This window comes from Cibotium barometz, chromosome 49, assembly GCF_041138505.1.
Source record: "Cibotium barometz isolate CiBa-2024 chromosome 49, ASM4113850v1, whole genome shotgun sequence".
NCBI classification, from domain to species: Eukaryota; Viridiplantae; Streptophyta; class Polypodiopsida; order Cyatheales; family Cibotiaceae; genus Cibotium; species Cibotium barometz.
The window spans coordinates 35,629,604-35,701,692 of record NC_141094.1 but is presented as its reverse complement, the minus strand read 5'-3'; the positions used below and the strand labels follow the sequence as shown (position 1 = coordinate 35,701,692).

Here is a 72,089-nt window from a genome sequence, read left to right as displayed (position 1 = left end):
AGAAATATCTGAGCTCCCCCAGATCCTTCATCTCAAACTTCTGTCTTAGCAAGATCTTTACATCAAAGATCTCTGCATCATGGTCCCCCGTAATGATCAAGTCATCTACATAGATGACAACAAGCACAACTCCTCTATCACCATGTCTCACATATAATGAGAAATCTGCATTGGCTACATGAAAGCCAATAGTGACAAGATATTCAGAAATCTTGTCAGACCATGCTCTTGGTGCTTGCTTTAAGCCATACAAGGCTTTCTTCAACCTGCAAACATGCTCGGGGTGACCCTCATCCTCATAACCAGGTGGCTGCAACATATACACCTCTTCTTGCAAATCCCCATGCAAGAATGCATTCTTTACATCCATCTGATGTAAAGACCATTGCTTTGACGCAGCCACTGCTATCACAACTCTCACCGTTGCCATCTTGGCAACTGGGCTGAAAGTTTCCTCATAATCAATCCCATATGTCTGCGCATATCCTTTGGCTACCAACCTAGCCTTGTACCTGTTTATGCTTCCATCACTGTTATGTTTAACTTTGTACACCCACTTGCATCCAATGGCTTTCTTGCCTTCAGGCAATTGCACTAAATCCCAAGTTTCATTTCCATATAGTGCATCCATCTCCTCATCCATGGCTTTCTCCCAATACACATTTCCAATAGCCTCATCAATGCATGTGGGCTCTACAACCTGCACAACCTTTGCCATATATGCATAGTGATGTGCCACATAACCATCATATGTAAATCTCTGCACAGGGTTCTTCACTCTCCCTGATCTTCGCAGCTTTTCATTCATGGCTTCCATAGCCTTCTTTACACCAGGTGTTCTCATAGCTGGGATCCCAAGCTCCTCATCAAGGCTCATATCTGAGCCACTAGACTCTCCATCAACATGAGAATGCCCTGCAGAAATGTCAGGCATACCAAGGGGCTCAACCACTTTCTCTTTTCCTTTACGTGATGTACTAATCACATTTGCAGGGCTGGTATTATGACGCAGCCTGCCACTCCATGGTCTATCAACAGACCCACTAGATGAGGACTCTCCTGGTCCACTCAAAGACTGTGATTGCTGACCTGCATTCTGTGCAACCACACTTCCACTCACATCAGCCCCAATAGCTTCTTTTTCAGCAGCATACCAGCTGCTCATCTCATCAAAGACAACATCCCTGCTCACCCTCAACTCACGTGTAGCAGGGTTATAACACCTGTATCCCTTTTGCTCAAGGGAATATCCAATAAACACACATTTTTCAGCTTTCGGATCCAGCTTAGTTCTCAGCTCATCTGGCACATGCACATATGCAATGCATCCAAAAACTTTCAGATGAGACAAATCTGGTTTTCTGCCAGTAAACCTCTCCTCTGGAGTTACATCATGTATGGCTGCAGTTGGAGTCCTGTTCATGATGTATACTGCTGTAGAAACAGCCTCAGCCCAATAGCAATGCGGCATATTCTTCTCTTCCATCAATGCTCGCGCAATCTCAGCAATGTGCCTGTTTTTCCGCTCAGCAACTCCATTTTGCTGCGGAGTGTATCTACATGTATACTGTCTCCGAATACCATTCTTCTTCAAATATTCAGAGAACTCATTGGAGAAGTACTCTCCCCCTCCATCTGACCTTAGGCACTTTACATATTTTCCTGTTTGCTTTTCAACCAAAAACCTGAAGTTCTGAAAGTGAGTGAACACCTCACTCTTCTCCTTCATGAAATATACCCACACTTTCCTCGTGTGGTCATCAATGAAAGTCACATAATACCTGCAGCCTCCCATAGATATGGTCTTCGTAGGACCCCATACATCTGAATGCACAACATCTAGTGCATTTCTGCTCACATATCTGTTACGTGGAAACACATGCTTTGTTTGCTTCCCAAATTGGCATGCTTCACATATTTTCTGCATACCTTCCACTTTAAATTTTGGCAGCCCTGTCACAATACCTTTTGTCTGCATAGACTTCAATCTCTGCACATTCACATGACCAATCCTTTTATGCCATATGTCTGTGTCTGCAACAACTCCTGAACCATTTGCAAACATTGCAGCACTCATTTCAGGCATGTCTACATCCAACGTAAACATTCTGCCCACTCTGTTGCCTTTTGCAACCAACCTGCACTTGTCTTTAAAATCTTCAACATAACATCCATCAGGGTTAAACCGAACCTGCAAACCCTGCTCAATCATCTGGCCAACTGAAACCAGATTCTTTGTTATGTTCGGTACATGAAGTACATCTGCAAGGTACTTCACTTTGCCATCCTGCATAGACAATGGCACATCTCCAACGTGGGCAATTGGATGAGCAGTGTCATCCCCTGTTTCCACAAAACCTGGTCTTTCCGGGTTTTTCATCTCCTTGAACCACTCCCCATGACTCGTCATGTGGTTCGAAGCGCCTGAATCCACATACCATACATTATCTTTTTGTGCTGCATCAACATTTTTAGACATGGCATTCACGACATGCTGCATAACAAACAACCTCTCATTATCCTCATTATTTCTGCTTGAGGATGCATAGTTGTTTTGCTGCACTTTCCCATTTTGCATGTCAGCTTGCTTTTTATAACATTCTGCCTGCACATGTCCAGGCTTACCACAATAATAGCATTCACGTGCATCATTGTATTGCCTTTGCCAATTTCCACGGCCTCTTTGACTCCCCCTGCCTCTGAATCTGCCTCTTCCACCTGCGTGTTGTTGTTGTTGCTGCTGCTGGCCATAATTCTGATTACCTGTTCGGCCACCTCCTTGACCACGTCCACGGCCTCCTCTACCACGTCCTCTTCCTGAACTCGTGTAGAAGGCCTGTTGCTCTGAACTGTTTTTACTTTGTGAAGACTGTTGGTCTTCACCCAAGCTCTTCTCTTCGATAATCAGCATAGACACCAAATCTGTAAAGTTGGGAATGTTTTCCCGAGTCTGAATAGACGTCTTGAACGCCTTGTATTGTGGCCCGAGACCACGTAAACAGACTTCCACCTTGTCATCATCATCTACTGACACACCAATAGATGCAAGGGATTCCACAATACCCTTTATCTTCAGCGCATAGTCATTCACAGACATGCTCTTTTTCTCCACAGTATGAAGTTCATTCTTCAACTGTATCTTACGTGCCTTGGTGTTTGTTTCATAAAGCTTTACCAAGGTGTCCCACGCCTCCTTGGGGGACTTAGCATCCTGAATGTGCCCAATCATGGTGTCCTGTATACTAATGGAAAGCCAATACATAACCTTCCTGGCTCCTTGGTTCCAGTCTTTAAACTCTTTTACATCTGCAGCAGTCGGATTTATATCCGGTATCTCCGGTGCCTCTTCATGCTCGCCTTCTATGTAGTCCCAATAGCCTTTTCCCATCAGGAAATTAGTCAACCTGAACCTCCAAGCATGGAAGTTATTCTTGTCCAGCTTCTCAGCCACAATCTGTGTTATGCCATCATTAGACATCTTGCCAAACACACAATTTTACCAGAAACTGCACTCTGGTTTTTCTGCACAATTGCTGTATTTTCTGCACAGCGGTACTGTAGTCCACTCAAATGTCACAACCAGTGACCTCAATGCTCATACATACACCCAATGGCAACTGTAGACCTCTTTGCAGCACCCACAGTGTCTGCACAGTCAATCTGTCTTCCTGCAGTTCTTAAAACAGAGTTCTGCAGAGAATCAATGACTTACCCGCAGTGCTCGAAATCGCCTGCTTTCTGAAAAACGGAGGTCCAGACGCGCCCGAAACGCGTTTTCGGCCCGAAAATTTTAGTCCAAAGGACTGTATAGTTGCCCTGTAGCTTCACTCCCGCGAAGAAAGCTCCTCAATCGGAGATCGTTTGCCGGTGCCTCCCGTAGAGCTCCCGACAAGGGTGTAGTCACCAACACAATAGGGAAGAGTAGTGGAAGCTCTTACCCTCGTACCGCTTCCTGTGGTTCTCTTGCTTGCAGCTCAGCCCTTAGCACGAACCAGGCTCTGATACCATGAAAAGATGCAGGGGGGAAGAGAGCTTGAGCTCTTGCAAGCACACACACACACTCACAAAACCCTAATAGAGAACACACAAGGTGAGAGGCTGAAAATCTTCTTCTTCTCTACTCAACAATCAACACACCATATACAAGATAAGAGTACACACAATATGAAAGGTACTCAACCAATACATACACGGGTTCTCTATAGTGTGAACCCGACTAAATGAGCTGGCGCTATAACTATGCCAGTCTCTAGAATGGCTGTCACACAGCCTGTCATCCCACTGGCCGCATATCACCCAAGATCTCACCAACCATGCCAGTGGTGTAAGTGCGGGGCCTATCCCCCAGGCGGGTCATCAGTGTCCACCGCCTCACTAGAGCTCGATATCTCAACAATAAAGAGGTCTTTAAACTTTTTTTATGTTTAAAAATTCACTTAAAACCTCCAAAAAAATAAAAACACGCGACATAACGCAAATTGCGAGTAGCCAAAATTGTTTTGAATTAATCTCTCAAAATCTGTTACATAGCTTGCTTGATATGGATACATCTAGGGAAGGGAATGCTTTTACAAAAGTAAGATGCCTCTTTCCTCTTACGTAGAGGTGTGTTATCAATCACAAATGAAAAGCCACCTTTCAGTGCAAACCTAAGGCCTAAGTACTCCCTTAGGTTTGCCATATTCCAATCAGCATTTACTACGATATCCCACACATCAGCTTGCATGCTAACATGTACATCAAGCTGTTCTGCATCGTTGATGTCCGAATCGAGTGCTTGCCATTCGCCTCCAGTCAGCTTCCAACGTCTGTAAGGAAAGATAATAGAGAGTTGTTGCTTTCCAAGCTGGTACCGAACGACCATCTTCTCCGACACCACCATGCACTTTATCTTGTCACCCTGATGTTGAATAACCTTCAAATCCCACGAAGGTGGCAGAAAGGCACTCATTACTGTGCCTCCCTTTGCAATCCACATTGTAGGAGTCCGGTGAACATCAGCCTCCTTGAACAAAAACACAAACAAATGTAAAGGCATGAAGAACGTGAGAGTCGCACGATGTGACCCATAGGTGCACTTCATTGCATTGCACACATCAATCTCAATCCGACGTCTGGTTAGTGCAACCAAAGTATTGTTAGGATTTGGCCAATCATGGTCCGTGAGACTTGGTGTAGGGAGCCTCCGTAGAGTCCGAGAACCATCTCTTGACGTGGGTACAATATACTCTGCATGAAAGAAGAAAACTGAGCGCTCTAAAAGCTTTGATGCCGAACAACCAGTATATAGTAGCTTGCCGATTTCAAAGTGGTGCACCTCAAAGGTTCCAGAAAGGGCCTATAAAGGCTCCCATTCCACAAATGTCAACGGAAAGATGTCTGCACAGAATATTACAAGAACACACTTGAAAAAATCAAGCTTCCGTAACATGAAATGATATTAGCATGTCTCAGTGCAGCCCATAAAACAAGAAGCACAAATAAAACTTACAATTTGCAGGAAAGCGTTTGTGATTGGCATTGTCAACACGGAGTTGCGATGCCTTGTAGACGTGTTGGATCATCACCTGCTTGCTTCCGTCAGCCCCCTGCTTGAGATCCACTATGCGACCCTTCCAATGGTATGACTTTAACCCTATGTATCTGCGAGAGACTTTGTGGGCTCCCCTTGTGCTTGGATGCATCGTCACCCACATTCCTTTTGCAAAGGTGCTTGTAACCCACAAGCCAGTGTCGTCTTGTTTGTTGCTGCTGCTAAAGGACTCCACCCTTGAACGAGGTCGACGACTCATTGTGCTGGGCTAACCGATTAAGATAAATGCTATGAAGTTGTAGGTGTGTGAGAAGATCTCTGCAACCTAATGCTAGCAGAGCATATAAGCTAGCAAGAGGAGTCAAGAATGTGTATAAGCTAGCAAGAGGAGAGTGAAGAATGTGTGCAAGCAAGAGAGGATGGACTTGATGGGGAAAAAAGTGGACTGTTTTCCAAGCTTTCCATAGCCAAGAAGATCTCTGCAACCTAATGCTAGTAGAGCATATAAGCTGGCAAGAGGAGTCAAGAATGTGTATAAGCTAGCAAGAGGAGAGTGAAGAATGTGTGCAAGCAAGAGAGGATGGACTTGATGGGGGAAAAAGTGGACTGTTTTTCAAGCTTTCCATAGCCAAGAAGGCACAGAAAGATAGATCTAACTTTAGGAGGGAAGGGGAAGGCAGAATGGGGAGGGAGGAGGCCAAAAAAAGACTCTTTTAGTTAGAGAGAGACTCAAAACCGAATTACTAGTTTTAGAGAGAGGAAGAGGGAGTGGGGAGAGGGAAAAGTAGCTTTAAATGAGGGATAATGATGGGGGGGCATTTTTGGCCCTAGCACACTTTTTGAGGTGGGGTCATTTATGCCAGTTTGAGCTGTCTTTATTAAAAAAAGGTTGGAAATTTGATTTTATTGAAAGATTTTGCATTTTTCAGCCCAATTTCTTTTAAAAAAATGGTATGATTCAAGTTTGACCCCTACATATTAGGAGCAGGGAAACCCAACATTTTTCTCCACATGGCCTTCTCCCATTGCACCACTCCTTAATGACTGTCATTAGGCTTGGGGCAAATTAAAGGGCCCAAGAAGACCCCAAACAAGTCCTAATGAAGATAATCCTTCACACAGCCTTGCACACAAAGATAATCCTTCACACAATCTTGCACACAAAGTTCATCAAAGTAAAGAACCTCTCTCCTTTCACAATCTTTGCAAAAATGAGACTCTCTCTCACACAATGCTTTCCACTCTCTTGTGCTACACAAGTGAAAGATGAAAAACTCTTCATAATGTTATGTTGCTCCCTTTCACATGTTGCCACATACATGAAGAAAAGGAGTTACACACTTAGCTTGAATGCATTCACAAAGATGTGTTAATACACTCTTGAATATTCTCTCTCACTCGAAGTGCCACTCTATGAGATAAGAGTTTTTAGCAAGTCATGCATTTTCATATTAATGATGTTATTTCATTCAACAAATGAACAAAAAATTCTCTTTAAACACAAAGGTTATAAGCCACACAAAGCTAGTGTTAGTGGAACAATGTTCACACACAAAGATGCCCTCTCTCAACTAATGATTGAGAATACTCTCATGAAAGAAAGCTTTGATACCAAATGTTGAATTAACTTAGTTAGCAATCTAATCACCAATAGATGTAGTGATATCTTGTAGCAACACTAAGTAATGCATCAACAAATGATTAAGCTAATGAATACTCATTAAGTAGCAATGATAGAGACTTAAAACATGTCATGTAGCTACTTAATGAATACTCATTAAGTAGCAATGATAGAGACTTAAAACATGTCATGTAGCTATTTAACACATGGAATTGATAGAGTACTCAAGATAAAGCCAAAATGGGGACAAGAGCTAAGGTTTCACAAAGTAGCACAAATCTTGGATTAAACACAAAGTGCATACAAGAATTCTAGAGCTCTCATACACAAGAGAAGGTGTATAGACCCTGCTTTTATAGACTCAGTGAAGGGAGACACCTAGCTCTCATCAACTTGTCCACTTGCCCCTCCCATGCCACCTAGAAGAAGTGGCTTGAATGCTAGTCAATAACTATGGGTTATAAGCTAACCCATGGTTTATACCTTTACCTATACCCTTAGCATAAATGTATTAAATCCAATGATACACACTAAGTGATGGATGTAGATAAACATTTTCTCAACAGTGGTGAAGATGCAAGTGAAGATGAAGATTGATGCATTACTTTAATTAGTTTTCAATGTCTTCATATTTATTCATTTTTCAACATGAACACCTTATTTAATTTGCAAATGTGTATGTAATTGAAAATATAATCCATGATATTATTGTATTGCAATTAATTTTTGTGTTTTAAGTGTTCTAAAAATAATAATTAACTAGTGTTTAAATAATGTGATTTCAAAAAACGGGGACAAAATGGAGGAGAGATGTGGGAACACATGTCCCCACATATCTCATCCATTCTATCCCCGCTTCTTTTTCAAACAGTCTGTGACTATATATGCGGTTAGGTGCATGTTGTACACATGCACCTAACCGCATATTGTTGTACACATGCACCTAACCGCATATTGTTGTACACATGATTATATGTGTGGTTAATCATACAAGTGTAGTCGCACTGATAGTCGCGTGCATAGCCACATGGATAATCAAGTGAATGTTTTTTCATATATAGTTTCTTTAAAATTTTCATGGCTCTTGACATTTTTGTGCTCTTCATTTGTTGGAGTGTTGGAAGGCCCTTGTCCCAAGGTAGAGTTCCACACATGAACTCTCTCACTAATGAGCCACAATCCCAACTCTATAGCCCACTCATAGCCCAATGACCAATGCAGGCTATAATATAAATTGTTCCTTGAGAGGCCCCTCTCTCCCAAGGTAGAGTTTCACACATGAACTCTCTCACAAATGAGCCACAATGCCAACTATATAGCCTAGTGACCAATGCAGACTACAATATAAATTGTTTCCATATGGCCTCTAATCACAAGCCTTGTTATGTTCAAGTACGAGACATAACACTATTTGAAGTGCAAAAAAGAAACTATCTACTTCTTCAAGAAACCTTTCTAACCCCTACTCATCAGTACTTGTGGTGCATTTAGAGCACCACCTTGAAACCTATTTGTTGAGGCCATAAATGAAAACCTCAAATCTACACATGCCTAACAATCTGCTCAAATTCTCAATATCCCATTCATTGAGAAATGGTGGGTGGTGTGCCACATCATGAGATCTACAATTGACTTACACTTGAACATATGTTGTCTCTCAAGGTATGATGGGGAAGTGCCTCAAAACCTTGACTAAAAGTTTCTTTGCTTGTAAGTCATCTCTGTAATGATAGGCCCCACACACAACAAACAAGTTACAACTTCCTCATGTACTAATAGAGAACACAATCATTTGGGCATGCATGGACATAATCTCTCTCTCTCTCTCTCTCATGCATGCATAGAGAGCATAGAGCTTTCTTGGAATATTCTATAGGGCATTTGTCTACAATCATCTCAAAGCTTCCCTTAGTGGTGGAGATAGGTTGAGTGAGTTCCAATTGAAGCCATGAAATCTCTCACTTGCCTCTCTCTCCTCATGCTTTAAACACTTAAGGTAGCTAGTGGGTGGGTTATGAGGTGGTGGTGGTGCATAAGTGGACTATGCATCGATAATACAACATCTCTAACTTATACCTATAGTTGAGGTGGTGATTCGGCATGGTGGTTGCCGCATCGACATGCTATAGACTAATGATATGTCTCCCATGTCACTCCGTGCCTATTGTAGTGTCCACGCGCTTCACACTTGAGAGCTTCTCCACCACCTACTCCATGCACTCTAGTGACGCTCGCCATTGGGAATGATTCAAATGCTAATGCCATGCTGGCAAGATTGAAATATACCAATGTCATGTGGGAGAATCTAATTAGTGACACATCATCAAGGTAAAGTTCTTCAAGTCAAAAATGGGAATAAACTCAAGGAATCATGTTGTAGAAGATGTTCTTGAAAAATGCGAGTACAAGTACACATACAAGCCATGTGAAGACTAGGTAGTTAAGTGCAATTCTAGAGCAATTCACATGCTAAATGAGATCAGTACTAAAACCTTTAAGATCTCAAGTGAAGGATACAAATCTAGTAAGAAGAGATAGAGTTTCTTGCATACTTTTGAAAAAAAAGAAAAGAATAAATGAACCTCAAGTGTGAAGTGTGGATAGTCTAGGTGTAGAGCAAGTGGGCTCTGTGTGTGTGTGTGTGTTTGTGTTGTTTGGATATGTATGAACTTCAAAAACAAGGCCAAGAACCACAAAAAGTTGAGAGCAAGGGGGTGATGTGGTGGTGTTGTAGGAGGAGCTTCTCTTCTCTATATCTTCATATTATCTTAAGGAAGAGTTTTAGAAAGCTACCGCATGGCAATAATTTGGAGGTTCGAGGAAGTTTGGTAGAATTTGATTTTGGAAACCTCAAAAGAAGTGTGAAGCACGGGTTCCCAACTATTCTAATTATAAGGTGGGTGAGTTCCTGAAGCAGTCGGCCAAGCGTAGACATCTGGCCAAGCGTAGACATCTGGCATTTGATGATTGGTGAGGAGGTTGGGGGACAAGTTGTCACGGGCCATGCTACTGTGGTTGCCATTGGTTGTGTTATTGGGGGGCAAGTTATAAAGGGCCGCTGCACGTTGTGAAGCTCCGATGGCGGGCAACGCCTCCTCATCATCTAGAGGCAGGCGTTCATACGACGCATCGAGAAAACAGGCAGCCAGGATCACCACAGGACCCGCCGCTTGCAGAGCGCCCACAACGCTTCCACCCACAACCTGACCCTGGCCACCGCTTAGGTGTACGGTTAAGCCGCCCCCCCCGGGCAGCAGGGCTGGCGGCGGAAGAAATACGCCGGAAATCGAAAGGATCTCGAAGCGGCCGTGCAAGGTGATTGTGGCATCGGGCGCTGCGCCAGGTTGCCGGAGTGTGACGTTGGCGACTGTTCCGCTGCCCCTAAGGATGCACACGCCGCACTGTCTCCGGCACGCGACGGTGGCTAAACTTTCGATTACATCGCAGCCGTTGGCCACCTCCAGGACATGGGTTCGCAGCGCATTTGTGCTATCTCCTGCTATGAAGGTAGGGGGCTTGGCCTTGTTTTTGGAACCGGGAGGCCGCCCTCTAGGCCTCCGCAGCTCTTCTCCTCCCTCCTCACGTCCTGTCGTGGCTGACAAGCCAGACATTCCCTTCCCAGCTGACAAAAAACAACAAATCAACGGAAAATGAGAGAGAGAGAGAGAGAGAGCTAAGCTAACATATAATTGAGGTGGGTTTCAGTCAGCCACATATAATTGATTGAAACCCATTACGGTTAATATTGCAGAATAAAATATTCTAGAATTGAATAATAATCAACCACGTATAATTGATTGACACCCACGACAGTTAAAATTCAGATCAACAAAACAAGATTGGAAAACTTAAAAAAGCATTCCGATTTTGTATTTAGCATGAAATTTGATGATAAGGAGATCCTAAACTTAGTCTGACTCACCCCAAAAAAAAAACAATTTGTCTTTCAACTTGTGTTAGCCAACTAGGAGGGAATTAAAATCACAGACAACATTTGCTTATAGGGTGTTTTGTAATTAAGGTAGTATAGGACGAAATCACGTTATTGTAATTAATACTAGTACACCTTTTTAAATTTGATGTGGATTGTCAAATCTCCTTCATTAAAATTAGTTATAAGAGTAGTACACCTTTATTAAAATTAGTTATAAGAGTAGTACACCTTGTTTATTAAAAATATAAATATAACTTTATTTATGTTCCCAAAGAAAAAGTTAACATTAGCAGTGCTCATTGAAAACCATTTTTTAAACCATGCAAAATAAGGGCCACTATCTAAAACAACCGCTATTTTGAAAATCCAACTGAAACCAATGAGTGCTAGCTCATCTGGTAGAGCGTTGGTCTCTACTCCCAAGGTCTTGTGTTCAAGTCTTGGGGGCCTCGTTAGGTACCTACCCTTGATGGGTTGATTATAAGCATGTACGATGGGTTCGCCAGCCCTCATCTCGGCGGGGCCGCCTCCCCTAACAGAGGCTGGGTGTTTGTGTTTTTAAATTTCCTGTACCTTCGAAAAAAAAATAAAAAATCCAACTGAGCCTCCAAGAGAGTAATTTTTCAATCGGTGTTAAAGGAAGGAGGTAATTTTGATGTGGTCCTATAAAAACATAGAAAAATTCAACCGGGACTTTTTATACACTTTAATGAAACCTTTATAAGACTTTTATACACCTTAATGAAACCTTTATGAAAGGAGAAATACTAATGTAAAGAAGAAAAAATCAACCGATATTTTGAAAATCCGACCATGCCTCAAAGAGAGTAAATTTTCAACCGACATGAAAGGAAGGAGGTAATTTTCAAATGACTTGTTATACACCTTAATGAAACCTTTATGAAAGGAAAAATACTTTTTAGTCCCTGTTATAAAGGCATATAGTTACGAAACCTTTATAAGACAACACAGGGGACAACATTTATTCTAAACAACCTAACTAAAGACATGCATACTATATAACGACTTAATTTCTAATTAGTCTCTACAAACAAATACTTTACTAAACATGATAATTCTTCTTTTTCACTTTTTAGTTTGAACAAGTGCTAGAATAATGTTCAACTCTATTAATCCTTCAATCTTCACTTTCACTTTTTAGTTTAAACAAGTGCTAGAAGAATGTTCGACTCTATTAATCCTTCCACATGTAAAGTTAATGTAATCTCATCTTACCAATCCATGTGGCTTACAATCAATATAATCTTTTTTTGATACAAACATACTAACATTCTACATAAGATTTATTAATAACATTTACATATACATGTCCCCATCACCATATACTTTGGAACATTACTATTATTATCCTTATTTACCTAAAGAATATAACTAAAATTTCATCCAAGACCATAAAGATATTATTCTCTATAGAACTCAAATCCAACAAGATTAAGAACAATGATTGACAAAGTAATCTTCTCTACATTGCGAAATTTTAACAAAAAACTTTAACTTGAATTATATTAAAAAAATAACACCTTTGTCTACACACTGCATGTAGACAACTTATTTGCCCAAAAGCAAATTCCAAAACATTACAATCATTCCTCCCTTGTCTTCCATCATGTTTATGTCTCTACTTGAAACTCATAAACACTTGAGAATAGATTCAAGAAAGCTTATTGATGTTGTCCCTAATTACATGCAGATTCCTTTATTATGATTTACACACCTCCTTAGAAGCCCCCAACAATGGAGTAATAAGCCAACAATAACCAATCACTTGATTTGCATGCATCATCATGAACTGAGTGTACGTATGATTGTTTGTGACATTGAAATTTCAATTGAGAAACCTAGAGACAACTGGTTGTGGACATATGCACCATAGAGTGAGAGTTGGCTATGGGCATCTACCACATGGACATAAAGACAAGGCTATTTTTAACATTTATAATTTCAATTGAGAAACCCTAGAGGAACTGGTTGTGAGCACATGCACTATAGAGAGATGGGCATCTATAACATGGGCATAAAGATAAGGCTAGCGCAACATGGGCAATGTGCATTGAAGCAAGGTGTGGCCGAACATGTGTGTTTGGATAATAAGAGAAAGTGGAGGTGATATAAAGATTCATAGAAAATAGCCTCAGCTTTAAGTGTCACCTTTGTTTTGCTGTCAAAAGATATGACCTACACACAACACCATGTCTTTACATAATTGCATATAAATCATTTAAACTAAATCGTCATGATAATGTATAAAATAAACTAGCCAAAAATTAACCATGCTACCTTGCAAGGTTTGTATTATAGCAACATCCATAGCTTACACATACAATAGTGCCCATGACAAGTCTGATGAAGCTGCACCAATGCATAGGCTTTACTTGTCTCAAGTACCTTCACATTAATTTATCTAACATGAAGCAGCATTGTAATTCCAGTATACATGTTGAGTTCAGTATGCATGCTGCATTCAATATGCATATTGAATTTAGAATTTAATTAATTAATCAGAATTATCCTATTTCCAAAAACTAATAATGAAAATTTACCATTGATATATTACATGGTTGAATAAACAAATAAAAATCTAACATACTTATGCTCTGTGGTACTAGAAATCTATCTCTATTCACATGTATAAGATCTTTAATAGAGACTACCTTGAGTATATAATAAATAAACTCTACAAAATCAAACATTATTAGATTTTAAGAAAACACATTGATTCTTTGTACTTTGTATATAGAAGCACATTGCATATGGACTTTAAGGTGGAATTGTACATTAAATATATGTAGGAGCTCGGGTTTTTCCCTTGTGCTCCCAAGGGTTTTTTTACTCGCAGCTGGAGACCTTTATTTGAGTGGGGGTGTTGGAGCTATATATAGCTAGCCCTAACTCACTCTAGGTCTTGCCTGTATATATGTGACTTGTGACTAATATGATTCATTCTTGTGGAGCGTATGTGGTGTCTCTTGTCTCGTCTCTCTCCCTCTCAATACTCCTCTTCTTTGGCTAGGTCAAGGCAACCTTCTCCAAACTCCCTTAGCGGCGTACAAGCTTCAAAAAAGGATAAGAGGTAAGCCCTTAACTGAACTCTTTGTACTTTTTTGCACCTTTGGGTGCTATGGATTATTTTTGTTAAGTTTTTGTTTCCTATGCATAATGGTTAAGCTTAATGCATTATGTATAGTGCATTAAGCTTATTGCATTAATGCTTAATCTCGTATGCATTATATATTAAGATTAATGCATTATGTATTATGCATATGCATAATGCATTAAGCTTATGCATAATGCATTAAGCTTATGCATAATGCATTAAGAAAATGCTTAATGCATTGTGCTTATTCACTTAATACATTAATGCTTATTCACTTAATGCTTAATCCATAATACATTAATGCATTAAGCTTATGCTTAATGCATTAACCCTATGCATTAATGCTTAATGCAATATGCATTATGCAAAATACATTAAGCATAGGCTTAATGCATTGTGCATAATGCATTAATTCATTATGCATAGGGCATTAGCATAGGCTTGATGCATTAATGCATTATGGATAATGCATTAAGCCTATGCATTAATGCTTCATGCATAAGCATAATATAGTATGCATTAAGCATACGCTTACTGCATTGCGCTTAATAACTTAATGCTTAATGTTTCAAGCTTGTTGCATTAGGCATTAAGCATATGCATAATGCATTAAGCATATGTATAATGCATTAAGCATTAAGCATTAAGCATATCCATAATGCATAATGCATTAAGCATATGCTTAATGTATAATGCATTAAGAGTAATGCATTAATTCTTATAATGTATAATGCATTAAGAGTAATGCATTATGCATTATACATAATGCATTAAGAATTATGCTTAATGCATGATTGCATTTTGCATTGTGTTTCATGCATAATTCATTAAGTGTAGTGCCAAATATGCATTATGTTTATGCGTAGAGTATGCATAGAGCATATGTATGCTCTATGTAATATATGTATGCATATGTAAGCTATGTATGCATTATGCATTATGTTTATGCATAGAACATTCATAGAGCATGCTGTGTGATGTTTTTATACATATAGCTTTTCATGTAATGCATGATTTATGTGAGCTATCTTTTTATGTAATGTTTTTATGCATTAGATGTGTCCATCATGGGGATTATCAGCAGCAATGGACCAAGATCGGATCTATGGAGAGCCTGAACTCTAGGTATAGGGCCGCGTAATTGAGTCACTCGCACTTATCTCCCACCTTTTGTGTGCTAGTAGACACATTACCTATCCCACAATCGCCTACATCCATGCATCCCACAACCTTTCCTATCCTTCTCACTTCTACTTTGCCTACCCTCACACTTCCACTTCCCTTACTCCTTGTCCTTTAGCTCCTCCTAGTGCTCATCGCACTCCTATCGCATCCATGGTGCCATTTTCCTAGCATGGGACACCCTCACGATGCCACTCAGGTGGTGATAGCTCAAAGGCTCCTCAAACGTCGTGCTCAGGGAGGGTGGTATGATTTACTATGCCTTGATGTGAAGAGTGTGGGCCTTATATGGATGACACGGGACGCAAGATTTATTATACCATTCATCATTTAGTCACCCGAACCTATAAGGATACCTTGAAACCATGGAGAGAACAAAAGACATAGACTTCATGTATTTGGTGTAGTGCATGCATGAGTAGTTCCCAAACCCACCATACACGTGTTTTTTGATGAGTGGGTGAGGAATCGCATTATAAAGATCCTCAATAATAGGAGGTCTCATGAAAGGAGGTGCACAAAAGAGGGAAAACAAATTCTCACCAATTTCAGCATTAAGGACTAGAAAAAGGCAAGGAAGAAAGCCAAGGAGGCTACTCCACACCACCCTGAAGAAAAGGCAGTGCATGCGAGTCTGCTGAAGTACGATGTGAAAAAAGATGAGCTCGGAGGAGAGGCAGGCTGGCTTGCATGAATTTTAGGTTCTCTTTTTGCCATTTTCACTAAGTTTACTTCATGTGTTGTCATGATTTTCATATCTCATGCATGTTGTAATTTGTTGTAGGAAAGCGTAACACCCAATGTATGGGGAGAATAGGTATCGCAAGCATCACAACAATGCCAAAACTTGGGAGTGGATCAAATGCTAGGGAGTCATCTCACTGAAATGGATATCCAATGAGCTTAGTATGGGGAACTTGGTAATACCTTTAAACTCAAATTATCACCCAACTTATTTTTCTTGTGGTTAACATTTTGCACTATTTAGATGATGATGCCGAAAGTGACGGTGATGATGAAGGTGGTGGTGCACGTGGTTGTTGAACTAACTTAGTTTGCAAGCTAATCACCAAAATAGATGTAGTGATGGGCTTAGCAACTAAACACAAAGTGCATACAAGAATGCTACAACTCTCATACACAAGATAAGTTCTAGACCCTCCTTTTACACAAGATAAATTCTAGACCCTCCTTTTATAGGATCAGTCAAGAGAGGCACCTAGATCTCATCCACTTGCCCACTTTCCCCTCTCATGCCACCTAGAAGAGGTGCCTTGAATGCTAGTTAATAACCATGGGTTACAAGCTAACTCATGGTTTACACCTTTTTCTATACCCTTATCATAAATGTATTAAATCCAACGATACACACTAAGTGATGGATGTAGATCAACCTATTCTCAACACCCTCTCTTGATCTACATACATGCCATGCAGGGTGTGTAGATCAAGGAATCACATAGTCACATAGTACCACAAAGAAATGTTCTCACAAAGAAACTAAAAAGACCAATTTGAATCAACAATATTAGCCTCCACCTCAGATTTACCTTTTCCTTTTTCGTTGTCTTTGTCTTTGACTTTGTCTCGATGGAGTTTCCTTTCTCTTCGTCTTTCTTCTTTTTCCTGCAATCTTTGATCATATGCCCCTTTTTTATGCAATAATAGCAGATTCTTCAAGCCTTCCTTTTGTCATGATCTGTAATTAAAGCTTGGTATCCAAAGAGATGTGGTGTAGTTGAAGATGAGGAACTTAACCCCATTCTTGTTTCTTCTAAAATTAAAGATGATGCTGCTGAGACAAGTGTGAGATTAGGTTGATTTGAAATGATAGAAACACATTGTTCAAATGGTGGAGGCATGCTACATAGAAGTACAAAAACAACTTCTTCTTCGGAGATCGTAACACCTGCTCCAGAGAGCTGGTCAATGAGACACCTAAGATCATTCATATGAGTGGCAATGGATATCTTTTCAGCTTTCTCTAACCTATAGAGACGTTCATTGAGAAACAATTATGATGCAGCATTTGTCTGACCAAAAATAGCTTTTAGTCGTAGCCAACCTTCATGTGCGCTAGAAGTTGGGGGGGGTTCACTCTATGTAAACTCTCTATAATCACATGCGTTCAAGGCCTAATTAAAAAACCCCTTATCTATAAATTTTTCATGAATAAAACACAACCTTTTTCTATTCAATATATAAATATCCCCTTTAAATGGTACCCTTCTATATGTAAAAAATGTGTAAAAAAGGGATTTTAAAAACCCTTTCTATTGAACCCACGTGCTACGCTTACATATTTATTAGTGACCCCTCCCCCCCACCCCCCAGAGACTAGAAGTTAAGCTAATTACCTGATGTATTTGATTGTCACTAAGACCATTGATGATAAATGATAAGCCCCTGGCATCACTTTCCTCCCATTTTTGAACTGCCTCCAGATTTCTTGCTGTGGATTTCCTTTCAGTCCCACTTGCAAGACCCCATAGGTCTTTATTTATTAAGAATATTTACATTTTGATGGCACAAGTATGGTATTTTGTGCCATCAAAATGGTCATTTCTATGAAAGAAATATCCCTGGTGACTTGACATTTTACCACAAAGTCTCCCTCTGATTAAAACACCCTTTATAGTTGGAGGGTAAGTACAAATATTTTTTTTTCACTAAGCTTCACCAAGTACCTTTCCCATACAAGTGCATATTTCTACATAGAAAAGATGAAAATCCCATACTTTTTTCTATATGGTAGTAGTGAGATTTGGTTTATTTTTTTATTTTGATTTTTTTGATGTTTATCCTTTTTCCTTTGAAGTTACTTGACTCACAAGAACCAGGCATGGAAGATTCCTTTTCTATAGGACTAGGAATTTTCTTTCCAAGGTTTGTTGATGCTCCATTGGGAACCTTTGTAGTGATTATGGTCAACTCGTTTTGGAAACAACTATTTATTTCTAAAAATAGCAAGGCTATTAGCTGATGCACAGCTGGAGTCACGTGCTCAACGCCATAATGATGTGCCGCTAATTGTTATACCTAGCATGCAAAGACGTGTTTTATGTGAGGATCTGCCAACTGGAAACAGTTACTGCCCACGTTGCGCTCCTCTGTAGAATCAGCTATGAAACTACTAAGCTTGTCACAACTACTTCCCACAACGTGCTCCTCTGGCTACATAACTACTAAGCTTGTCACAACTATTGTCACGACGTGCTCCTCTGCAGAATCGGCTACATAAGGCGTAGCTTCTGCTTTTCTGAGATACCAGGTGCAGCTTTAGCAACTCCATTGTCTTTAGCTTCACATCAAAGAATGGCAAGGATCCTACTACAGGACGCCATATCTTCTTCATCAACTAAGAAGAAGAAGGCTTTTGACAGAGCTATTTGACTAGTTGTTAACAGATGGCCTGGTGATCGAAGGAGAGCATGTAGAGGAGACTGGCTTCGTGTGGATGATGAGTCACAAACAGCAGCTCATGAGTCACAAGCAGCTAAAGTGCATACAAGTAAGCGGACAGTCTCTGGAGTTATCACTTTAAGAAGCAGCAGCACTGTTTCACATAGAAGGCGAACGGTCACTGGAGCTAATCCCACACTATTTCCTGCAACCCAAGAAGATGAACAAAGTCACTGGTTTGAAAGTAGCAGCACCACTTCAAGATCCCCTCCTTCAATGTATTTCACCTAGAAGCACAAAGATAATCCTTCACACAAAGTTCATCAGAGTAATGAAGCCCTCTCCTTTCACACTCTTTGGAAAAATGAAAGAGTGTGAAAGTAGCAGCACTACTTCAAGATACCCGCCCCTTTAATGTATTTCAGATAGAAGCACACATTAGGACTTGTTTGGGGTCTTCTTGGGCCCTTTTATTTGGACACTTAGTGAAATGCTTAAAATGCTAATCAAGCTTTGACCAAGCTAGTGGCCTAGGCCTGAAAATGCATTTTTCCTTTTCTACAAAAAAGAAAATAGGCCAAAAGGTGATCTAATCATTAGATCTTCTGTCCTTGGGAAGGAATATGGACCTAACTGCCTTTTTGTCTTGTAGTGAAGTACCTTTCACAAAGAATGTTTAAAAATTTTCGTCACTTTGTTCCCTCCCTTTTTGGAGGTGCTGCAGATCCCACTCTCTCTACACTCTCTCTCTAAAACGCGTTTAGGGTGTTTTACTTGGGTAAGGGCTTCTTTTTCTCTCTCTAGGAGCCATGGCCTGCAGATCTGGACCTCCTACTCCATCATCCTCTCCACCAGCTCTCATGGAAGAGCTCACCATCCCCTCTTGTGAAGGTACAGATCTACACATCCTTGCAAGCTGAAGCTCTCCATCTCCATCACTAGCAGGCTCTCCATATCTATCATCCTCTCCACCAGCTCTCATGGAAGAGCTCACCATCCCCTCCTGTGAAGGTACAGATCTACACATCCTTGCAAGCTGAAGCTCTCCATCTCCATCACTAGCAAGCTCTCCATATCTATCTCCTCAAGGCCTCCATTTCCATCTCTGTATCCATCTGCATCTCCTCCACCTCCATCTCCATCACCATCTCCAACTTCATCTCCTCCATCACCATCCACATTTCCATCCTCCACCTCCATCCTCCATTTCCATCATCTCCATCACCATCCACATTTCCATCTCTGTATCCATCTACATCTCCATCTCCATTTGCTAGGTACAATGGCTCTACGGGACATCACCAACAAGCAATCAAAGTTTCGCTTGCATGTGGACTTAGACGAGGAGTATGCCACAATGCGAAGTAATCGAACGAAGGGATGTATTCCTGCTGAGGTGCTACGACTTCAAGGTGCAAAAGCCATTGATCTTTGGACTGATGGAAGCATTTATCCCCTTGATCCACAGACTGGTGCACCTTCCCCTTTTCGTAATATCACGCAGGTCGTACGCTTCTTGGGTGATGGTTATAATGGTTTCTTAGGGTACTGTCAGAGGCTCTATTCTTTGTACTTGCAGGAACTCTCAAATCAAAATCACCTCAGGAAGCTTCTAAAATTATGCAAGGCAGAAAAGGAAGAATGTGCGTCAACTTTCATGGCCACAAAGGAACATATGCTGGCTCGAGTCAAGGATCTAGAGAAGGAGGATGCAGAGCAGAAGATGAAGCCTGATGAAGGTGTGGAAAGCAGGGATCGAGCTATAGAGAACTATCTCCATCTTCGAAACTCAACTCGGAACCTTCGCCGACGTGTCGATCATTTCACTCACCTCCCCGTGGGATATAATGCAAGGCAGCGAAAGCGCAAGCCTCTGAGTCTTCTTTCCAAAGATGGGGGGCTCGCAAGCGACGTGTGCGTCAAACAAGGTAATCACAGCTTCAAAACTAGCATTACATTCCTTTTTCATATAGTTATGTCATTGACTCTGAACTATGTGATGTCCAGGGAATGTGCTAAAGCAATATTAGGTTATTCCAATACTGAGGAGTCTATCCTTGAGCACATTATTCCAGAGCAGAAAGTAATCAATATGATAACCAATCCAGTAAATGGTGCGTTGCGTGACAGGATTCAAAAGTATTTTCTCAAGGAATTCGAGCAGATTGTCAGTCCCGTTGACATGCTCACTGTGTGTGACACAGCAGGTATCAGTGATAAGGGATACAGGGCTTTGTATACTTGCATCACAGCACGTCTACGAGGCAAAGAAATGACACGATCTATACTTCCAACACCATACAGTATAGTTATGGCAAGGAAGTCAGCAAACAACAATATTGCCGACTTGCTAGGCGGCTACAGATGGGTGGATGGTAGCATGCCAATGTCAAATTCAAAAGATTTTGCTTACAACAAGTTTAACAATGTTTACGTCGAGGTGGAGGCGCTTCAACGAGCTATGATTCAGTTTTATGATATGACATTAGAGGAGACGGATGGAAAGGCTATATTTGTTCTCAAATTGGATGAATGTCAGGTGTTGTAAAGGGCCAAAGGGTGGAACGTACAAGTCTGACACTCATGAGCAGGGCATTGAAGCGAAAGAGCTTAGACAGCGAAGATGAAACAGGTGATGCGGAGAATAACTTGCACACAAAGCGACGCAAGCAAGATTACTTTGGAGTGCAGTCTGAGAAGAACATATGGTGGCAGGCGGCATGGACCCTTCCGCACGAGGACCATGACAGTCTGAGGTGGTACTTCACCCATACAAGTATTCAAGGAGTGATACACAGGTAATCAAATGGTGAAGTCTTGCATGTGCCTGGCACTGGTCACTTTGAAATAGAGTGGCACCTTGGTGGTGATCTCAAGACCCTCAAATGCATGTTGGGAACTAAAAGCGATGCTAACACTTTGTTTCCATGCATCTTTTGTTGTCATCCAAGGATGCCAAGTGTCGCAGTGGGGAAGGCAAAACAAGCAACCAATGTGAAAGGTCGTAAGCAGGCAAGTGCAAAGGGCTCAAATCAATTACAAAAAGGGAAGGGTATGCATGTCTGGCTCAATGGAATTATGAGCTGCAATCAAAGCAAGGCACCATCTCGTGCAGAGGAGGATGCTACTTGGAACCCTATTCTTTCAATTCCACTGTCGCGAGTACATGTGTGTACCTTGCACGCAAGACTTAGAATTATGGACAAATTGTTGATGCTCCACATCAATTATGCTTGGAACATGGAGCCAGAGTCACGGCGAGAACAGGGCATCCAAGAGCTTGAAGTTGTTTTATCATCCGTGGGGCTTCACGCAGGTGCTGTCACCCTCTCAAAGGATCGCAAAAACCCATCAAGTACCCAAGATAACCCTAATAAGATATGTATGGGTGGTGCAAAAGCAAGACACCTGCTCTCAAACTATGGTGAGGCTCAAAGCCATACACATTTTGAATTATGGAAGCAGATTTGTGATGTAACAACCTATCGAGGCAATGAGGCGACACTAGGATTGAAGCGTGCACGTGTGGGAAGCTTGTGATGAGATGATGAGGCTTCTTGAGCGCCCGTATCTTGATGAAGCAGAGATAGCTACATTCAAGACTTCGATTGACAGATTCACAGAAGAAATGATCGATGCTTGGGGGGAAACTCATATAACACACTACATGCATATTCTCTATGCGCACAGTTCCTTCTTTCTAGATGAATATGGGTCTCTTTCACTCTGGAGCAACCAAGGCATGGAACGATCACATTACCAAGCCAAGGCGGCCTATTTTAAGAACACGGGTCATGGCGGTGGCAAGGTTCGCAGCAATGCGTTTTAGGAAATGTTCAATTGGTTTTGCCGTGCACTTACTGGGAGAAAGGCCCAAAAGCGAGCCGGAAATTTGTCTTTGAGGCGCAAAATCATGAAGGTGGTAGGTGCAAGGCAAAAGAGAAGGGTGCAATGCGTCAATGGCACGTGAAAGAGCGAGGCAATGGCACAGTGGTCGACTAAGAAATGGCCGCCTGTGGTTACCCACCCAATAATTCTTGTTCGCCACTTTTTGGCGCGTTCATTGTAAATTGACTTTTTTGTAATTTTGGCCCCCTATAAATATCAGTGAGTTTTATAGTCATTTTTAAAAGTCTTAACTTGTGAGCTCTCTCTCTTCCTCTCCCCTTGACTCTCTCGCACGCTCTCTCTCTCTCTCTCTCGCTCGTGCACTAATATCTCATGCACATGGAGCCCCCAAATGATCCTCCCTCCAATACGCAGGATGACATTTTCAAAGACCTTGGGCCCTTACCGGTGGCACATAGAACTGAAATCCCAAACATTTACCCACAAGCCCAAATGGATCTGGAAGCTGAGCGTGTGAGGCTTGAGCGAGAGGCCCAAGAAGCCCAAGAACGCCAAGAAGCGGAGAGATTACAGAAAGAAGCAGAGGACATGGAGGCAGCTGAGAGAGCAAGAAAAGAAGCCGAAGAGACCGTCAGAACACAGGAGGAGGACGAGGCAGCAAAGAAAGCACAGGAGGATGAGGCTGCCAAGAAGGCGGAAGAAGACGAGGCAGTTAGGAAGGCGGAGGCAGATAAGAAGGCTGTAGAAGAAGCTCAGGCCGCCGTAAGCAACGAGAGAAGATTAGCATTCTTTGCTGCGGAGGAGGATTGGCTTAACAGAAAAGCTCGCGGATTTGTTGCTGACCTGCGACGAATGGCCGGATACGAAGATGACACAATTTTGGAAGCGGCTATACAAAGTCTTCGAGCAGAATATACAAAGAGGAGAAATGAAGACACAGTAGAAAGGGAGCACCTGTCGAGTAATAGGATTCTCAATGCAATGCTAGACAGAGTCTTGGCTCGTGCACTTGGTAAAGGAAAGAGAAAACTCTCAGCTGAGGAAGTAGAAAATAAGAGACAGAAGCTTGAACAAGAAGCCAAAGGCAGCAAACACAAGGAGGCTTCGTGAGGAAAAAGAAAGGAAAGATGAAGAGGAGTGAGTAAGGAAGGAGGCAGAGCAGAGAGTAGCTCAGAAGACTCCATCTGCAAAGGCAAAGAAAACTCCAACACCTGCAAAGGCTAAGAAGGGGAAAACCATTCCTAAACGCACAGAACCCCCTTCCGATAACTTCCAAGAGCAGCGACAAAAGTTCAAAAATGACACACCAGCTTGGACTTGCCACGCGCAAGCACCAGCGCCCCCAACAACGCAGAAGAAGCAAAGGTGGAGACCAGGGACAGTTGCCCTTAGAGAAATTCGCAAATATCAGAAGACCTGCACACCAATTATTCCGAAGGCACCTTTTGGGCGTCTCGTCAAAGAGATTATCCATGACCAGCGCCGGGATGTCAATCGTGTGCAAGCGGCGGCACTAGGCGCTCTGCAACAAGGTGCCGAGGATATTTTGGTTTCCCTTTTCCAAGACGCGGTTTTGTGCATGGTGCATGCAAAACGTGTCACTTTGAAGCCATCTGATCTTTATCTAGCTAGGCGTATCCGTGGAGAGGACGCTCTCTTTCACTAGATAGGGGAAGCCTTTGTAATGCAACAAATCCGTGTTTTGTAATCTCAATTTGATTAATGAAAAACCATGTCTATTTTCAAAAAAGTTATTTTCTATTGCAAGTGATTGTCGTCTTGTCAAGGTAATTGTAGTCTTTTGCATGTAATTGTTGTCGCTACGTACATTCGACCTCATGTGAACGCTCGTCTGCCACCACCCGTCCGACTTTGGCTCGACTCGACGGGCCGATTTCTCCTGCGTATGGCCCCAAAAGGGTAGATCAGATGTGCGGGGTGCGCCGGGGCCGACGGGGGGGGCCGGTGGTCGCGCCGTGGAACCTGTGTGCCACGGAGCGACTTTTGCCTGTTTGACCCCCCCGTCGGCCCCGGCGCACCCCGCACATCTGATCTACCCTTTTGGGGCCATACGCAGGAGAAATCGGCCCGTCGAGTCGAGCCAAAGTCGGACAGGTGGTGGCAGACGAGCGTTCACAAAAATTGATTGAAACATCATGACAGGACACGACAACAACATATAAACACATCAAGAAGATAAAACTTAAAATCAGCTCGAAAAACATCTTGATGTCATTAATTGTTTGATTTTCACAAAAGGCAAATGAGTACATTGGATCTAGCCAACTCGCTTGATGAGCTTGGTGAAAGCCTCGTGGGTGAGAGTCTTTACTGATGGTTTGTCACCAATGCATTCGGCTATCTCTTTGGCATCAGTGATGCCTTGTCCAAGGCTAAGGCCACAAAATCCTAGGAAAGACCCTGCACTTTTATCACCAAAGCTATAGATAGCTGCTTCCCTATTTACAAGAATACATTTATGGGCATTTTGGGCTATAGGGGCTTCAGACAGGATGGCGCTTAGGGCTCTGCACTTCAAAAATTCAGCTTGCGCATCATTTGAAAAGTCGTTGTGAATCACACGAAGCATCTCAGCATTGAAGCTCGGGATGTAGTGCCATAGCGCAGCATCTTTCCCCTCCACCTCCTTTCGTGCTCCACCCTTTCGGCTTGCGAACCAGTCCATTTCTCTTGCGGTCTACAAAGTAGATAGAAGAATGAGTTGAGTTCAAAAAATTACAAATTAAGAAGGGAAGAAATTGGGTGTACTACCTCAGTGGCATCATCATGATCCGCAAGGTCTGCATCACTAATATTGATGATCCCGAGGCTGACGGAATCCGAAATGGCAAGCGGCTTGTGAGGGGCAAAGCTAGTTTCTGGCACACTCTCGTAGAAATCCTTGCACTGGGATATTTGTACAAGAGTCTCTGCCACAAGGGACTCTATTGAGGCATGATTTTCCGGGAGCGCAAGCACCTTTGTGACATCTGCGGAACTGAAGTCAATGCGGATGTCATCATCTTTGGACGGCTGTTGTGTGTCTCGTATGCCCGCGTACATAGCAATGACTGAGAGAGTTTCATCCTGGTGCAGCCCAAGGACATGGGCGATGTCATCCAAAAATAAGAACTCTACACCTTCTACTATGATGGGGTGTAGAGTTCGCACTTCGAGCTCTGGAACTTCATCCATGACATCGTCCCCTTCGATGTCCCGTTTCACAGCCTCAGCTTGCGGCTCTTCCGCCAGAGTCACAAGTGCAAGAGATGCTTCTTGCACTGGGGTGACAATCTCCTCCTTTGGGTCAGCTTCCTTGATCAAGAGATAAGGTGTGGCTTTCTGCCTTCCTCTTTCCCTTGCTTTTCTCTGTTCCCTCCAAGATCAGGAGGGCAAGAGTCATGTCCCACCTCAAAAAACTTATGCCGATGTTGCCCATTCCAAGACCTACCAGGTTATCTTCTTCCTCCTCCCTTAGATATGTGCTACTAAGGCCTTTGAGGAATCTTGCAAGCCTAAACCTGAAATTTTTGTCCGCTTTGTAGGTATGCTTGATAAGATCCACAGGCACCCAAGTCCCCTCCTCGTCTTCAAAGTTGACACAATATTCAGCCATGTATGTGTCCATGTAGCTAGTGAACGCCCCAAACACGTCATTATGGAGTTCGGCGGTGCCTTCCATGTCAATAGATGTCTGAAAGATGTCTGAAAGATGGGTGCAAGCTTCTCGATCAAGTGACCGAGGTCAAAGCTTGTACAATTGAGATAGGAGAGCTTGGGCGGGGGTGGCCATGCTTGAGTAGCGAAGAAGGCGAGGGGACCGCAAAGATGCCGAGAGTGAGGAGATGAACTCAAAGTGGCCAAAAGTGACTTATAAATGAAAAGATGCAGGGGGGAAGAGAGCTTGAGCTCTTGCAAGCACACACACACACTCACAAAACCCTAATAGAGAACACACAAGGTGAGAGGCTGAAAATCTTCTTCTTCTCTACTCAACAATCAACACACCATATACAAGATAAGAGTACACACAATATGAAAGGTACTCAACCAATACATACACGGGTTCTCTATAGTGTGAACCCGACTAAATGAGCTGGCGCTATAACTATGCCAGTCTCTAGAATGGCTGTCACACAGCCTGTCATCCCACTGGCCGCATATCACCCAAGATCTCACCAACCATGCCAGTGGTGTAAGTGCGGGGCCTATCCCCCAGGCGGGTCATCAGTGTCCACCGCCTCACTAGAGCTCGATATCTCAACACTCCCCCTCGAGCTCAACTCCATCTCATGTACACCAAGCGAAGCCCTGAATCTGCGGAGCTTCTCTGTACCCAATGCTTTGGTGAAAATGTCAGCTACCTGATCCTCTGTGCTGACATAAACAAGGTCAAGATCTCCTGCCAAGACCTTCTCTCTGACGAAGTGGTAGTGGACCTCTATGTGCTTCGTACGAGCATGAAAGACTGGGTTCCTGGCCAACTGTATACTGCTAATGTTGTCACAGAAAATGACAACTTGTCTATCCACTGATAGACCCAAATCTGCAAGTAGCTTTCTCAACCAAGCTACCTCACATGCTGCCATAGCAGCTCCTCTATACTCGGCCTTTGTACTGGATAGAGCAACCGTAGGCTGCTTCTTGCTGCTCCAAGTCACAGCAGCACTCCCCAAAGAAAACATGAAGCCACTGGTAGATCTTCTGTCTGAGATACTACCAGCCCAATCAGCATCTGTGTACCCATGTACACATATCTCTGTCCCAGTCTCATAGAATAGTCCACAATGCAAAGTAGACCTCACATACCTCAGTATGCATCTCACTGCATCCAAATGTGGTTTCCGTGGAACCTGCATAAACTGACTCACCAATCCAACAGCATAGCTCAAATCTGGTCTGGTGATCGTCATGTAGATCAAACTTCCTACTATGCTCCTGTACATAGTAGGATCCTCCAAGATCTCTCCTGAATCTGCACTCAACTTGCCATTCTGATCCAATGGCACAGAAATAGGCTTACAGCCTGTCATACCATACTTGGACAACATGTCCAAGCCATACTGTCTCTGCAGTAATCCAATACCATTTGGTGACCTAATCACCTCAATGCCCAAGAAATATCTGAGCTCCCCCAGATCCTTCATCTCAAACTTCTGTCTTAGCAAGATCTTTACATCAAAGATCTCTGCATCATGGTCCCCCGTAATGATCAAGTCATCTACATAGATGACAACAAGCACAACTCCTCTATCACCATGTCTCACATATAATGAGAAATCTGCATTGGCTACATGAAAGCCAATAGTGACAAGATATTCAGAAATCTTGTCAGACCATGCTCTTGGTGCTTGCTTTAAGCCATACAAGGCTTTCTTCAACCTGCAAACATGCTCGGGGTGACCCTCATCCTCATAACCAGGTGGCTGCAACATATACACCTCTTCTTGCAAATCCCCATGCAAGAATGCATTCTTTACATCCATCTGATGTAAAGACCATTGCTTTGACGCAGCCACTGCTATCACAACTCTCACCGTTGCCATCTTGGCAACTGGGCTGAAAGTTTCCTCATAATCAATCCCATATGTCTGCGCATATCCTTTGGCTACCAACCTAGCCTTGTACCTGTTTATGCTTCCATCACTGTTATGTTTAACTTTGTACACCCACTTGCATCCAATGGCTTTCTTGCCTTCAGGCAATTGCACTAAATCCCAAGTTTCATTTCCATATAGTGCATCCATCTCCTCATTCATGGCTTTCTCCCAATACACATTTCCAATAGCCTCATCAATGCATGTGGGCTCTACAACCTGCACAACCTTTGCCATATATGCATAGTGATGTGCCACATAACCATCATATGTAAATCTCTGCACAGGGTTCTTCACTCTCCCTGATCTTCGCAGCTTTTCATTCATGGCTTCCATAGCCTTCTTTACACCAGGTGTTCTCATAGCTGGGATCCCAAGCTCCTCATCAAGGCTCATATCTGAGCCACTAGACTCTCCATCAACATGAGAATGCCCTGCAGAAATGTCAGGCATACCAAGGGGCTCAACCACTTTCTCTTTTCCTTTACATGATGTACTAATCACATTTGCAGGGCTGGTATTATGACGCAGCCTGCCACTCCATGGTCTATCAACAGACCCACTAGATGAGGACTCTCCTGGTCCACTCAAAGACTGTGATTGCTGACCTGCATTCTGTGCAACCACACTTCCACTCACATCAGCCCCAATAGCTTCTTTTTCAGCAGCATACCAGCTGCTCATCTCATCAAAGACAACATCCCTGCTCACCCTCAACTCACGTGTAGCAGGGTTATAACACCTGTATCCCTTTTGCTCAAGGGAATATCCAATAAACACACATTTTTCAGCTTTCGGATCCAGCTTAGTTCTCAGCTCATCTGGCACATGCACATATGCAATGCATCCAAAAACTTTCAGATGAGACAAATCTGGTTTTCTGCCAGTAAACCTCTCCTCTGGAGTTACATCATGTATGGCTGCAGTTGGAGTCCTGTTCATGATGTATACTGCTGTAGAAACAGCCTCAGCCCAATAGCAATGCGGCATATTCTTCTCTTCCATCAATGCTCGCGCAATCTCAGCAATGCTGTTTTTCCGCTCAGCAACTCCATTTTGCTGCGGAGTGTATCTACATGTATACTCTCTCCGAATACCATTCTTCTTCAAATATTCAGAGAACTCATTGGAGAAGTACTCTCCCCCTCCATCTGACCTTAGGCACTTTACATATTTTCCGGTTTGCTTTTCAACCAAAAACCTGAAGTTCTGAAAGTGAGTGAACACCTCACTCTTCTCCTTCATGAAATATACCCACACTTTCCTCGTGTGGTCATCAATGAAAGTCACATAATACCTGCAGCCTCCCATAGATATGGTCTTCGTAGGACCCCATACATCTGAATGCACAACATCTAGTGCATTTCTGCTCACATATCTGTTACGTGGAAACACATGCTTTGTTTGCTTCCCAAATTGGCATGCTTCACATATTTTCTGCATACCTTCCACTTTAAATTTTGGCAGCCCTGTCACAATACCTTTTGTCTGCATAGACTTCAATCTCTGCACATTCACATGACCAATCCTTTTATGCCATATGTCTGTGTCTGCAACAACTCCTGAACCATTTGCAAACATTGCAGCACTCATTTCAGGCATGTCTACATCCAACGTAAACATTCTGCCCACTCTGTTGCCTTTTGCAACCAACCTGCACTTGTCTTTAAAATCTTCAACATAACATCCATCAGGGTTAAACCGAACCTGCAAACCCTGCTCAATCATCTGGCCAACTGAAACCAGATTCTTTGTTATGTTCGGTACATGAAGTACATCTGCAAGGTACTTCACTTTGCCATCCTGCATAGACAATGGCACATCTCCAACGTGGGCAATTGGATGAGCAGTGTCATCCCCTGTTTCCACAAAACCTGGTCTTTCCGGGTTTTTCATCTCCTTGAACCACTCCCCATGACTCGTCATGTGGTTCGAAGCGCCTGAATCCACATACCATACATTATCTTTTTGTGCTGCATCAACATTTTCAGACATGGCATTCACGACATGCTGCATAACAAACAACCTCTCATTATCCTCATTATTTCTGCTTGAGGATGCATAGTTGTTTTGCTGCACTTTCCCATTTTGCATGTCAGCTTGCTTTTTATAACATTCTGCCTGCACATGTCCAGGCTTACCACAATAATAGCATTCACGTGCATCATTGTATTGCCTTTGCCAATTTCCACGGCCTCTTTGACTCCCCCTGCCTCTGAATCTGCCTCTTCCACCTGCGTGTTGTTGTTGTTGTTGATTCTGGGACTGTTGTTGTTGTTGCTGCTGCTGGCCATAATTCTGATTACCTGTTCGGCCACCTCCTTGACCACGTCCACGGCCTCCTCTACCACGTCCTCTTCCTGAACTCGTGTAGAAGGCCTGTTGCTCTGAACTGTTTTTACTTTGTGAAGACTGTTGGTCTTCACCCAAGCTCTTCTCTTCGATAATCAGCATAGACACCAAATCTGTAAAGTTGGGAATGTTTTCCCGAGTCTGAATAGACGTCTTGAACGCCTTGTATTGTGGCCCGAGACCACGTAAACAGACTTCCACCTTGTCATCATCATCTACTGACACACCAATAGATGCAAGGGATTCCACAATACCCTTTATCTTCAGCGCATAGTCATTCACAGACATGCTCTTTTTCTCCACAATATGAAGTTCATTCTTCAACTGTATCTTACGTGCCTTGGTGTTTGTTTCATAAAGCTTTACCAAGGTGTCCCACGCCTCCTTGGGGGACTTAGCATCCTGAATGTGCCCAATCATGGTGTCCTGTATACTAATGGAAAGCCAATACATAACCTTCCTGGCTCCTTGGTTCCAGTCTTTAAACTCTTTTACATCTGCAGCAGTCGGATTTATATCCGGTATCTCCGGTGCCTCTTCATGCTCGCCTTCTATGTAGTCCCAATAGCCTTTTCCCATCAGGAAATTAGTCAACCTGAACCTCCAAGCATGGAAGTTATTCTTGTCCAGCTTCTCAGCCACAATCTGTGTTATGCCATCATTAGACATCTTGCCAAACACACAATTTTACCAGAAACTGCACTCTGGTTTTTCTGCACAATTGCTGTACTTTCTGCACAGCGGTACTGTAGTCCACTCAAATGTCACAACCAGTGACCTCAATGCTCATACATACACCCAATGGCAACTGTAGACCTCTTTGCAGCACCCACAGTGTCTGCACAGTCAATCTGTCTTCCTGCAGTTCTTAAAACAGAGTTCTGCAGAGAATCAATGACTTACCCGCAGTGCTCGAAATCGCCTGCTTTCTGAAAAACGGAGGTCCAGACGCGCCCGAAACGCGTTTTCGGCCCGAAAATTTTAGTCCAAAGGACTGTATAGTTGCCCTGTAGCTTCACTCCCGCGAAGAAAGCTCCTCAATCGGAGATCGTTTGCCGGTGCCTCCCGTAGAGCTCCCGACAAGGGTGTAGTCACCAACACAATAGAGAAGAGTAGTGGAAGCTCTTACCCTCGTACCGCTTCCTGTGGTTCTCTTGCTTGCAGCTCAGCCCTTAGCACGAACCAGGCTCTGATACCATGAAAAGATGCAGGGGGGAAGAGAGCTTGAGCTCTTGCAAGCACACACACACACTCACAAAACCCTAATAGAGAACACACAAGGTGAGAGGCTGAAAATCTTCTTCTTCTCTACTCAACAATCAACACACCATATACAAGATAAGAGTACACACAATATGAAAGGTACTCAACCAATACATACACGGGTTCTCTATAGTGTGAACCCGACTAAATGAGCTGGCGCTATAACTATGCCAGTCTCTAGAATGGCTGTCACACAGCCTGTCATCCCACTGGCCGCATATCACCCAAGATCTCACCAACCATGCCAGTGGTGTAAGTGCGGGGCCTATCCCCCAGGCGGGTCATCAGTGTCCACCGCCTCACTAGAGCTCGATATCTCAACAATAAAGAGGTCTTTAAAACTTTTTTTATGTTTAAAAATTCACTTAAAACCTCCAAAAAAATAAAAACACGCGACATAACGCAAATTGCGAGTAGCCAAAATTGTTTTGAATTAATCTCTCAAAATCTGTTACATAGCTTGCTTGATATGGATACATCTAGGGAAGGGAATGCTTTTACAAAAGTAAGATGCCTCTTTCCTCTTACGTAGAGGTGTGTTATCAATCACAAATGAAAAGCCACCTTTCAGTGCAAACCTAAGGCCTAAGTACTCCCTTAGGTTTGCCATATTCCAATCAGCATTTACTACGATATCCCACACATCAGCTTGCGTGCTAACATGTACATCAAGCTGTTCTGCATCGTTGATGTCCGAATCGAGTGCTTGCCATTCGCCTCCAGTCAGCTTCCAACGTCTGTAAGGAAAGATAATAGAGAGTTGTTGCTTTCCAAGCTGGTACCGAACGACCATCTTCTCCGACACCACCATGCACTTTATCTTGTCACCCTGATGTTGAATAACCTTCAAATCCCACGAAGGTGGCAGAAAGGCACTCATTACTGTGCCTCCCTTTGCAATCCACATTGTAGGAGTCCGGTGAACATCAGCCTCCTTGAACAAAAACACAAACAAATGTAAAGGCATGAAGAACGTGAGAGTCGCACGATGTGACCCATAGGTGCACTTCATTGCATTGCACACATCAATCTCAATCCGACGTCTGGTTAGTGCAACCAAAGTATTGTTAGGATTTGGCCAATCATGGTCCGTGAGACTTGGTGTAGGGAGCCTCCGTAGAGTCCGAGAACCATCTCTTGACGTGGGTACAATATACTCTGCATGAAAGAAGAAAACTGAGCGCTCTAAAAGCTTTGATGTCGAACAACCAGTATATAGTAGCTTGCCGATTTCAAAGTGGTGCACCTCAAAGGTTCCAGAAAGGGCCTATAAAGGCTCCCATTCCACAAATGTCAACGGAAAGATGTCTGCACAGAATATTACAAGAACACACTTGAAAAAATCAAGCTTCCGTAACATGAAATGATATTAGCATGTCTCAGTGCAGCCCATAAAACAAGAAGCACAAATAAAACTTACAATTTGCAGGAAAGCGTTTGTGATTGGCATTGTCAACACGGAGTTGCGATGCCTTGTAGACGTGTTGGATCATCACCTGCTTGCTTCCGTCAGCCCCCTGCTTGAGATCCACTATGCGACCCTTCCAATGGTATGACTTTAACCCTATGTATCTGCGAGAGACTTTGTGGGCTCCCCTTGTGCTTGGATGCATCGTCACCCACATTCCTTTTGCAAAGGTGCTTGTAACCCACAAGCCAGTGTCGTCTTGTTCGTTGCTGCTGCTAAAGGACTCCACCCTTGAACGAGGTCGACGACTCATTGTGCTGGGCTAACCGATTAAGATAAATGCTATGAAGTTGTAGGTGTGTGAGAAGATCTCTGCAACCTAATGCTAGCAGAGCATATAAGCTAGCAAGAGGAGTCAAGAATGTGTATAAGCTAGCAAGAGGAGAGTGAAGAATGTGTGCAAGCAAGAGAGGATGGACTTGATGGGGAAAAAAGTGGACTGTTTTCCAAGCTTTCCATAGCCAAGAAGATCTCTGCAACCTAATGCTAGTAGAGCATATAAGCTGGCAAGAGGAGTCAAGAATGTGTATAAGCTAGCAAGAGGAGAGTGAAGAATGTGTGCAAGCAAGAGAGGATGGACTTGATGGGGGAAAAAGTGGACTGTTTTTCAAGCTTTCCATAGCCAAGAAGGCACAGAAAGATAGATCTAACTTTAGGAGGGAAGGGGAAGGCAGAATGGGGAGGGAGGAGGCCAAAAAAAGACTCTTTTAGTTAGAGAGAGACTCAAAACCGAATTACTAGTTTTAGAGAGAGGAAGAGGGAGTGGGGAGAGGGAAAAGTAGCTTTAAATGAGGGATAATGATGGGGGGGCATTTTTGGCCCTAGCACACTTTTTGAGGTGGGGTCATTTATGCCAGTTTGAGCTGTCTTTATTAAAAAAAGGTTGGAAATTTGATTTTATTGAAAGATTTTGCATTTTTCAGCCCAATTTCTTTTAAAAAAATGGTATGATTCAAGTTTGACCCCTACATATTAGGGGCAGGGAAACCCAACATTTTTCTCCACATGGCCTTCTCCCATTGCACCACTCCTTAATGACTGTCATTAGGCTTGGGGCAAATTAAAGGGCCCAAGAAGACCCCAAACAAGTCCTAATGAAGATAATCCTTCACACAGCCTTGCACACAAAGATAATCCTTCACACAATCTTGCACACAAAGTTCATCAAAGTAAAGAACCTCTCTCCTTTCACAATCTTTGCAAAAATGAGACTCTCTCTCACACAATGCTTTCCACTCTCTTGTGCTACACAAGTGAAAGATGAAAAACTCTTCATAATGTTATGTTGCTCCCTTTCACATGTTGCCACATACATGAAGAAAAGGAGTTACACACTTAGCTTGAATGCATTCACAAAGATGTGTTAATACACTCTTGAATATTCTCTCTCACTCGAAGTGCCACTCTATGAGATAAGAGTTTTTAGCAAGTCATGCATTTTCATATTAATGATGTTATTTCATTCAACAAATGAACAAAAAATTCTCTTTAAACACAAAGGTTATAAGCCACACAAAGCTAGTGTTAGTGGAACAATGTTCACACACAAAGATGCCCTCTCTCAACTAATGATTGAGAATACTCTCATGAAAGAAAGCTTTGATACCAAATGTTGAATTAACTTAGTTAGCAATCTAATCACCAATAGATGTAGTGATATCTTGTAGCAACACTAAGTAATGCATCAACAAATGATTAAGCTAATGAATACTCATTAAGTAGCAATGATAGAGACTTAAAACATGTCATGTAGCTACTTAATGAATACTCATTAAGTAGCAATGATAGAGACTTAAAACATGTCATGTAGCTATTTAACACATGGAATTGATAGAGTACTCAAGATAAAGCCAAAATGGGGACAAGAGCTAAGGTTTCACAAAGTAGCACAAATCTTGGATTAAACACAAAGTGCATACAAGAATTCTAGAGCTCTCATACACAAGAGAAGGTGTATAGACCCTGCTTTTATAGACTCAGTGAAGGGAGACACCTAGCTCTCATCAACTTGTCCACTTGCCCCTCCCATGCCACCTAGAAGAAGTGGCTTGAATGCTAGTCAATAACTATGGGTTATAAGCTAACCCATGGTTTATACCTTTACCTATACCCTTAGCATAAATGTATTAAATCCAATGATACACACTAAGTGATGGATGTAGATAAACATTTTCTCAACAGTGGTGAAGATGCAAGTGAAGATGAAGATTGATGCATTACTTTAATTAGTTTTCAATGTCTTCATATTTATTCATTTTTCAACATGAACACCTTATTTAATTTGCAAATGTGTATGTAATTGAAAATATAATCCATGATATTATTGTATTGCAATTAATTTTTGTGTTTTAAGTGTTCTAAAAATAATAATTAACTAGTGTTTAAATAATGTGATTTCAAAAAACGGGGACAAAATGGAGGAGAGATGTGGGAACACATGTCCCCACATATCTCATCCATTCTATCCCCGCTTCTTTTTCAAACAGTCTGTGACTATATATGCGGTTAGGTGCATGTTGTACACATGCACCTAACCGCATATTGTTGTACACATGATTATATGTGTGGTTAATCATACAAGTGTAGTCGCACTGATAGTCGCGTGCATAGCCACATGGATAATCAAGTGAATGTTTTTTCATATATAGTTTCTTTAAAATTTTCATGGCTCTTGACATTTTTGTGCTCTTCATTTGTTGGAGTGTTGGAAGGCCCTTGTCCCAAGGTAGAGTTCCACACATGAACTCTCTCACTAATGAGCCACAATCCCAACTCTATAGCCCACTCATAGCCCAATGACCAATGCAGGCTATAATATAAATTGTTCCTTGAGAGGCCCCTCTCTCCCAAGGTAGAGTTTCACACATGAACTCTCTCACAAATGAGCCACAATGCCAACTATATAGCCTAGTGACCAATGCAGACTACAATATAAATTGTTTCCATATGGCCTCTAATCACAAGCCTTGTTATGTTCAAGTACGAGACATAACACTATTTGAAGTGCAAAAAAGAAACTATCTACTTCTTCAAGAAACCTTTCTAACCCCTACTCATCAGTACTTGTGGTGCATTTAGAGCACCACCTTGAAACCTATTTGTTGAGGCCATAAATGAAAACCTCAAATCTACACATGCCTAACAATCTGCTCAAATTCTCAATATCCCATTCATTGAGAAATGGTGGGTGGTGTGCCACATCATGAGATCTACAATTGACTTACACTTGAACATATGTTGTCTCTCAAGGTATGATGGGGAAGTGCCTCAAAACCTTGACTAAAAGTTTCTTTGCTTGTAAGTCATCTCTGTAATGATAGGCCCCACACACAACAAACAAGTTACAACTTCCTCATGTACTAATAGAGAACACAATCATTTGGGCATGCATGGACATAATCTCTCTCTCTCTCTCTCTCATGCATGCATAGAGAGCATAGAGCTTTCTTGGAATATTCTATAGGGCATTTGTCTACAATCATCTCAAAGCTTCCCTTAGTGGTGGAGATAGGTTGAGTGAGTTCCAATTGAAGCCATGAAATCTCTCACTTGCCTCTCTCTCCTCATGCTTTAAACACTTAAGCTAGCTAGTGGGTGGGTTATGAGGTGGTGGTGGTGCATAAGTGGACTATGCATCGATAATACAACATCTCTAACTTATACCTATAGTTGAGGTGGTGATTCGGCATGGTGGTTGCCGCATCGACATGCTATAGACTAATGATATGTCTCCCATGTCACTCCGTGCCTATTGTAGTGTCCACGCGCTTCACACTTGAGAGCTTCTCCACCACCTACTCCATGCACTCTAGTGACGCTCGCCATTGGGAATGATTCAAATGCTAATGCCATGCTGGCAAGATTGAAATATACCAATGTCATGTGGGAGAATCTAATTAGTGACACATCATCAAGGTAAAGTTCTTCAAGTCAAAAATGGGAATAAACTCAAGGAATCATGTTGTAGAAGATGTTCTTGAAAAATGCGAGTACAAGTACACATACAAGCCATGTGAAGACTAGGTAGTTAAGTGCAATTCTAGAGCAATTCACATGCTAAATGAGATCAGTACTAAACCTTTAAGATCTCAAGTGAAGGATACAAATCTAGTAAGAAGAGATAGAGTTTCTTGCATACTTTTGAAAAAAAAGAAAAGAATAAATGAACCTCAAGTGTGAAGTGTGGATAGTCTAGGTGTAGAGCAAGTGGGCTCTGTGTGTGTGTGTGTGTTTGTGTTGTTTGGATATGTATGAACTTCAAAAACAAGGCCAAGAACCACAAAAAGTTGAGAGCAAGGGGGTGATGTGGTGGTGTTGTAGGAGGAGCTTCTCTTCTCTATATCTTCATATTATCTTAAGGAAGAGTTTTAGAAAGCTACCGCATGGCAATAATTTGGAGGTTCGAGGAAGTTTGGTAGAATTTGATTTTGGAAACCTCAAAAGACGTGTGAAGCACGGGTTCCCAACTATTCTAATTATAAGGTGGGTGAGTTCCTGAAGCAGTCGGCCAAGCGTAGACATCTGGCCAAGCGTAGACATCTGGCATTTGATGATTGGTGAGGAGGTTGGGGGACAAGTTGTCACGGGCCATGCTACTGTGGTTGCCATTGGTTGTGTTATTGGGGGGCAAGTTATAAAGGGCCGCTGCACGTTGTGAAGCTCCGATGGCGGGCAACGCCTCCTCATCATCTAGAGGCAGGCGTTCATACGACGCATCGAGAAAACAGGCAGCCAGGATCACCACAGGACCCGCCGCTTGCAGAGCGCCCACAACGCTTCCACCCACAACCTGACCCTGGCCACCGCTTAGGTGTACGGTTAAGCCGCCCCCCCCGGGCAGCAGGGCTGGCGGCGGAAGAAATACGCCGGAAATCGAAAGGATCTCGAAGCGGCCGTGCAAGGTGATTGTGGCATCGGGCGCTGCGCCAGGTTGCCGGAGTGTGACGTTGGCGACTGTTCCGCTGCCCCTAAGGATGCACACGCCGCACTGTCTCCGGCACGCGACGGTGGCTAAACTTTCGATTACATCGCAGCCGTTGGCCACCTCCAGGACATGGGTTCGCAGCGCATTTGTGCTATCTCCTGCTATGAAGGTAGGGGGCTTGGCCTTGTTTTTGGAACCGGGAGGCCGCCCTCTAGGCCTCCGCAGCTCTTCTCCTCCCTCCTCACGTCCTGTCGTGGCTGACAAGCCAGACATTCCCTTCCCAGCTGACAAAAAACAACAAATCAACGGAAAATGAGAGAGAGAGAGAGAGAGAGCTAAGCTAACATATAATTGAGGTGGGTTTCAGTCAGCCACATATAATTGATTGAAACCCATTACGGTTAATATTGCAGAATAAAATATTCTAGAATTGAATAATAATCAACCACGTATAATTGATTGACACCCACGACAGTTAAAATTCAGATCAACAAAACAAGATTGGAAAACTTAAAAAAGCATTCCGATTTTGTATTTAGCATGAAATTTCATGATAAGGAGATCCTAAACTTAGTCTGACTCACCCCAAAAAAAAAACAATTTGTCTTTCAACTTGTGTTAGCCAACTAGGAGGGAATTAAAATCACAGACAACATTTGCTTATAGGGTGTTTTGTAATTAAGGTAGTATAGGACGAAATCACGTTATTGTAATTAATACTAGTACACCTTTTTAAATTTGATGTGGATTGTCAAATCTCCTTCATTAAAATTAGTTATAAGAGTAGTACACCTTTATTAAAATTAGTTATAAGAGTAGTACACCTTGTTTATTAAAAATATAAATATAACTTTATTTATGTTCCCAAAGAAAAAGTTAACATTAGCAGTGCTCATTGAAAACCATTTTTTAAACCATGCAAAATAAGGGCCACTATCTAAAACAACCGCTATTTTGAAAATCCAACTGAAACCAATGAGTGCTAGCTCATCTGGTAGAGCGTTGGTCTCTACTCCCAAGGTCTTGTGTTCAAGTCTTGGGGGCCTCGTTAGGTACCTACCCTTGATGGGTTGATTATAAGCATGTACGATGGGTTCGCCAGCCCTCATCTCGGCGGGGCCGCCTCCCCTAACAGAGGCTGGGTGTTTGTGTTTTTAAATTTCCTGTACCTTCGAAAAAAAAATAAAAAATCCAACTGAGCCTCCAAGAGAGTAATTTTTCAATCGGTGTTAAAGGAAGGAGGTAATTTTGATGTGGTCCTATAAAAACATAGAAAAATTCAACCGGGACTTTTTATACACTTTAATGAAACCTTTATAAGACTTTTATACACCTTAATGAAACCTTTATGAAAGGAGAAATACTAATGTAAAGAAGAAAAAATCAACCGATATTTTGAAAATCCAACCATGCCTCAAAGAGAGTAAATTTTCAACCGACATGAAAGGAAGGAGGTAATTTTCAAATGACTTGTTATACACCTTAATGAAACCTTTATGAAAGGAAAAATACTTTTTAGTCCCTGTTATAAAGGCATATAGTTACGAAACCTTTATAAGACAACACAGGGGACAACATTTATTCTAAACAACCTAACTAAAGACATGCATACTATATAACGACTTAATTTCTAATTAGTCTCTACAAACAAATACTTTACTAAACATGATAATTCTTCTTTTTCACTTTTTAGTTTGAACAAGTGCTAGAATAATGTTCAACTCTATTAATCCTTCAATCTTCACTTTCACTTTTTAGTTTAAACAAGTGCTAGAAGAATGTTCGACTCTATTAATCCTTCCACATGTAAAGTTAATGTAATCTCATCTTACCAATCCATGTGGCTTACAATCAATATAATCTTTTTTTGATACAAACATACTAACATTCTACATAAGATTTATTAATAACATTTACATATACATGTCCCCATCACCATATACTTTGGAACATTGCTATTATTATCCTTATTTACCTAAAGAATATAACTAAAATTTCATCCAAGACCATAAAGATATTATTCTCTATAGAACTCAAATCCAACAAGATTAAGAACAATGATTGACAAAGTAATCTTCTCTACATTGCGAAATTTTAACAAAAAACTTTAACTTGAATTATATTAAAAAAATAACACCTTTGTCTACACACTGCATGTAGACAACTTATTTGCCCAAAAGCAAATTCCAAAACATTACAATCATTCCTCCCTTGTCTTCCATCATGTTTATGTCTCTACTTGAAACTCATAAACACTTGAGAATAGATTCAAGAAAACTTATTGATGTTGTCCCTAATTACATGCAGATTCCTTTATTATGATTTACACACCTCCTTAGAAGCCCCCAACAATGGAGTAATAAGCCAACAATAACCAATCACTTGATTTGCATGCATCATCATGAACTGAGTGTACGTATGATTGTTTGTGACATTGAAATTTCAATTGAGAAACCTAGAGACAACTGGTTGTGGACATATGCACCATAGAGTGAGAGTTGGCTATGGGCATCTACCACATGGACATAAAGACAAGGCTATTTTTAACATTTATAATTTCAATTGAGAAACCCTAGAGGAACTGGTTGTGAGCACATGCACTATAGAGAGATGGGCATCTATAACATGGGCATAAAGATAAGGCTAGCGCAACATGGGCAATGTGCATTGAAGCAAGGTGTGGCCGAACATGTGTGTTTGGATAATAAGAGAAAGTGGAGGTGATATAAAGATTCATAGAAAATAGCCTCAGCTTTAAGTGTCACCTTTGTTTTGCTGTCAAAAGATATGACCTACACACAACACCATGTCTTTACATAATTGCATATAAATCATTTAAACTAAATCGTCATGATAATGTATAAAATAAACTAGCCAAAAATTAACCATGCTACCTTGCAAGGTTTGTATTATAGCAACATCCATAGCTTACACATACAATAGTGCCCATGACAAGTCTGATGAAGCTGCACCAATGCATAGGCTTTACTTGTCTCAAGTACCTTCACATTAATTTATCTAACATGAAGCAGCATTGTAATTCCAGTATACATGTTGAGTTCAGTATGCATGCTGCATTCAATATGCATATTGAATTTAGAATTTAATTAATTAATCAGAATTATCCTATTTCCAAAAACTAATAATGAAAATTTACCATTGATATATTACATGGTTGAATAAACAAATAAAAATCTAACATACTTATGCTCTGTGGTACTAGAAATCTATCTCTATTCACATGTATAAGATCTTTAATAGAGACTACCTTGAGTATATAATAAATAAACTCTACAAAATCAAACATTATTAGATTTTAAGAAAACACATTGATTCTTTGTACTTTGTATATAGAAGCACATTGCATATGGACTTTAAGGTGGAATTGTACATTAAATATATGTAGGAGCTCGGGTTTTTCCCTTGTGCTCCCAAGGGTTTTTTTACTCGCAGCTGGAGACCTTTATTTGAGTGGGGGTGTTGGAGCTATATATAGCTAGCCCTAACTCACTCTAGGTCTTGCCTGTATATATGTGACTTGTGACTAATATGATTCATTCTTGTGGAGCGTATGTGGTGTCTCTTGTCTCGTCTCTCTCCCTCTCAATACTCCTCTTCTTTGGCTAGGTCAAGGCAACCTTCTCCAAACTCCCTTAGCGGCGTACAAGCTTCAAAAAAGGATAAGAGGTAAGCCCTTAACTGAACTCTTTGTACTTTTTTGCACCTTTGGGTGCTATGGATTATTTTTGTTAAGTTTTTGTTTCCTATGCATAATGGTTAAGCTTAATGCATTATGTATAGTGCATTAAGCTTATTGCATTAATGCTTAATCTCGTATGCATTATATATTAAGATTAATGCATTATGTATTATGCATATGCATAATGCATTAAGCTTATGCATAATGCATTAAGAAAATGCTTAATGCATTGTGCTTATTCACTTAATACATTAATGCTTATTCACTTAATGCTTAATCCATAATACATTAATGCATTAAGCTTATGCTTAATGCATTAACCCTATGCATTAATGCTTAATGCAATATGCATTATGCAAAATACATTAAGCATAGGCTTAATGCATTGTGCATAATGCATTAATTCATTATGCATAGGGCATTAGCATAGGCTTGATGCATTAATGCATTATGGATAATGCATTAAGCCTATGCATTAATGCTTCATGCATAAGCATAATACAGTATGCATTAAGCATACGCTTACTGCATTGCGCTTAATAACTTAATGCTTAATGTTTCAAGCTTGTTGCATTAGGCATTAAGCATATGCATAATGCATTAAGCATATGTATAATGCATTAAGCATTAAGCATTAAGCATATCCATAATGCATAATGCATTAAGCATATGCTTAATGTATAATGCATTAAGAGTAATGCATTAATTCTTATAATGTATAATGCATTAAGAGTAATGCATTATGCATTATACATAATGCATTAAGAATTATGCTTAATGCATGATTGCATTTTGCATTGTGTTTCATGCATAATTCATTAAGTGTAGTGCCAAATATGCATTATGTTTATGCGTAGAGTATGCATAGAGCATATGTATGCTCTATGTAATATATGTATGCATATGTAAGCTATGTATGCATTATGCATTATGTTTATGCATAGAACATTCATAGAGCATGCTGTGTGATGTTTTTATACATATAGCTTTTCATGTAATGCATGATTTATGTGAGCTATCTTTTTATGTAATGTTTTTATGCATTAGATGTGTCCATCATGGGGATTATCAGCAGCAATGGACCAAGATCGGATCTATGGAGAGCCTGAACTCTAGGTACAGGGCCGCGTAATTGAGTCACTCGCACTTATCTGCCACCTTTTGTGTGCTAGTAGACACATTACCTATCCCACAATCGCCTACATCCATGCATCCCACAACCTTTCCTATCCTTCTCACTTCTACTTTGCCTACCCTCACACTTCCACTTCCCTTACTCCTTGTCCTTTAGCTCCTCCTAGTGCTCATCGCACTCCTATCGCATCCATGGTGCCATTTTCCTAGCATGGGACACCCTCACGATGCCACTCAGGTGGTGATAGCTCAAAGGCTCCTCAAACGTCGTGCTCAGGGAGGGTGGTATGATTTACTATGCCTTGATGTGAAGAGTGTGGGCCTTATATGGATGACACGGGACGCAAGATTTATTATACCTTTCATCATTTAGTCATCCGAACCTATAAGGATACCTTGAAACCATGGAGAGAACAAAAGACATAGACTTCATGTATTTGGTGTAGTGCATGCATGAGTAGTTCCCAAACCCACCATACACGTGTTTTTTGATGAGTGGGTGAGGAATCGCATTATAAAGATCCTCAATAATAGGAGGTCTCATGAAAGGAGGTGCACAAAAGAGGGAAAACAAATTCTCACCAATTTCAGCATTAAGGACTAGAAAAAGGCAAGGAAGAAAGCCAAGGAGGCTACTCCACACCACCCTGAAGAAAAGGCAGTGCATGCGAGTCTGCTGAAGTACGATGTGAAAAAAGATGAGCTCGGAGGAGAGGCAGGCTGGCTTGCATGAATTTTAGGTTCTCTTTTTGCCATTTTCACTAAGTTTACTTCATGTGTTGTCATGATTTTCATATCTCATGCATGTTGTAATTTGTTGTAGGAAAGCGTAACACCCAATGTATGGGGAGAATAGGTATCGCAAGCATCACAACAATGCCAAAACTTGGGAGTGGATCAAATGCTAGGGAGTCATCTCACTGAAATGGATATCCAATGAGCTTAGTATGGGGAACTTGGTAATACCTTTAAACTCAAATTATCACCCAACTTATTTTTCTTGTGGTTAACATTTTGCACTATTTAGATGATGATGCCGAAAGTGACGGTGATGATGAAGGTGGTGGTGCACGTGGTTGTTGAACTAACTTAGTTTGCAAGCTAATCACCAAAATAGATGTAGTGATGGGCTTAGCAACTAAACACAAAGTGCATACAAGAATGCTACAACTCTCATACACAAGATAAGTTCTAGACCCTCCTTTTACACAAGATAAATTCTAGACCCTCCTTTTATAGGATCAGTCAAGCGAGGCACCTAGATCTCATCCACTTGCCCACTTTCCCCTCTCATGCCACCTAGAAGAGGTGCCTTGAATGCTAGTTAATAACCATGGGTTACAAGCTAACTCATGGTTTACACCTTTTTCTATACCCTTATCATAAATGTATTAAATCCAACGATACACACTAAGTGATGGATGTAGATCAACCTATTCTCAACACCCTCTCTTGATCTACATACATGCCATGCAGGGTGTGTAGATCAAGGAATCACATAGTCACATAGTACCACAAAGAAATGTTCTCACAAAGAAACTAAAAAGACCAATTTGAATCAACAATATTAGCCTCCACCTCAGATTTACCTTTTCCTTTTTCGTTGTCTTTGTCTTTGACTTTGTCTCGATGGAGTTTCCTTTCTCTTCGTCTTTCTTCTTTTTCCTGCAATCTTTGATCATATGCCCCTTTTTTATGCAATAATAGCAGATTCTTCAAGCCTTCCTTTTGTCATGATCTGTAATTAAAGCTTGGTATCCAAAGAGATGTGGTGTAGTTGAAGATGAGGAACTTAACCCCATTCTTGTTTCTTCTAAAATTAAAGATGATGCTGCTGAGACAAGTGTGAGATTAGGTTGATTTGAAATGATAGAAACACATTGTTCAAATGGTGGAGGCATGCTACATAGAAGTACAAAAACAACTTCTTCTTCGGAGATCGTAACACCTGCTCCAGAGAGCTGGTCAATGAGACACCTAAGATCATTCATATGAGTGGCAATGGATATCTTTTCAGCTTTCTCTAACCTATAGAGACGTTCATTGAGAAACAATTATGATGCAACATTTGTCTGACCAAAAATAGCTTTTAGTCGTAGCCAACCTTCATGTGCGCTAGAAGTTGGGGGGGGTTCACTCTATGTAAACTCTCTATAATCACATGCGTTCAAGGCCTAATTAAAAAACCCCTTATCTATAAATTTTTCATGAATAAAACACAACCTTTTTCTATTCAATATATAAATATCCCCTTTAAATGGTACCCTTCTATATGTAAAAAATGTGTAAAAAAGGGATTTTAAAAACCCTTTCTATTGAACCCACGTGCTACGCTTACATATTTATTAGTGACCCCTCCCCCCCACCCCCCAGAGACTAGAAGTTAAGCTAATTACCTGATGTATTTGATTGTCACTAAGACCATTGATGATAAATGATAAGCCCCTGGCATCACTTTCCTCCCATTTTTGAACTGCCTCCAGATTTCTTGCTGTGGATTTCCTTTCAGTCCCACTTGCAAGACCCCATAGGTCTTTATTTATTAAGAATATTTACATTTTGATGGCACAAGTATGGTATTTTGTGCCATCAAAATGGTCATTTCTATGAAAGAAATATCCCTGGTGACTTGACATTTTACCACAAAGTCTCCCTCTGATTAAAACACCCTTTATAGTTGGAGGGTAAGTACAAATATTTTTTTTTCACTAAGCTTCACCAAGTACCTTTCCCATACAAGTGCATATTTCTACATAGAAAAGATGAAAATCCCATACTTTTTTCTATATGGTAGTAGTGAGATTTGGTTTATTTTTTTATTTTGATTTTTTTGATGTTTATCCTTTTTCCTTTGAAGTTACTTGACTCACAAGAACCAGGCATGGAAGATTCCTTTTCTATAGGACTAGGAATTTTCTTTCCAAGGTTTGTTGATGCTCCATTGGGAACCTTTGTAGTGATTATGGTCAACTCGTTTTGGAAACAACTATTTATTTCTAAAAATAGCAAGGCTATTAGCTGATGCACAGCTGGAGTCACGTGCTCAACGCCATAATGATGTGCCGCTAATTGTTATACCTAGCATGCAAAGACGTGTTTTATGTGAGGATCTGCCAACTGGAAACAGTTACTGCCCACGTTGCGCTCCTCTGTAGAATCAGCTATGAAACTACTAAGCTTGTCACAACTACTTCCCACAACGTGCTCCTCTGGCTACATAACTACTAAGCTTGTCACAACTATTGTCACGACGTGCTCCTCTGCAGAATCGGCTACATAAGGCGTAGCTTCTGCTTTTCTGAGATACCAGGTGCAGCTTTAGCAACTCCATTGTCTTTAGCTTCACATCAAAGAATGGCAAGGATCCTACTACAGGACGCCATATCTTCTTCATCAACTAAGAAGAAGAAGGCTTTTGACAGAGCTATTTGACTAGTTGTTAACAGATGGCCTGGTGATCGAAGGAGAGCATGTAGAGGAGACTGGCTTCGTGTGGATGATGAGTCACAAACAGCAGCTCATGAGTCACAAGCAGCTAAAGTGCATACAAGTAAGCGGACAGTCTCTGGAGTTATCACTTTAAGAAGCAGCAGCACTGTTTCACATAGAAGGCGAACGGTCACTGGAGCTAATCCCACACTATTTCCTGCAACCCAAGAAGATGAACAAAGTCACTGGTTTGAAAGTAGCAGCACCACTTCAAGATCCCCTCCTTCAATGTATTTCACCTAGAAGCACAAAGATAATCCTTCACACAAAGTTCATCAGAGTAATGAAGCCCTCTCCTTTCACACTCTTTGGAAAAATGAAAGAGTGTGAAAGTAGCAGCACTACTTCAAGATACCCGCCCCTTTAATGTATTTCAGATAGAAGCACAAAGATAATCCTTCACACAGCCTTGCACACAAAGATAATCCTTCACACAATCTTGCACACAAAGTTCATCAAAGTAATGAACCTCTCTCCTTTCACAATCTTTGCAAAAATGAGACTTTCTCTCACACAACGCTTTCCACTCTCTTGTGCTACTCAAGTGAAATATGAAAAAACTCTTCATAATATTATGTTGCTCCCTTTCACATGTTGCCACATACATGAAGAAAAGGAGTTACACACTTAGCTTGAATGCATTCACAAAGATGTGTTAATACACTCTTGAATATTCTCTCTCACTCGAAGTGCCACTCTATGAGATAAGAGTTTTTAGCAAGTCATGCATTTTCATATTAATGATGTTATTTCATTCAACAAATGAACAAAAAATTCTCTTTAAACACAAAGGTTATAAGCCACACAAAGCTAGTGTTAGTGGAACAATGTTCACACACAAAGATGCCCTCTCTCAACTAATGATTGAGAATACTCTCATGAAAGAAAGCTTTGATACCAAATGTTGAATTAACTTAGTTAGCAATCTAATCACCAATAGATGTAGTGATATCTTGTAGCAACACTAAGTAATGCATCAACAAATGATTAAGCTAATGAATACTCATTAAGTAGCAATGATAGAGACTTAAAACATGTCATGTAGCTATTTAACACATGGAATTGATAGAGTACTCAAGATAAAGCCAAAATGGGGACAAGAGCTAAGGTTTCACAAAGTAGCACAAATCTTGGATTAAACACAAAGTGCATACAAGAATTCTAGAGCTCTCATACACAAGAGAAGGTATATAGACCCTGCTTTTATAGACTCAGTGAAGGGAGACACCTAGCTCTCATCAACTTGTCCACTTGCCCCTCCCATGCCACCTAGAAGAAGTGGCTTGAATGCTAGTCAATAACTATGGGTTATAAGCTAACCCATGGTTTACACCTTTACCTATACCCTTAGCATAAATGTATTAAATCCAATGATACACACTAAGTGATGGATGTAGATAAACGTTTTCTCAACAGCAGGGATCTCATTAACGTCTTCACAATTTCGTGATCACGTTAACAAAACCTATTGTTAACATATTAAAACTTGTGATCACATTGTATATTCACATGACCTGAGCAATGACCTGCTAGAACCCACTAGTCCCGTAACATCTCCGGGCTTTTAGGTTTCCCGACGGGCTCGCTGGGAAAAGTGCTTATCCCGGCGGGCCCGCCGAGAAAAACACAGAACACCGGCGGGGTACTATTCTGTATATAAACACTGCTCGACACCCATCGTACAACTTTTGGGGAGATAGTCCTTGTTTTGGGGGCGTGATATCTCTCCTCAAAGTACTTGTAGAGCTCTCGAGTTGCTAGAAGTGTCCTCTTGGGAAGAACGTCCTTATCTTAGGGGCTGTCGTCTTTCCTTGTAGGCACTCCTAAGGCTATTGAGCCACTCGTCCTTAGTTCTTTGAACTGGGGGCAGGGTGTGGTTCGTAGCTAATACTTGCGGAGATTTAGGGACAAATTTGGAGTCATTTAGCTTTGCATTTGAGCCACGTACGTAATCTACCTCATTCTGCTTTATGAATGGTTTGATGGAGCCAAGAGTCCTGCTTAGGGGCTTGACATATTGGTTCTTGATACTTGATATAGTTTAGAGTAGACAAGGGTCTATTGTCCTATACTAGAGTATTGGGCAAGCATAGATCTTTGATTTTCTTTGTGAATGTTAGAGAAGGTCTATTGTCCTATACTAGAGTATTGGGCAAGCATAGATCTTTGATTGTGTAAAGTATCCTTATTTGGGTACAAAAGGCATCCTTCATTGGGGGTGCAATGTGCATGATAGTTTCGAAGTAGTTTTGTAGTAAGACCTTGCAAGATAGTTTGGAGTAGTTTTGTGTTATGTGATGATCTTTTGTATTTGTCAAGATAGTTTCGAAGTACTTTGTCTGCTAATGTATGTTTTGTAATACATGAGTGATTTGTTGTTTTTTCATTTGTGTATTCATTGTTATATGCTTGGTTAAATAGGTTGTTTGTTGAGATGGAGGACAATGTTGGATCCAGTGATACCTCCAATAGAGTCCAAATTTCAAATAGCATGAAAAAAAAGGCACCTGGGATAGAGTGGCAATATGCAATTAACGTTGGTGATCGATTCATAGATTGGGAGTGTAAGCTATGCCATGCACTAAGATCAGGTGGGGCGCCTCGACTAAGAGAACACTTTTTAGGCAGACCGAAGAAAAAGTCATGTACCCACCCCTCTGCACCTATAGTGGCCAAACGCATAAGAGAAGAAATTCAAAAGAAAGATTCAAGAAAACATGACACTCCTACTGTTAATGTATCAAGGCAGCAAGAACACTGTTGTTCTAATCATCAAACTCCCGCTACATCGCCTACTTGTACCCCGAACGGCAATGTGCAACCAGAAAGTAATCTACCCAGTGCATCTTCCTGCAAGCGAAACTTTGACGTAGGAAATATACCCATGCGTCAAACTTCATTGCAAGAAAGCCTACGTCAAGATCGACTCGATGATGCACAACTCGCCCTTGCTGAAGCGATTTACTTTTCTGGGAGTGCTATGATGATGGTGGACAGTAAGCATTGGAAGAGAGCATGGAAGGAAATTGGTGAGTTTGGACCAGGGTTTTCACCGCCTACATACCATGCTATGCGAAATGATCTATTAGAGAAATGTTATGCGCAAGTAAAAGAACGTGTACAAAGAATAATTGTTAGCAATATAGAGCTTTCTGGATGTAGTATAGTAAGTGATGGATGGTCTAATGTGCAAAGAAAACCATTAATTAATATAATGGTTATTTCACCTAGAGGTGAGACTTTCATCCGTGCCATGGATTCAGCTGGTTCAATCAAAACTGGGGCTTACATTGCTCAAGTCATTAGCTCTGTGATAGAGGAAGTGGGTGCCAAAAATGTAGTCCAGGTCGTCATGGACAATGCAAAAAATTGCAAAAATGCATCCAAAATCCTACAGCGACAATATCCACATATTTTTCCGGTAAGCTGTAATACTCATAGTTTGAATCTTGTATTAAAAGATTGGTATAAATCTGATGATACCAAATGGTTTGCCTCAATCATCGACACTGCTCGCCAGCTTGTGAGATTCATGCTCAAGAGACAGAGAGTGTTAGATATTTTTCGACCTCGCATGTCAGTTATGTTAAAGCTTCCAGCGGAGACTAGGTTTTGCACTCACTTTTACACTTTTGAGTCTCTTCTTAGAAATAAAGATGCAATTTGCGAAACATTTACATGCATGGCATTTCATGACTGGGAAAACACTCAACTTGAAAAAGTGAAAGAGAAAATCAAAGTCTTGAAGGCAGCACTTACGAGAAGAAGTTGGTGGAACAGTGTGATGGATGCATACCATGTAATGATGCCTGTTATGTATGCTGTACGAAGTCTTGATGAAAGAGCGCCTAATCTCGGAAAAGCATGGATGCAATGGTGGACTGTCCAGCGGAGTTTGGAGTGTCCTGAGAAATTAGAGCATTCAGTAGTGGGAAAGCAATGGCGTGTACCATTCTCCAGTAGACAAAGAAAAGTTCTATTGAAGTACTTTCATGCTAGATGGATTGGAGCACATTCACCACTACACAGTGCTGCTTACATGCTAGATCCTGAATATTGAAAAATGGATTTGATATCCAACGTTGAGGTGGTGCAAGATTTTTATAAAGTGGTAAACACTTTCTATAATAATGATGATGATCGTGTAAAGTGCATAAAGGAGATGACCTCATTTCGATTGAAAGAGGGTTTATTTTCCAACTCCCTTGTTCAACAAATGGCTAAAGAGCAACCTGCATGGAAGTGGTGGATGATGAATGGTGGTGAGCATTATGCTTTATTGCGCAACCTTGCGATGAAGGTTCTAAGTCAGTGCTCTTCAAACTCAGGCTCAGAAAGAAACTGGAGCATGTACAAATATATTCACAGTACTATTCGCAATCGACTTCTTGCAGATCGAGCAGATAAACTTGTTTACATGTATTGCAATGAAAAGATCTTGCGAGACATTGAAAGCGAAGAGTATGAAGAAGATATGCCCAGATGGATGTACAATTGTGATGATGTAGTAGACGAGAACTTTGATGTTGGACGCACGTTGTGCACCACCCTTGAGATAGAAGACAATTTAGACATTGACTTAGATGAGCTTAATTTAGCAGACGAGAGAGTAAACGGTGAAAGAATTTTGGAGCAAGATACTGACATAGAGGAAGAAGTCACTTCATTAATTTCATAAAAAGTACTTGTACAAATGATCGTATTTGGAGAAATTATCAATACAAAAGTAGGATTTGTCTTTCTTAGCTTTCATCTTGAAATAAATTACGAATTGCACTAGGAGTTGCATCTAAAGGTCCTGGTGGTTTATATTCGCTAGCCATGCCGAACACTGTATAAATACCTTGATTTATTGGGACACTGCACAATGCACATGTGGAAGTATTTTGCATTTGCCTCACTAAACATATTAAGTGGTAGTAGTGTCCACAGGGTAGTATATACTGGCCGCTCCACCCATCGAATACTTTGTAACATATAGGACATTGGGGGGTGGAGGAACTAGTAGCCTCAGCAGAAACTCCCACAAGATCAGGATGTATCAAAAAATGAGAGATGTGGTTTCCTTGGCGCACAGGAGCAATACGTGAAGAGATGCTCTGCACATCTTGGCTGATCTTTATGAGCTGCTCTTGAATCCCTCTATTGGCCAGGGGAGGAGTTGACGCTTGAGTTAATCGCTCAGCTTCTTTCTCCTTCTCTGCTACTGTGCCCCTAAGCTTTCTTTGACCTTGTTTAACTCCAATCCAGCGCCCTCCACCATGAGAGCAAGTTCTTCCCTTGTGAATGTCACTGTCTCTTCACGTATGTCGTGGGTGTTGACAGTGGCCTCTCTGGAGGCGAAGTCCACTGGAGTTTCTAGGATAAATTGAGCATATAGCATCTTAGCAAAATAGAGTGGAGCGTCGGCGTTATGGAGAGGACGACCGTACACCTCCAAGAAAATGCGCTCGGCATTAGTTTTGATATCATTGTGAGTGCAACGTGAAATCTTCCATCTTCCCTTCTTAATCTCGCCATCTGGACATGGCCATATTTTCTTTATCATCTCTGTGGTTACGCGTTTGTTTATGTCTTTCCATTGGGCATAAGTTGGATTTGTCCATTTCGACAACCTGCATGCTGTTCTTGTTGCTTCGCGGGCTGTCAGGCCATGTGCAAGGGCCTTCATTCGCTCATATGCCTTCTTGGCTAACTCTTGATGCTCGTTTGCTTGTGCCTCTGCCATATCTGCATGAACATAAATGACTTTAGGATTTTAATGAACTGTAAAGATCAACGTAAGATAAATTGACCATTACTCTCAAAAACTTAAAGTTAAACACCACGAGAGGAGATATGTATTGCAAAGACTCGATGAGAAATATCCACTTGACTCCAAAATTACTTCAAACAATGCGCGCACATCAAATTTTGAAGAGAAAACATAAACTTAAACACCACAAGAGGAGAGAGATATTGCAAAGACTCAATGAGATAATATTTCAAACAATGGACACATCAAATTTTGAAGAGAGAAACAAAATGCCATTCCTGAAACTTAATCTCCTGATATTGTATCATTACAAAGTTGGGGTGAATGACACCGATAGCTCTACAAGAGGACGTTGTGCCCTCGTTGGGTCAGTATTTAGTGATCTAAAAAATTCAACTACTTGCAAAATTGATTTTCGCTCATCGCGATTAGGCAGAAACATCCAATTTTTGACTCTATGAATAATAGTATCCATGGTAACTTTGTCATAGGAACTATTATCCATCCACAACTCTTGTACTTTCTGCGAAAAGTCATATAAAGTTTGTAATAAATATCCCAAGGCAAAAACATCAGATGCAGGAGTGTATGCATCTGCCAAAAATGAATCATAAAGCTCCGGGGCTATCCACGGCCGTTTATTTCGCTCTCTGTCTGCGTAGGAGACCGCCTGTGCCACCTTCTCAGGGTTCTTCTCTGCTTCAAATACAAAATTGAGAGACACCCATTTTTTGGGCGCTCTCAGCAGTAACCCCCAATCGATAATACCTATGCGTGGCTTCAACTCTTTTGTAAAATCCAACACTACATTGAATGGATGTAGGTCGGTATGTACAATTCCTGCCAGATGTGCTGCCGCTAGGCCTTCCACCAAGGCATGCATAATATGTGGCATGGTTATTACTATTTGTTTTATTTTAGAAAGTTCTAGATGACTTAAAGGAATATTATCAGGCGGGGGTTGTCTCCATCCTCAATCCAAACGGAAAATTGCTCTGGTGAACTCACTGAATCTGAAGGGAACCTTCAGAAGAGTATAACCAAGAGAGCCGCCATTATAGTACGGGAAAATAGTGATCCAAGGAGCTTCTTTTGTAAAGGCAATACACCTGACAATCGATGGGTGTAGAACTTGCATGCCCTACTCTGCGTGGAAGCTCTCGAACTTGGCGCTGCCTTCTCCTTTGTAGTGCTTTCCGCAAAAAGTAATGTGCTCCGGTGTAAAAATGATATACCTTTAACTGTATACTCTTTTACTGTGCCAAAAACACCAGAGCCTATTGTTCGCCCTTTGAACAGAGCCTCGTGCTGGATGCCAATGAGATGTGTGCACATAGAATTGTAGATGGTACGATTAATGACACCTGTACCACTTGCATCTGCCTGGCTGGACGTTGCAGCGACATCCTGGGCAATGCGCACTCTTTTGGGGAGGGACTCTGCATCCAACGCCTTCATGCGCTTGCTCTTGGCTCTTTGCTTGCTCCATACAACGTCCCATAACTGTAGACGTTGCATATTAGCTTCAGGCGGGGCAGCATCTCTAAGATCACTGCATGCTACACGCATGCTCCCCAAAATGGTTCGTGTTATATGTTGATGGTTGAAATCTGCTATCTTCTGTCTATCAAGCAACTCAGTGTTGCCTCCGCTTCGAAGCCGACGCTGTGCATTTTCCCATATCTGGTCTAATAGATCTCGCATGAGTATCTCAGACTCATTGATCTTTTTGACGACATCATCAGCACATTGTGACACTGTGATGACTGCTTCAATGCGAATTCCTCGTAGAACGATTTTACGCTCTTCGGGGAAAAGCATGTTGGTCGTCTTCGTAAATCTAGTAAATATCACTAAACACAAAAAAACAGAATATCAAACATTACTGAAATCAACATCAAGCAAACGTGAGACAACAGCAACAAGTGTATCATTACTTATCAATGTTCAAACAAAAACGGAATATCAAATAATTTTAATGAACTCAACATCATCCAATACATCATCAAACGTGAGAGAACAGCAACAAGTGTATCATTACTTCTCAATGATCAAACAAAAACAGAATATCAAACAATATTACTGAACTCAACATCATGCATTACATTATCGAACGTGAGACAACCGCAACAAGTGCATTATTACTTATGAAGTGTATACATTATCGAACGAGAGAGAGAGAGAGAGGGAGAGGAAGAGAGAGAGGTGTGACAGATAGAGAGAGAGGAAAATTAAATGACATTTTTAATAGTTTTGTGAGTTCCTAAAGAGAGAAAAATAATGTTTTGTAATCCTAAAGCACTCCTCATCTACACACCTATCGTGATAGAGAGAGAGATGTGAAGTGTATCATGAGAGAGAGAGAGAGAGAGAATTGTGAAGTGTATCATGAGAGAGAGAGAGAGAGAGAGGAGAGGAAGAGAGAGTTGTGACAGATAGAGAGAAGAAACATTAGATGACATTTTTAATGTTTTTGTGAGTTCCTAAAGAGGAAAATAATGTATTGTTTTAATTTTTAAGTAAATAGAGGGAGAAAAATGAAATTATTCGGAATTGTGTATATTTTAAGAGAAATAAAAAGAAATCCTTATTTATACATCTATCGTGTTGTGAAGTGTATCATGAGAGAGAGAGAGAGAAAGAGTTGTGAAGTGTATCATGAGAGAGAGAGAGGGGGGTAGGAAGAGAGACATATTCATATTTTTCGAGTTACGAATCACAATATTATAAAATAAAACGTTTAGACAATATGATGTAAACTTTGATCCATGAAATACTCATGCCGTGTTAGCAACCAAGTATCGCATGGATCAAACACAATAAAAACAATACAAGTCAAATCAAACAAATTTTTGACATTTTTTCGACCGCGTTAACGATCATATGCCGTAATATGCAAGCAAATTTACGACATTTTTTCGACCGCGTTAACGATCAAATGCCGTAATATGCAAAAAACAATTTATGCACTAGCGGACGACACCAACTTGCCGTGTTAACGACAAAATGCCGCCCGATTCTATGGGAATACGAATAGGATACGAACATACACTGGCCGCGTTACCGACCATATGTCCGCATTTGACAAAGGGAAGGGAAGGGAAGGGAAGGTGACATCGCCATAACGATACTATGCTTGCCGCGTTACCAACTAGTACCACTACGGCATGCCATACTTACCATAGGACACAGACTAGCCGCGTTACCGAAGAATGGCCTTACACACACACCTGTCGTGTGGCGGACCACCCACATCCTGCCGCGCATTGCGACAATGGGCGGCTGCCCGCACGAACACACACCCACACACACATCCTTCGTGTGGCGGACCACCCACATCCTGCCGCGCATTGCGACAGTGGGCGACTGCCCGCACGAACACACCCACATACACACACACACACACACAAGTTTTATTACCTGTGTATGCTGTCAGCAATGAACTCCCAAAGGGCCCCCCGGGCCCATATATATAGGAAATTGTACCCCGCTGGGCTGGATGACGACCCCACCGGGACCCGCCGAGGTTTTCTTTTTCCCGACGGGACCGCCGGGTATAGCAAAAGCCTGGCGGGATTTTATCCGGTTACCAGGTCGCTTGCCACCGGCTTTTTTGAGAACATGTTAACATGTTAACATGTTAATAACATCTTAACACATGTTATTAACAAAAAAAAAAATTTGTGATCACGTGAATATAAAATCATTGCTCAACAGTGGTGAAGATGCAAGTGAAGATGAAGATTGATGCATTACTTTAATTAGTTTTCAATGTCTTCATATTTATTCATTTTTCAACATGAACACCTTATTTAATTTGCAAATGTGTATGTAATTGAAAATATAATCCATGATATTATTGTATTGCAATTAATTTTTGTGTTTTAAGTGTTCTACAAATAATAATTAACTAGTGTTTAAATAATGTGATTTCAAAAAACGGGGACAAAATGGAGGAGAGATGTGGGAACACATGTCCCCACATATCTCATCCATTCTATCCCCGCTTCTTTTTCAGATAGTCTGTGACTATATATGCGGTTAGGTGCATGTTGTACACATGCACCTAACCGCATATTATTGTACACATGATTATATGTGTGGTTAATCATACAAGTGTAGTCGCACTGATAGTCGCGTGCATAGCCACACGGATAACCAAGTGAATGTTTTTTCATATATAGTTTCTTTAAAATTTTCATGGCTCTTGACATTTTTGTGCTCTTCATTTGTTGGAGTGTTGGAAGGCCCTTGTCCCAAGGTAGAGTTCCAGACATGAACTCTCTCACTAATGAGCCACAATCCCAACTATATAGCCCACTCATAGCCCAATGACCAATGCAGGCTATAATATAAATTGTTCCTTGAGAGGCCCCTCTCTCCCAAGGTAGAGTTTCACACATGAACTCTCTCACAAATGAGGCACAATGCCAACTATATAGCCTAGTGACCAATGCAGACTACAATATAAATTGTTTCCATATGGCCTCTAATCACAAGCCTTGTTATGTTCAAGTACGAGACATAACACTATTTGAAGTGCAAAAAAGAAACTATCTACTTCTTCAAGAAACCTTTCTAACCCCTACTCAGTACTTGTGGTGCATTTAGAGCACCACCTTGTAACCTATTTGTTGAGGCCATAAATGAAAACCTCAATCTACACATGCCTAACAATCTGCTGAAATTCTCAATATCCCATTCATTGAGAAATGGTGGGTGGTGTGCCACATCATGAGATCTACAATTGACTTACACTTGAACATATGTTGTCTCTCAAGGTATGATGGGGAAGTGCCTCAAAACCTTGACTAAAAGTTTCTTTGCTTGTAAGTCATCTCTGTAATGATAGGCCCCACACACAACAAACAAGTTACAACTTCCTCATGTACTAATAGAGAACACAATCATTTGGGCATGCATGGACATAATCTCTCTCTCTCTCTCTCTCTCATGCATGCATAGAGAGCATAGAGCTTTCTTGGAATATTCTATAGGGCATTTGTCTACAATCATCTCAAAGCTTCCCTTAGTGGTGGAGATAGGTTGAGTGAGTTCCAATTGAAGCCATGAAATCTCTCACTTGCCTCTCTCTCCTCATGCTTTAAACACTTAAGCTAGCTAGTGGGTGGGTTATGAGGTGGTGGTGGTGCATAAGTGGACTATGCATCGATAATACAACATCTCTGACTTATACCTATAGTTGAGGTGGTGATTCGTCATGAGGTAATGGTGGTTGCCGCATCGACATGCTATAGTTGAGGTAATGGTGGTTGCCGCATCGACATGCTATACCTATAGTTGAGGTAATGGTGGTTGCCACATCGACATGCTATAGACTAATGATATGTCTCCCATGTCACTCCGTGCCTATTGTAGTGTCCACGCGCTTCACACTTGCGAGCTTCTCCACCACCTACTCCATGCACTCTAGTGACGCTCGCCATTGGGAATGATTCAAATGCTAATGCCATGCTGGCAAGATTGAAATATACCAATGTCATGTGGGAGAATCTAATTAGTGACACATCATCAAGGTAAAGTTCTTCAAGTCAAAAATGGAAATAAACTCAAGGAATCATGTTGTAGAAGATGTTCTTGAAAAATGCGAGTACAAGTACACATACAAGCCATGTGAAGACTACGTAGTTAAGTGCAATTCTAGAGCAATTCACATGCTAAATGAGATCAGTACTAAAACCTTTAAGATCTCAAGTGAAGGATACAAATCTAGTAAGAAGAGATAGAGTTTCTTGCATACTTTTGAAAAAAAAGAAAAGAATAAATGAACCTCAAGTGTGAAGTGTGGATAGTCTAGGTGTAGAGCAAGTGGGCTCTGTGTGTGTGTGTGTGTTTGTGTTGTTTGGATATGTATGAACTTCAAAAACAAGGCCAAGAACCACAAAAAGTTGAGAGCAAGGGGGTGATGTGGTGGTGTTGTAGGAGGAGCTTCTCTTCTCTATATCTTCATATTATCTTAAGGAAGAGTTTTAGAAAGCTACCGCATGGCAATAATTTGGAGGTTCGAGGAAGTTTGGTAGAATTTGATTTTGGAAACCTCAAAAGACGTGTGAAGCACGGGTTCCCAACTATTCTAATTATAAGGTGGGTGAGTTCCTGAAGCAGTCGGCCAAGCGTAGACATCTGGCCAAGCGTAGACATCTGGCATTTGATGATTGGTGAGGAGGTTGGGGGACAAGTTGTCACGGGCCATGCTACTGTGGTTGCCATTGGTTGTGTTATTGGGGGGCAAGTTATAAAGGGCCGCTGCACGTTGTGAAGCTCCGATGGCGGGCAACGCCTCCTCATCATCTAGAGGCAGGCGTTCATACGACGCATCGAGAAAACAGGCAGCCAGGATCACCACAGGACCCGCCGCTTGCAGAGCGCCCACAACGCTTCCACCCACAACCTGACCCTGGCCACCGCTTAGGTGTACGGTTAAGCCGCCCCCCCCGGGCAGCAGGGCTGGCGGCGGAAGAAATACGCCGGAAATCGAAAGGATCTCGAAGCGGCCGTGCAAGGTGATTGTGGCATCGGGCGCTGCGCCAGGTTGCCGGAGTGTGACGTTGGCGACTGTTCCGCTGCCCCTAAGGATGCACACGCCGCACTGTCTCCGGCACGCGACGGTGGCTAAACTTTCGATTACATCGCAGCCGTTGGCCACCTCCAGGACATGGGTTCGCAGCGCATTTGTGCTATCTCCTGCTATGAAGGTAGGGGGCTTGGCCTTGTTTTTGGAACCGGGAGGCCGCCCTCTAGGCCTCCGCAGCTCTTCTCCTCCCTCCTCACGTCCTGTCGTGGCTGACAAGCCAGACATTCCCTTCCCAGCTGACAAAAAACAACAAATCAACGGAAAATGAGAGAGAGAGAGAGAGAGAGCTAAGCTAACATATAATTGAGGTGGGTTTCAGTCAGCCACATATAATTGATTGAAACCCATTACGGTTAATATTGCAGAATAAAATATTCTAGAATTGAATAATAATCAACCACGTATAATTGATTGACACCCACGACAGTTAAAATTCAGATCAACAAAACAAGATTGGAAAACTTAAAAAAGCATTCCGATTTTGTATTTAGCATGAAATTTGATGATAAGGAGATCCTAAACTTAGTCTGACTCACCCCAAAAAAAAAACAATTTGTCTTTCAACTTGTGTTAGCCAACTAGGAGGGAATTAAAATCACAGACAACATTTGCTTATAGGGTGTTTTGTAATTAAGGTAGTATAGGACGAAATCACGTTATTGTAATTAATACTAGTACACCTTTTTAAATTTGATGTGGATTGTCAAATCTCCTTCATTAAAATTAGTTATAAGAGTAGTACACCTTTATTAAAATTAGTTATAAGAGTAGTACACCTTGTTTATTAAAAATATAAATATAACTTTATTTATGTTCCCAAAGAAAAAGTTAACATTAGCACTGCTCATTGAAAACCTTTTTTTAAACCATGCAAAATAAGGGCAACTATCTAAAACAACCGCTATTTTGAAAATCCAACTGAAACCAACGAGTGCTAGCTCATCTGGTAGAGCGTTGGTATCTACTCCCAAGGTCTTGTGTTCAAGTCTTGGGGGCCTCGTTAGGTACCTACCCTTGATGGGTTGATTATAAGCATGTACGATGGGTTCGCCAGCCCTCATCTGGTAGAGCGTTGGTCTCTACTCCCAAGGTCTTGTGTTCAAGTCTTGGGGGCCTCGTTAGGTACCTACCCTTGATGGGTTGATTATAAGCATGTACGATGGGTTCGCCAGCCCTCATCTCGGCGGGGCCGCCTCCCCTCACAGAGGCTGGGTGTTTGTGTTTTTAAATTTCTTGTACCTTCGAAATAAAAATAAAAAATCCAACTGAGCCTCCAAGAGAGTAATTTTTCAATCGGTGTTAAAGGAAGGAGGTAATTTTGATGTGGTCCTATAAAAACATAGAAAAATTCAACCGGGACTTTTTATACACTTTAATGAAACCTTTATAAGACTTTTATACACCTTAATGAAACCTTTATGAAAGGAGAAATACTAATGTAAAGAAGAAAAAATCAACCGATATTTTGAAAATCCAACCATGTCTCAAAGAGAGTAAATTTTCAACTGACATGAAAGGAAGGAGGTAATTTTCAAATGACTTTTTATACACCTTAATGAAACCTTTATGAAAGGAAAAATACTTTTTAGCCCCTGTTATAAAGGCATATAGTTACGAAACCTTTATAAGACAACACAGGGGACAACATTTATTCTAAACAATCTAACTAAAGACATGCATACTATATAACGACTTAATTTCTAATTAGTCTCTACAAACAAATACTTTACTAAACATGATAATTCTTCTTTTTCACTTTTTAGTTTGAACAAGTGCTAGAATAATGTTCAACTCTATTAATCCTTCAATCTTCACTTTCACTTTTTAGTTTAAACAAGTGCTAGAAGAATGTTCGACTCTATTAATCCTTCCACATGTAAAGTTAATGTAATCTCATCTTACCAATCCATGTGGCTTACAATCAATATAATCTTTTTTTGATACAAACATACTAACATTCTACATAAGATTTATCAATAACATTTACATATACATGTCCCCATCACCATATACTTTGGAACATTGCTATTATTATCCTTATTTACATCAATTACCTAAAGAATATAACTAAAATTTCATCCAAGACCATAAAGATATTATTCTCTATAGAGCTCAAATCCAACAAGATTAAGAACAATGATTGACAAAGTAATCTTCTCTACATTGCGAAATTTTAACAAAAAACTTTAACTTGAATTATATTAAAAAAATAACACCTTTGTCTACACACTGCATGTAGACAACTTATTTACCCAAAAGCAAATTCCAAAACATTACAATCATTCCTCCCTTGTCTTCCATCATGTTTATGTCTCTACTTGAAACTCATAAACACTTGAGAATAGATTCAAGAAAGCTTATTGATGTTGTCCCTAATTACATGCAGATTCCTTTATTATGATTTACACACCTCCTTACAAGCCACCCAACAATGGAGTAATAAGCCAACAATAACCAATCACTTGATTTGCATGCATCATCATGAACTGAGTGTACGTATGATTGTTTGTGACATTGAAATTTCAATTGAGAAACCTAGAGACAATTGGTTGTGGACATATGCACCATAGAGTGAGAGTTGGCTATGGGCATCTACCACATGGACATAAAGACAAGGCTATTTTTAACATTTATAATTTCAATTGAGTAACCCGAGAGGAACTGGTTGTGAGCACATGCACTATAGAGAGATGGGCATAAAGATAAGGCTAGCTATCACATATGCAACATGGGCAATGTGCATTGAAGCAAGGTGTGGCCGAACATGTGTGTTTGGATAATAAGAGAAAGTGGAGGTGATATAAAGATTCATAGAAAATTGCCTCAGCTTTAAGTGTCACCTTTGTTTTGCTGTCAAAAGATATGACCTACACACAACACCATGTCTTTACATAATTGCATATAAATCATTTAAACTAAATCGTCATGATAATGTATAAAATAAACTAGCCAAAAATTAACCATGCTACCTTGCAAGGTTTGTATTATAGCAACATCCATAGCTTACACATACAATAGTGCCCATGACAAGTCTGATGAAGCTGCACCAATGCATAGGCTTTACTTGTCTCAAGTAAAGCCTATGACAAGTCTGATGAAGCTGCACCAATGCATAGGCTTTACTTGTCTCAAGTACCTTCACATTAATTTATCTAACATGAAGCAGCACTGTAATTCCAGTATACATGTTGAATTCAGTATGCATGATGAATTCATTATGCATGCTGCATTCAATATGCATATTGAATTTAGAATTTAATTAATTAATCTGAATTATCCTATTTCCAAAAACTAATAATGAAAATTTACCATTGATATATTACATGGTTGAATAAACAAATAAAAATCTAACATACTTATGCTCTGTGGTACTAGAAATCTATCTCTATTCACATGTATAAGATCTTTAATAGAGACTACCTTGAGTATATAATAAATAAACTCTACAAAATCAAACATTATTAGATTTTAAGAAAACACATTCTAATTGAAGTAATGGAGTATTATTAATCATTGTCTAAAAGATATACATACATAAAGTATATATGCATAGCCTTGATTTCTATCTTGAATTAAGATACCATGTCGATAGTTGTCATACATAGATCATGATAACTACTTTTAACACATCCCTTTTCAAAACAACTTGAGAATAGCAAACATAAAAAGATATATATATATATATATGAAAGTTAGCAATGATTATCTATGCAATGCACAAATCTAAAACATTTATAACTCTTATGCATGAAGAAAAGTTGTCTAAAACAAACTTCATATCTTTCCAAAACAGCTTTAGCCTCCTTGAATCCCATAAACCCTACATGAAGGGAGATAAAAATAAGTCTAGCAAGGCAGTTTACAATACTTATTTCTAGTATTTGACAAATTCATGAGACACACCTTGTGTTTTTACCATTCAACAAGTAGAGGACCTTCAATTGACACATGCATGAGTACATCCAAACTTTGAGAACTCAAAGCATTTCAAGCATATCTTCAATCACCAAAGCACAAAACCCCTTTTGAAATTCTATAGCTTTGTCCATGTCAATGCCATCTAGCTCTCTATGAACTAGAACATACATCAACCTGCTACGTCAAAGAGAGGCTCAAAAAGTAGCGCGCTGATCATTAGGGGGGCCATGATTAGAAATGATGTGATATCCCATGCTGTCATATGTAGAGGCGATTACATCCACACACAGATTATCCACTATAGAGCCATTTACATCCATATACAAATCCTCCACAAACCACACACGAATCAGACGTACTTTTATTTTTGCAAGTCAAAACACGGATGCTATATCAACAAAAGTGCTCTGAAAGTTTTTGCTTAATATGACCAACCTCTCTAGAATATCAGCCATGAAATGAATGCTATAGATAAACTGAAAATAACTCACTAGGTAGAAAACAAGTCTGTCTTTTCAGTCTCAAAAATGCAAGAGGACTCACTCTCACTCACAAACATAGTTACAAGTTCTCCTCTATATTTATTATGAGAGGTATTTCTAACTCTTAATATTCAATATTATAAGTCTTAATACTCTCAGATAAATGAGATATTTCTATCTTCCTCAACACTCTTAACTAAGTGTGTATAATACTAGTTCAACTGGTTTCTAGTCAATTGGATGCTAGAGGAGGTTAGTTGGGATATATATAGGTGGAAGATCAGAGGTTCTTGAGGTCATTGCTGACCTGAGAGGACAATTAGATGAGGAGGTTTCTAGTCAATTGGATGCTAGAGAAGGTTAGTTGGGATATATATAGGTGGAAGATCAGAGGTTCTTGAGGTCATTGTTGCTGACCTGAGAGGACAACTCGAGTCAGATGGATTGGATTAGAGAGTGTTGACATGTGTATAGGTGTTAGAAAGTGTCAGCTGGATGGTTAAGGATAGGTGCAGAGTTGATTGGTGCCCTTGGAGTTGGGATCTTGGTGTCCCCCAATTCTGATCCCTTTATATTTTCTTCTTGCATGTCTGTTGGTGGTGTTATAGAGGCCATCAGCTAGCCACCACACATGATTTGGTTTCCCCATTCAGGATGATAAGGTTCTTATTTACGGTAGGCTGTTAAGGGTCTTAATGACAATTGTACTTGTAATATTTCCATATTTTCATAGCTATATAGGATGTGAAGGGTCTTTATGACAATTTTACTTGTAATATTTTCATATTTTTGTAGCTCTACTGGTTGCGAAGGGTCTTTATGACCATTGTACATGCAATATTTCTTTATTTTCGTGGCTCTACAGGCTCTTACAGTTCTTATGGCAATTTATGTTCAAAATTATTTACCTACAAATGCTCATTCTAGTAATATTCCCATTGCAAGTTGGACAGGTACAACACACTCTATCTCTCATTGCCTATATTCATATTCCTAAAGACAACAAAACAAAGATTGATCCTCCTACTAAGAAGGTCATTTTCATTGGGTATCCTGATAATGCCAAAGGCTATAAGTTTTATGATCCTCTCTCCAAGAAGGTCACTTTAAGCTGTGATGCAATTTTTGTTGAGCATAATATGGGTGGTGAATGGTCCATTAATTCATTCACAAACCATTCTAACATCTTTTCCTTTTCTAGCCAATGCATCTCGTATTATTAATTCTCAAGTTGAGGTCTCTGTTCCATCCTCTTCATTGGATTGTGCCAAAAATAGCCCTGACATTGATATCTACATTGATCTTCCTATTGACAATGAACATGGTTCTCATGCTCCTCATGAGTGATGAGATTGAATTTGATGCCATGTCCATTATTGAATACCCTATTACATATGAGAAAGCTATTTCTTCTCTACGAAGGATCATTGGCAAGATGCTATGCAAGCTAAGTACGATTCTCTCATCTCGAAAGATACTTGGATCCTAACTGATCTTCCTCATGGACGAACACCTATCAAGTGTAAGTGGGTGTACAAAACAAAAGTTAAGGGTGATGGTTCTTTTGACAAATTTAAAGCTCATCTAGTTGCCAAAGGATACTCTCAAGTAGCAAGTGTTGACTATCATGATACATTCTCATATGTTGTTCACATGAGAAGTATACACGTTCTTTTTGCATTTGCCACTCAATTTGATTTAGAAATTCATCAAATGGAAGTTAAAACAAATTTTCTCAATGGTGACATGAAAGAAGAGATATATATTGAACAATTAATTGGTTTTGTTATCCCAGAAAAGGAACATCTGGTATGTTGTCTTCATTGAGCTCTCTATGGTTTGAAACAGGCTTCTCGTGCATGGTACTTAAAGATTGATGCCTTTCTTCAATCACATGGATTTACTTCATGTTCTTCTAATCCAAATTTTTACTTGAAACAACAATACCATTAATTTATTATTATTGCTTTATATGTGGATGATACCATCTTGGTTGCCAATGATTTATCCTTCCTTCTACATACTAACAAGCTCTTATCCTCAGCATTTGAAATGGTAGATCTTGGTGAAATTAATTGTTGTATTGGCATTCAAATCTAGTGATCTCATGAGAAAGGTATTTTGCTTCTTTGAGAGATAAAATTAATTACTAATGCTCTTGAAAAATTTTAATTGGTTACGCACATCTGGTATGTACTTGTATTGTTATGCATTCTGCTAAGAATTGCAGCCTTTAAAATATGATCATCTTTTGATGAATTATTGCCCTTATGCAAACCTGGTTGGTTGTCTACAATTTGTTGGTCTCAAAATAAACTTTGTGATGTTCTTTTCACTATAAATCTTCTTGGTCAATATATTGCGCAACCTTCTCATGGCAATTGGATTGAAGCAAAGAGTGCTTTGAAAAATTTAAAGGGCACTAAAGCTCATGGCATCCTATATCATTGATAGGCATCTTTATCTCACTCTTACCTTTATGTTTATGCTGATTGGGAAAGTTCTCATTCTTCAATGAGATCTACAAGTGGAAATTGCTTTTTTATCAATGGATGCTTGGATTCTTGGACGAGCAAGAAACAATATTGTGTTGTAGTTTCAAGTACAACATCAGAATATGTAGTGGCAGCATTGGCAGCTCGTGAGTTGATATGGTTATGTCAATTACTTTCAAACATTGGGTATCCTCCACCTTCTAGCACTCCTCTTTGATGTGATCCTAAAAGTGCTATCTGTCTTGCAAATAATTATGTTCAGCATAGCAAAACCAAACACATTGTCGTTCATTATCACTATGTTCACCATGAAGTGAAGAAGGGACCTATTATGGTTAAATGAACTTGGAGTGATAACATCAATTTCTTAGAAACTGATCTATGATCATCATTGTATATATTCATTCAAAAGCTTAGACACATGTACCACCACAGCACATTCATCCATGGCTTATGGACATCGATGTATATATATATTATTCAACACTTATCACATTCATGCACCTGTCGATTATCACATTTGTATATAAATTTTCATAGATGTATGTAGGAGCTTGAGTTTTTCCTTTGTACTCCCCAAGGGTTTTTTCATCTGTAGCTAGAGACCCTAGTTTGAGCAGGGGTGTTGGACTATATATAGCTCACCCAACCTTGATCTAGATCTCACCTATATATACTTATGCACTATCAATAATATACACTACTTTGGGAGTGATGTCTCATGTACCCCTCTTTCTCTCCTTCTCTTTATCGTATCTATCAACAACTAATTCTATTTTAGAATCTTGCCACAAAGAGTTGACACATCATTGCATGTCATCAAAATGTTCACAAAGAAACTAATTTGTATAGCCACTTAAATTGAAAGTTATATTATGATAATTATATAATGACTATATCATACCATGTGATAGAAGCTAATTTTTATAGCCCCTGCAATTTAAAGCTTACAAAATAATAATAGATATATTATGACTTTAAACACAAAGGTGCCATGAAAAACCACAATGTAAGATATATACAATCGTTGAAGTACAACTAGAACAAAAATCATTACAAGTTAATATTTTATTTTTCTTGAGAAATCAAGTACACCAGAGAGATTATCACGAGGATATCAAGGAGACATTATATGTTGAACCAAAAAAATGGGTTTGAAACATTGCTATTATCCATGCTAGTAGATAATAATTGAAAATGAATAGAAATAAATAATGTTCTTTTAGGATACTTTGACAGTGGTAACTAGCATTCAATTAGATGCCTTAATAGTTGAGCTTTATTATGCTAAGCACTTCTTGATTCCAATCCTTCCTCCTCTCTACCTTTCCTTGGGGATTGTGATCTCAAAAGATGAGCATTGGCGGCCAATTAGCCCATCTGGCTTCACCCAAAGTTCCCTTTAGTAACAAACAGATCATGTGTTAAGACTTCTTGTTTTGTAATAACCTTGTAACGGCTTCTTGTAAACTGATCCTTCCACCCATATATCCATATGCTTCCTCCCTAATTCCCTGTCCTGTTGCATTACATAAGGGTTGACCTTAGAAGACTCTATTATCTTAGAGAGGAGAATACTCATAATATAGGTCCACATGTATAAATCACTTTTTAGAATTGTTTCTGATGTATACATACCATAAAAGAATACTAGAATTGCCAATAACTCCTTTCTTTGCAAAAATATATGGTGCTGTGAAACATTATCATGAATTTCAGACATTGAGCACTTTAGCAACACTTATTGATGCAATAACACTTCTTGGTGGTCGGTACCTCTCCTTTGCATTTTATCCCCACGTTGATAAATGAAGCTTGGTGCAAGATAACATCCTTCCAAAGCCGCAAGGGTCTTGGATAGAAATCCCAACCTCACCTTATGAGGGTATTGCATAGCAATCCTAAACTCACATATAATATGAAAGAGAGAAAGAGGGGGACTAGCACGTTAAAGTATAGAGAGGCCAATACGCAAAAGGAGAGAGAGGCTAGTAGGTAAAAGAAGAGAGGCCAGTAGGAAAAAAGAGTTTGAAAAGGGAAAGCAAATGGAGAGAGAGGCTACTTAGAAAAGGGCACGTATAAAAGGAGAGAGTGGCTAGTTTGAAAAAGGCACATTAGCCTCCTAGATGGTGGTGGGGTTACAAGATGAATGCGTAGGTATGAGTTGGTGCTATGCCTCTCCTTTGCACTTCATCCCTACGTAGACAAATGAAGCTTGTCGTAGTCTAACATCCTTCCAGATCCCCAAGGGCCTTGGCGTGTAAATGCATAGCTATGAGTTGGTGCTACGCCTCTCCTTTTGGATAGAAATCCTAAGATTACATATAATATGAGAGGGGATAGTATGTTAAAGGAGAGAGAGACGAGTAGTCCAAGAGAGAGAGAGAGGCTAATTATTTTTGACCTCCTAGGAGATTGATCCCTCTAAGTTTTTATCCATGAATAGCCTTGTCAATAAACCAACCAAGACTGTCAAGGTGCTAGAAACAAACAGCCTTGCCTAATGGATATTTGTAGTGTAAATGGGGGAGAGAAGTGACCGTTTACTGCCACTCTTGCACTGAAATTCCAAAGCAGGGTATGAACAGCTTGAATAAACCTTGAACCAATGCCCATATCTTGTAGGGACTACAATACAAAATCCTATTCTAATCTATATCAAAGTCAATCTTGAAGAAGAGGAAATCTTTAGCGTGCTCACCTTCAATAATAATTTATGCCCATTTGACAGATGAATTTATGATCTTTTTATGATGTAAAAATCATCAATTTTAATAATCAATCTATTTCCACTTGAAATCTTGAAATTCAGAGTCCAAATTTAGAATCTACACGTGATTTTATCCTAATATAGGATTTTACAACACTCAAAACAGACACCGGATCAAGCCTCTACGTAAATTTTTAGTTATTTTCAATTAAAATACAATAAACTTTAGAACTTAATAAATGCATTACCGGGTGTCCGATTGACAAATGGTGTACACCCCCACAATCAGGTAAACACCCCAGACATTTTTGCGAGAAAACAAAATTCGTAGCCATGGGGGCTCGTGCCTGAAAAAAGGGATCCCCGTCCCAAAAAGATGCCATTCACATACCCGAGCACCCATACAACGGCCGCGTGTATGTATATTTATACACACACACACACACACACACATATATGTATATGTATATGTATACATACATACATATATATATATATGTGTGTGTGTGTGTGTATGGATATATACATACATACATACATACATATATTTATATATATATGCATACATATATATGTGTGTGTGTCTATATATATACACACACACATATATGTATATACATATATATGTGTGTGTGTGTGTGTGTGTGTATACCTATGTATATATGTATACGTAAATGTAAATGTGTGTATATATATACGTATATGTGTGTGTGTGTGTATATATATATACATACATATGTATATACATATACATATACATATACATATACATATACATATGCATATGCATATACATACATACATACATACATGCATACATACATATATATATACATACATACATACATACATATATATATATATATGTATGTATGTATGTATGTATGTATGTATGTATATGTATATGCATACATACATGCATACATGCATATGTATATGTATATGTATATGTATATATATATACATATACATATACATACATACATACATATATGTATATGCATATGCATATGCATATGCATATGTATATGTATATGTATATGTATATGTATATTATATATGTATCCATGTTTATATTAACATCATGCATGCAATCCCAAATCTCAACATAAGGTCTCATAGGCTTGCCTTTCAGGCTATAGTACCCATTCTTACATTTTTTTTTAAAAAAAAAGGTCAGATAGGGTTGATAATCGATCAAGTATGAAGAGAAAGTTTATGTGTGGTATGATGAAATTATCAGGCATATAATCAATGTGGAAATTTGACGCCTTCAGAGGGGGTCAAAGCCCTCTAAACCTTATAGAGGAGGCATCTTAGAAAATAAGGTTGCAAAAGAAGGCCACAAAAGGCCACTATTTTGAAAATTTATCTAAATGTATTTTTAAGGTTAGCCTAGTTTATTGTCTTCAAATTGAGGATTATAATTCAAAATTTTAAGGTAAATTTACAGAAATACATTTACAGAAGGTGTTTTTTTAATCAATTTTAGAAAAAACCCGTAAGTCCAGAAAGGAAAAGGGGTTATTTTATTCATGAAAATTTTACAAGTAAGGGTTTCTTTTAGTACCCCTTGAACGCACATGATACGTAAGGTTTCTTAGTAGTGCACCCCCCAAGTAAGTAACTTGGTGGTAGTGGGCGGTGGCTACTAAGCTCTCAATTCTAAACTAGTAACTAGTATTTAACTATTATATTTACTATATAATACTAGCTAGCTACTAGATCCTTTAACATAAGCTAGAGCCTTCAAGTCTTCAACCTTCAACCTGGTACTATGCAGTGTGTAAGCTATAAGGTACTAAGTTGTAACTTGACTTGACTAGTCTTGTAGGTTGTAACATTTACTAATTAAGGTGTTGATTATGTGTTCAGAATCCATTTAAAATTATGTAATATAGTATCCTAAGGGCCATGGGCCATGTCCCATGCTTACTTAGTACTTATGAATGATACCCATTAGTAATTAGCATATGGGTGATGGATGATGGCCATTGGTCCTCCTGACTCCCCATGACATTATTAGGTGTGAAGGGGCTCAGAGGGGAGTAAAGACACATGGGTGATGGATGATGGCCATTGGTCCTCCTGACTCCCCATGACATTATTAGCATATGGGTGATGGATGATGGCCATTGGTCCTCCTGACTCCCCATGACATTATTAGGTGTAAAGGGGCTCAGAGGGGAGTAAAGACACACTAAGGAATCCTATGCAAAGGAGTTGAAAGGATCACCCAGCTTCAAAAACATGGCCATAATGCACATGATACATCCTCCATCTTGAGAGTGAGTCCTAGTCCTGTATGCCTCTGCTTCCCTGAATCCCTCCTATTCATCGCGCGTCTTCTCAGACTTTGAACTTTGAAGTTTGGAGTCCCAAGCCATGGCTACACTTTAAACTTTGAAGACATGGCCTCTTTTCCTGGGTAAGTGCCCAGTGGGTGGCTAGCCATTCAAGCATTAGCATAGGTGGCATGGGAAAATTAATTGCAATGCATGTTTATATGAAAACTAATTTGTCCATTTAAAAAGTTCGTGCATGTGCCATGCATGTTTATATCTCTATTAAATCTTGATACCAAAGTATTAATTGCATGCATGCTTTAACTCTATTAATTGCAATGCATGTTTATATCTCTATCAAACATGCATGCTTATACCTCTATTAGTGCATGCATACTTATACTTTGATACCAAGGTTATTTAGGCAAACCTGGCCATGGATCTCCAACATTCTGCTATTGTCCTATGTGAATTCATGGATGTCTAGCATAACCATGCTTATATATATTACATGTCAGCATGCATATTGTTAATCTATCTTGAAAAGTTGGGCTTGCATAGTTGCACAGTAGCGTAAATGATTGAATGTCATAGCATTGTTTCAGTTTGCAATCAACACTTTAAAGTTTGGTGCTTGAATGCTTATGTAATAATGCTTGCAGGATGAAGGTCAAGGTTTTTTCTCTCTACCTTGCCTAGGCCAAGCTTTGAATGGGGACTTTGACAAGTACCATTGCCTCCAAGAAAATGTTATTGCTTATCTTTGATCTTAAGCATTCAGATTCATTTTAATTTAAGACTAGTATGTGGTCTGCTTGTGCCATTTTACTGCCAATCTAAGATCTTGATTCATAGGGTTTTTATTTTTATAATTTTTACTTTGAAAACACTTTTGGTAAACTAATTAAGTGAAATGGTAATGATCTTGTTAATCTTAATCTCAATATTAAGGAGTAATGTTTTGGTCTTGAGCTTTTGATGATTAGTTAAGGCATGATTGATGTTAGCATTTCCTTGCTAACATGGGGGGAAATCACATGCTCCTACACACATAGCCATGGAGTACACATTCATACAAGAGCATGTAGTAGGAGACATGGATCAAGAACAAGATAGACATATAATCATAACAACATAACATCATAGGGTATTCTATATCCATGTACTACATATTGTGTATAGAAGAATCATGTAAAATTTGCATACAAGAGGGGATTTACATAGCCATCCAACCATGTGGCCCTTGAGATACCCATGTGACTATTGGGCTCCCATAACCTCAACAA

The 72,089-nt window shown here is 40.3% G+C and overlaps 3 pseudogenes; all 3 read right to left on the bottom strand.

Annotated features, from left to right (window-relative positions):
* Nucleotides 1-10,039: 10,039 nt before the first annotated feature.
* LOC147610534 (AT-hook motif nuclear-localized protein 22 pseudogene) lies at nt 10,040-10,765 on the bottom strand (annotated as a pseudogene).
* Nucleotides 10,766-37,787: 27,022 nt separating this feature from the next.
* LOC147610533 (AT-hook motif nuclear-localized protein 16 pseudogene) lies at nt 37,788-44,756 on the bottom strand (annotated as a pseudogene).
* A 13,656-nt stretch (nt 44,757-58,412) lies between these two features.
* On the bottom strand, nt 58,413-59,138 carry LOC147610532 (AT-hook motif nuclear-localized protein 22 pseudogene; annotated as a pseudogene).
* Nucleotides 59,139-72,089: the final 12,951 nt, after the last annotated feature.